Genomic DNA, 72,089 nt, shown 5'->3' with positions numbered 1-72,089 from the left:
GTACATTACATAAATCTGGACAGTCAGTGTCAATGCCCCTGCTGCGTTCACTTCCTGGGCTCTCAGGGATGTTGGTCTGCCTCACCTGATTATCTTTACATGAGTGTGCACAGTCTCCTCCCCACCCCTTGATTTCCCCTGAGCGCCAATCTATGTGAGGGTTATGTTTTTTAAGCCACGGAAACCCCAAAATCAGTGGATGCTGTGCCGAGTTAAACAAATGAAACTGCATAACCTCGGTGTGGTCGTCTTTGAACGTCACCTGAATGGGTTCAGTACAATGAGTCACTCTAAACAGTCGATGACCATCCAAGGCACTGGCAGTTACCGGATGGGTCAGAGGAATAGTCTTAACCTGGTTCTGTCGAGCTAAGCTCCAGTCCATGAGACTTTCGTCTGCCCCAGAGTCAATTAAAACCCCATGAGTAACTGTCTGGTTGTTGATGGAGAATTTTACTTGGGTCGGTTGACGAGGAGGAAAGGCGGAGGTAAGCCTGCTCACCAGCGCCCTCCTCATGGCTGGTGAGCTCGACCCTTTCCCCGGACAGGTGGCAAGTTGATGGCCTGGCTGGCCACAGTAGAAGCAGCATCCCTCTTGCAGACGACGCTGTCTCTCCTCTGCAGTGATTTTGGTTCCCCCCAGCTGCATAGGTTCCTGTGGCTCTTGGGGAGGCCGCATTCTCCCAACACCTCCTGGCATGGGAGAGGAAGTGGCCCTTGAAGGTTGGAATCCCGCAGAGTAACCTTCGTGACCTGGAGGACGAACTGCAGTCCGACGCCGCTCTCTCTCCCTTTCTCTGAGCCTGTTGTCCACCCGAATAACCATGGCGATGATGGCTTCCAGGTCCTGGGGGAGCTCTAAAGGTGCTAAATGATCTTTTATGGGCTCAGTAAGACCATTCATAAAAGCATCTATTAGTGCGGGTGTGTTCCACCCACTATCTGCGGCCACAGTGCTGAACTCAATGGCATAATCAACCACTTGGCGCTGGCGCTGTTTGAGCTGCATGAGGACCCGAGAAGCATCTCTGGCAGGTGAGGAGTGATCAAATATTTTACTGAAATTATCTTGGAAATCTGCGAGTGACTGACAGATATTAGAGTCTCTGGACCATTCGGCCGTGGCCCAAGCGGTGGCTCGGCCCGTTAAATGGGACACAATGAAGGCAACTTTAGCCTGGTCTGACTCAAAAGCTGCTGGGTTGAGCTTAAAGTGCAGGTCGCACTGGACTAGGAAGGTTCTACAGTCACCTGAGTTTCCAGAGAACTTCTCAGGGGGGGCCAAGCGCAGGGATATGGGGGCAACTGGTCCAGTAGGTGCCGCAGCTGGATTCTCTGCCGGTGGTGTCGCCGGGGGGGCTGTGCCTAGGCGCAAAAGGACTTGGTGTAGTTGACCCGCCAGGTGGTTAACCTGAGAAGTGACTGAGGCTTGAAAATCCTCCTGACGCTTGGAGAATTCCTCCACACCCCGGCCGACGGTGCTTAGCTGCGTTGCATGCTGATGGATCTTTGTGACCTGTGCAGCCATGGAGGTTTGGAGATTCTTCAAGTCAGCTGAGTCCATTGTTGGTCAGTTCGTTCTGTAACGACCTCAGACAGGAAGGAGGACTCAAACGCTTAACTCGAAGGGAATTTATTAAACAAAAAACGCTCTCAAGGAGGATGATAAAGGGGAACAAAAAACGCTCACTTGGAGGACAGAATGACACAAGGCTTCTCGGGCTGCATGACGGTGACGCTGACAGGACAAAACGAACTGACACAAGACAAGGGAGACAAGGGCTGTGTCTCAATTCAGGGGCTGCATCCTTGTAAGGACGCATTTTAAGGGCGGTTACGTCACAGCGCCGCGCCAAGGCCTGTCCCAATTCGAAGACTCCTCAAACGAATGCTCAAACGCAGCCTCAAAATGCTTCCTTGTTTTCCCTGTTTTTGAGGATGCATCGCTACTATCCTTAGCGGCCTTATATATCCCAAGATCCTTTGCGCGCCGCTGTTCAGTCCCATAGATATCTATAGAACATGACGTTCCATATATATCTATGTGCAGTCCCACGAAAAGAACAATGGTTGTTATTGTTAATAAATGTTTATGTTTTTATATGGTATTGTTATAAAATAAAAAATATTGTTAATTGTTACACGTTGTCTTTTCCATTTAGTATTTACAATTTAAGTACAATTTAAAACAGGATTAGCAAACGGCATAAAGTGCTACTGTTCAGGAACAACAAGGGATTTAATATTTTCTCTAATATTTTCTTTTATTAGCAAAGGATGAAACTTAACTCTACAAGGGGGCAGTCTTAACATTTAACTATTTACAAAAAATACATCACAAATACTATTTACAGATTATTATTAGAAAATGATGTACAATTATGAACAAACTATTAACAAAATATGTATTATTAAATACAACACTACTAAAATTCCAAATGATTTACAATAATAAAAAAAATAAATTAATAAATAATAACAAATGAATAAAATAAAAAATGAAAAAAATAATGTAATAGGCTGAGCAGGAGTCCCTGGCAGTGCTGCTGGGCTGGATGGGATGCCACAATAAAGACCCTGGTGTCTTCTGTGGTCAGTGGGACATCATCTGGGCTGGTATTCAGGGTGTTTGGGGGTCTGGTCTCCACTTTCCACTGGGGTTGGTCCGATGGACGATGCCGCCCCCCCTCCCCCCCGTGCAAAGCGAATTATATAAAATTATCTTAACCAAGGTCTTAAACGAACGAAACAAATTATACTAAAAACAATAAAATTCAAAATCATTTAGATTAATAATTAATTAAACACTCAAAAATGTGCTGTGCAAAAGACATTCACGTGTTGCTTCTGCTGCCGCCGTCATCTCCGCTACCAGTTCTGCTTTTATAACACTTAGCTCAGGTGGCTTCATGTGGTCCCCTCGGTATCTTGGGTCAAGCAGTGTTGCTTTGCGCATCATCCACTGGGTGGCAATGATAAATATCCGTTTCCTTTTCTTTTTTTTCTTTAAAAAAAAAATAATAACATGAGTAGTATTTGAAATATTTGTTATAATAATGAAATTATATGATACTATAATAACTAAAAAATAATAAAATATGTAACATCTCCAACCACCACCACCACCACCACCACCTCTTCCTCCTTCTGTTTGTCTTATTCTCATGTTTTTTTCTTCTTTCTGCTGTTTGTCTTATACTTCTGTGTGTTTTTTCTTCTGTGTGTGCCTTTCGCATCTTATGGGCGGGAACAGCTGGTGACACAGCTGGTGACGCAACCAGGAAATGCTTCGAAGGCTAGACCGTCCCATTTCACAACGGTTGATGCATCCTTCTGAGGTTCCTCAGTAGCACGCGGTCTTCGAAGACCGCGAGGCCACGTCCTTACAAGGATGCAGCCCCTGAATTGAGACACAGCCAAGGACTATTTGAACATGAGGTAAGGGGACACAGGTGGAACCAATCAGGGGCGGGGTTGACAATCACAGCGGAGGGAAGGCACACAAAGGGAGGAAGTCAGGATCTGAAACAAGAGGGAAAAGGTGAGTACAAAATAAAACAGGAAGTGCATGACAGGACGGGAGATGAGTGACTTGACTAAATTAAAACATAAAGGACCAACACATGACACAAGACAAGACATTAACAAATTTGACGAGACATAACACAGACCACCCCTCCCTGAGCTACTACCTTATCGTGGTGGAGGGGTTTGAGTGTCCCAATGACCCCAGGAGCTCCGTTGTCGGGGGCTTTATGCCCCTGGTAGGGTCACCCAAGGCAAACAGGTCCGGGGGGAGGGACCAGACAAAGCGTAGCTCACAAAAAAAAACCTTATGACGAGTAATATAAATAGAACCTTGTTTCCCCTGCCCGGACGCGGGTCACCGGGGCCCCCCCCCTGGAGCCAGGCCTGGGGATGGGGCTCGATGGCGAGCGCCTGGTGGCCGGGCCTGCACCCATGGGGCCCGGCCGGGCACAGCCCGAAGAGGCAGCGTGGGACCCCCTTCCCGTGGGCTCACCACCCGTAGGAGGGGCCAAAGGGGTCGGGTGCAGTGTGAGCTGGGCAGCAGCCGAAGGCGGGGACCTTGGCGGTCCGATCCTTGGCTGCAGAAGCTAGCTCTAAGGACGTGGAATGTCACCTCTATGGCGGGGAAGGAGCCTGAGCTGGTGCGCGAGGTTGAGAAGTTCCGACTAGATATAGTCGGCCTCACCTCGACGCATAGCAAGGGCTCTGGAACCAGTCTTCTCGAGAGGGGTTGGACTCTCGTCCACTCTGGAGTTGCCATTGGTGAAAGGCGCTGGGCAGGGGTGGCAATACTTATTGCCCCTCGGCTTGGCGCCTGTATGTTGGAGTTTACCCCAGTGGATGAAAGGGTAGCCTCCCTCCGCCTACGGGTGGGGGGACGGATCCTGACTGTTGTTTGTGCCTATGGCCCAAACAGCAGTTCAGAGTATCCACCCTTTCTGGACTCCTTGGAGGGGGTGCTGGAAAGTGCTCCCTCTGGGGATTCCATCATTCTGCTGGGGGACTTCAACGCTCACATTGGCAGCGACAGTGAGACCTGGAAGGGTGTGATTGGGAGGAACGGCCCCCCCAATCTGAACCCGAGCGGTGTTCTGTTATTGGACTTCTGTGCTCGTCACAGATTGTCCATAACAAACACCATGTTCAAGCATAAGGGTGTCCATATTTGCACTTGGCACCAGGACACCCTAGGCCGCAGTTCGATGATTGACTTTGTAGTTGTGTCGTCAGACTTGCGGCCGCATGTCTTGGACACTCGGGCAAAGAGAGGGGCGGAGCTGTCAACTGATCACCACCTGGTGGTGAGTTGGCTCCGATGGTGGGGGAGGATGCCGGTCAGACCTAAACGCATTGTGAGGGTCTGCTGGGAACGTCTGGCAGAGTCTCCTGTCAGAGAGAGCTTCAATTCCCACCTCCGGGAGAACTTTGACCATGTACCGGGGGAGGCGAGGGACATTGAGTCCGAGTGGGCCATGTTCCGCGCCTCCATTGTCAAGGCGGCCGACCGGTCCTGTGGCCGCAAGGTGGTCGGTGCCTGTCGTCGCGGCAATACCCGAACCTGCTGGTGGACACTGGCGGTGAGGGATGCCGTCACGCTGAAGAAGGAGTCCTATAGGGCCTTTTTGGCCTGTGGGACTCCGGAGGCAGCAGGCAGGTACCGGCAGGCCAAGCGGGGGGCGGCTGCGGCGGTCACTGAGGCATAACCCAGACATGGGAGGAGTTCGGTGAGGCCATGGAGAACGACTTCCGGACGGCTTCGAAGAGGTTTTGGACCACCATCCGGCGTCTCAGGAGGGGGAAGCAGTGCACCGTCAATACTGTGTATGGGGGTGACGGTGCCCTGCTGACCTCGACTCTGGACGTCGTGGGTCGGTGGAAGGAATACTTCGAAGACCTCCTCAATCCCACCGACACGCCTTCCGGTAAGGAAGCAGGGCCTGGGGACCCGGGTGTGGGCTCTCCTATCTCTGGGGCTGAGGTCGCCGAGGTGGTCAAGAAGCTCCTTGGTGGCAAGGCCCCGGGGGTGGATGAGATCCGCCCGGAGTTCCTCAAGGCCCTGGATGTTGTGGGGCTGTCTTGGTTGACACGACTCTGCAACATTGCGTGGACATCGGGGGCAGTGCCTCTGGATTGGCAAACTGGGGTGGTGGTCCCTCTTTTAAAGAAGGGGGACCGGAGGGTGTGTTCCAACTATAGGGGGATCACACTCCTCAGCCTCCCTGGTAAGGTCTATTCGGGGGTACTGGAGAGGAGGGTCCGTCGGATAGTCGAACCTCGGATCCAGGAGGAGCAATGTGGTTTTCGTCCGGGTCGTGGAACTGTGGACCAGCTCTACACCCTCTGCTGGATCCTTGAGGGTGCATGGGAGTTTGCCCAACCAGTCCACATGTGCTTTGTGGACTTGGAAAAGGCATTCGACCGTGTCCCTCGGGGGGTCCTGTGGGGGGTTCTCCGGGAGTACGGGGTATCGGACCCCCTGATACAGGCCGTCCTGGTAGTAAGTCTGACTCGTTTCCGGTGGGGGTTGGACTCCGCCAGGGCTGCCCTTTGTCACCGATCCTGTTCATAATTTTTATGGACAGGATTTCTAGGCGCAGCCAGGGCGTTGAGGGGTTCCGGTTTGGTGACCTCAGGATTGGGTCACTGCTTTTTGCAGATGATGTGGTCCTGTTGGCTTCATCAGACCGTGACCTCCAACTTTCACTGGATCGGTTCGCCGTCGAGTGTGAAGCAGCCGGGATGAGAATCAGCACCTCCAAATCCGAGTCCATGGTCCTCAGCCGGAAAAGGGTGGAGTGCACTCTCCGGGTCGGGGATGAGATCCTGCCCCAAGTGGAGGAGTTCAAGTACCTCGGGATCTTGTTCACGAGTGAGGGAAGGATGGAGCGGGCGGATCAGTGCGGCGTCTGCAGTAATGCGGACTCTGCACAGATCCGTCGTGGTGAAGAGAGATTTACCAGTCGATCTTCGTTCCTACCCTCACCTATGGTCATGAGCTTTGGGTAGTGACCGAAAGAACGAGATCGCGGGTACAAGCGGCCAAAATGACCTCCCTCGTAGGGTGGCTGGGCTCTCCCTTAGAGATAGGGTGAGAAGCTTGGTCATCCGGGAGGAGCTCGGAGTAGACCCGCTGCTCCTCCGTGTTGAGAAGAGCCAGTTGAGGTGGCTCGGGCATCTAGTTAGGATGCCTCCTGGACGCCTCCCGGGTGAGGTGTTCAGGGCACGTCCCACCGGTAGGAGACCCCGGGGAAGACCCAGGACACGCTGGAGAGACTATGTCTCTCGGCTGGCCTGGGAACGCCTCGGGGTCCCCCGGAAAGAGCTGGACGAAGTGGCAGGGGAGAGGGAAGTCTGGGTTTCCCTGCTAAGGCTGCTGCCCCCGCGACCCGACCCTGGATAAGCAGAAGAAGATGGATGGATGGAGTTTCATTGAACTTTATTGCACACCATTTAATATTAAATATGGAACATATGTTTCTCCTTGCTATTATTTGAATTTACTGCTGACAACAACATTTAAACTTTTTTTCAATTTTCTGTAGAATGTGCATTTGGAGATGCAACCAAAATCCCCCAAAAAAGAGGAACAGCTGAGACAGTGACAACAGAAGGTCCAGGACAATCGGATCCCTTGTATTCAACCCCAACAGCCATTGAAAAAACTTGCACCAGTCAGAAGCAAGACACCACCTCAAGTGACAATGCAGATTTCCACCCTTCTATCAGTTCCCTTGACAACATCTTTGAAGTGATTGATCTGACCAGTGTAGTTCCTAATGACTCACAAACAGAGCCTGAGCACATCTTTCATGAAACTTTTGAAGATGTTCCAGAATTACAGGAGGCAGATACAGTTGTTTGGGATTCAGAAGATGACCTTGGTACAGCAGATGATGAGACAGTTGTGATAACATGGAATTATGTCAACAATGAGGATGTCACACAGGTAATATTATAGGTGTTTTGGGGTAAGGAGGAACAGTAAAAAGCAGACAAAATAGAGAAATGTCTTGCTACTTAAATTCATTAAAATACAGTTTTGATTAGATTTTAATATTCCATAAATGTGATCCTATTAATTCCAAAAAGTCAAATGTGCACTCCTACTTAAAAAATTAACAATATCCTATATTTTAATGGCATACATAGTTTTGTACCACCACTATTCCGTGGGCACATGAATGAAATAACCTACAGCGCTGTAAATCCCTTACTGTATTTACTGTAATCTTAGTTCACCTCTTGTTTATTAGAGCTTAATTTTGCTGCAGCAATAATAGAACATTTAATTGTTTCTGCTGTTTTAGAACATTTTAAATTACAACAGATCAAAAAAGAGCTGATGAAAAAATGATGAATATTTTTTCTCTTTCAAAATCTAAATTGAATTCTCACATAATACTTTGTGACTTTTCTTGGTTTTAAATAAGACTTGTTTGGAAAGAACTTTATAAAATACAGTCTGCAATCACATCCTAGACTTGTAGGGTCAAAGTGTCTGCTGTCAATTAATAAAGTATATTTAATTCATCCTTTAGAGTGCTAAGCTGAATGGGGTACCTACGCAGGATTTACTCCCATCGTCTTCAGCAAATGGCCTGCCTACACTACATGCACAGCTCATTCATGAGGAAGAGGAACAAGTTGCTCAGGTAAGATGCCTCATTGCAAGATACCCTGAACGCATTCTTTAAACTGCTATATGATTTTACATAACTCTAAAACATATTTAAAGGGCTCTGGAGGAGCTCTGTCACATCTGAAAAAGTAATTGATAATGTCATACTTGAAGTTAAGACAAAAAAAAAGCCTGTGTTATAAACTGGAGGTGTGGAGTTTGAGTGAGTCTTTTTTTGAGTAGTGTCATAGGAAACATACTAAAAATGTATATATTTTGGACTCTGCTTGATTCATTGACCATTATTGTCTTTGTTATATGAATGCTTTGTTTGTCCAGCAGGACAGCGAACTGAATTTCTCACCAGAAGATCAGACTTTCATGAACCAGCTTTCCCAACCAGCCTCTGCTGGCAGCATAGGAAATCCAGTGAGCCTACAACGTGTATCGATTCACAGGATAAAGGTTGTTGAAGATCTTTTGGCTGTATTTATGGACAGTAACATCATTAATTTGACTCTAAAGATGGACTTTGTAAATGAAAAAGCTATTGATGATGCTGGAGTGTCAAGGGAGGTTTCCACTGCATTCTGGGAGCAATTTCTTGAACAGTGTGAAGGGGAAACAGAGCGAGTTCCAAGGCTGAGGCCTGATTTCTGTGAGGCTGAATGGCAAGCAGTTGGACGGATCTGGGCCAAAGGACTACTAGATCATGGTGTCATGCCAGTGAGGCTTTCAAAGGCTTTCATTTTAGCCTGCATCCATGGATTACACTCAGTTGATGTAGACATCCTGATGACATCATTTTTAACTACCTTGCTCCTTTTGAGAGATCAGCTGTTGAGAAAGCTCTCCAAGGTACAATGGAAGAAAGTGATGAAGAGGACTTGCTGGACCTTTTTACAAGGATGGGTCCCAATTTCCTACCTCTAAAGAACAACATGCAACCTGCAATCGAAACAATGGCTCATAAAGCCATTCTCCAAGAGGCAAAGTATATAGTCGATTGCTTTTTCACACCCATGACCCTTGCACAGCTGAAACAGTCAGACAAGGAAAGTGTGTTGTCACTGTACGAGTCAAAGAAGGCCACAGGTAAACGAGTGTCACAGCTGTTTGAAACTACAAAGGTGGTTCTGTCTCAGAGAGAACAGGCAACCTTTAACCATCTCCAACGCTATGTTAAAAATTCTGACCAAAGCAAAGCAGAAAAATTCCTGCGTTTCTGCACTGGTGCTTCTGTCATTTGTGTTGACAAAATTATGGTGTGCTTCAATGCTGAAACTGGCCTCAAAAGAAGGCCTGGTGCTCATACCTATGGAGCTACACTTGAAATACCATGCACTTACAGTTCTTATCCGGAGTTTCGCTCTGAGTTTGACAACATCCTGTCCAGCAACTACTTTGAAATGGACATCCTTTGAACTACAGAGTAGTTATCATCAGGCCTAATTGTAAGAGGCTTCATTTGTCCTTTTAGTTTGTACTATATTTTTGTTTATTGCTTTTGTTGTAATTTTCATACAAACGTCATGAAACATGGTATCAGCAGTCTGCAATTTTATTTTCTGTTAATGCATAGTAAGCCTGTTAGTAAAGTAAAGTACAGTAAATGCATAATACATCACCAGTTTTATGAGGGTATTTTTTTATGTTGAAAGTGAAAATGCTATGTTTTGTCATCCAACTCATCCTGTTAAACAGAATATATTTGTACATTTAGGAAGAGCTATACATATAAAACAAGGTAAATAAAGCTTTAAATTACAGCATTCACACATGACCAATCTCACCCTCTCTCTCCCTCCCTCTTCTTCCCTGCTGTCTCTGTTCATCCCTCCTTATTTCTACCCTTCCATCCCCCCGCCTTTTCCCCCATCTCTGTTCCTCTTCTTGTTTCTACCCCTCCGCTCCATCTCTTTCCCCCTTCCTCCATTATTTCTACCCCTCCATCTCTCTCTCCCCTTCTATCTCTGTTCCTCTCCTTCTTTTTCTACCCCTCTTCTCCATCTCTCTTTCCCCTTTCCACCATCTCTGTCTCTCTGTCTTCCCACCATCCCCCTTTTCATTTCCATTTTCTGTCCACCCTCTCTGTTCCTCGCTCCCCTCTCTCTCACTCACATACACATGCGCACACAATAAAAAAAAAATTATTATTCATCAACTCACCTGGATGAGTCCCATGCAGCAAAACTGCAGGAGGCTTTTGTCCAGAAACTCGCCATCAAAATGCCCGTTGTCTCTGAGGTCTGCAAACAAGGCTAACCAGAACTCCACGCACTGACCGCGTAGGAAACCCCACCAATATTCGATTCTTTGATTGGCGGTGCTGGCCCCCTCCAAGTAACTATCAAGGGTGTCGTCTGGTTGAACACGGACGAGGAAACGCTGGAAGCCTCTAACATGGCCATTTTCGGTTCCGAGATCGCCTCTCACAACTCTAGGGCACCCCCCTAAACGGTGCACCACTTCTGTGTAGTACCCTCCAATTACCTTTGGGTCACTACTTGTTGTGTAAGCATTAAACCAGATTACTTTTCTTGAAAAGCCATCGATACATCCATTCACACAAATTCCATATGGCTTCAGTTTATCATATGAGTCCAGGTGCCAGATGAAGTTCGGCCCTTTTGAGAAGTAATTCCTCCGTCTGAGACGCCCTGCTTGCCTTAATAACACTCCTCTGGGATCCAGCTCCTTCAACACCAAACGCACAGATTCTTTTCTCACACGCAGTCCATATTCTCTGCATTTAGCATACATCCACCTGTACCCGTGAAGCTGTCCGGAGTACTGTAGCTGGTTGCTAATGAATTCGACCAGGGCCCCCAGGTGGGTATAGGCTTTGCGTCGTACGTGTCCCCTTGCGCTGAGTTTTCTCTTAAGATGTCGTTCACCGATACGAAACTTTGACCTTCTGTCAAGCACTGATTTAATATCTTTATATTTGAGGCCAAGTTCGAAATAAAACTCCATTGTTGTTGTTCTTGTCTTCCATGATACCGAACTGACCCGGAAGAACATTGACGTCACTGCGGAGCACCTGAGGGGACACGGAGAGCAGGGGAAAAAAATGTGTACTTATCTCGGGATCCCGAGTTAACTAAGTCAGGATCCCGACTTAGTTATCTCGGGATCCTGAGATAGCTAAGTCGGGATCCCGAGATAAGTACAGATTTTTTTTTCTTGACCTCCATGTCCCCTCGGGGGCTCCGTACTCAGCTGATCAGTCCAACAATTAAAAAATGTGTAAATGTACAGCTATGACATTGTAGGCGAATTAAGGAAATGATAAGATATTAAAAATAGCTCTCGTAATCAGGGGCACCATCCTTCACCTGAGAAGGAAAATATTTTACTTAATTGGCTGTTTGTTTGATTAGCCAATCAATAAATCATATTTAATAAATCAATACGTTTCTGAATCAGTCAAATATCTAAAGTTCATGGCTCTACGGTTCAATAGATGCCTGTATCACTTCAAAGAATAGACATACACCATTGATTGAGTTTTATGGATTTTATTAACTACACGCTACTAATAAATGATTTATAAATAAATGTAATGATGAGTTTGCAATACAACATGAATTCAACAGATGGTTACTCGATATAGCGACATGAATGAAAGATGATGGTGAATGATGAATTTAAATGAAGGATATGTAATTATGTGGAAACTAAGAACACTTGTACGTTTTACTTTTAAAGAAAATTTGAATTACTCGATCTGACATCAACCCTTGATTTAAAGCAATATTTGTATCCTACTTTCATCCATCGAGGGCCTCAGCTGTCCGTCCTTCAGAACCACGCGTACGCACACCAAGTGGAAGATCTCAGAGAGCGTCGCAGGTCCGGGCGGGGTGAGGATGGTCCGGTTCAGCTGGCCGTTTCTCCCACTGCCTGGTTCCGGTGGTTGTTGTCGTAGGATTGACAGACGTTTGTCTGACCAAAAAGCTCTCGCAGGTTGATGAAAGATGGAGTAAAAGTCCAATTTAACTAATTCACTGTTTAATAACTTTCTGGAGAGATCTCAGCGTTGGCCACACGTCAAAAATCCTCAAAAGGGTCAAAAACAGGCTGAATGAAAAACTTAATGACGTGTTTACTTAAAGGATCTTTTCTCTGTACGTTTGCTGACAAAAGTTACAAGGTTACAAAAACTTAAGAAAACTTAGATAAAGAATAACTGAATATTAAAAAAAGATAAGGTGACTAAGGTAAGAATATGTGAGGTGAAGAAAAGAAAAGATGGAAACCTGGAGCAAAGCCAAGTCAAGTCAAAAAAGCAGAAGGCAAAAACAAAGAAGAGTGAAAGGACAAAGACAAAAGAATGGGTTTCAGATGGGTGCAGCTGGGTTTTGTCCTGGGGAGGGCTTGTGTGTCAGCCAATCAGGTTCATCACAGCTACTTTGAGTATCTAATTTACTTTGAAACTTTTCATCATCATCATTCATTCAGTATTTAATCCTGATTATAAAATGCATACTATAACATAGTAACACAGAACACAGGATGTATCATTCTGGCATTAATATGACATCAGCTTGATTCATCAAGCTGCTATTCATTAAAACCTGAAAAGGATTAATATGATCAAGCATGATCACATTGTTATTCTAATTATTCCATGATAGATAATTGATTATCACCATAATGTAAACATAACATCAATGTAACACTTTCTCATATTAAGTAACATTCTCATACCAACATTTGTTTTTATGAAAGGAGGAAGTATAATGAAGGTTCTTCATATACCCATTTATCTGTGATCGCTGTAATAACTATTACAATGGAGGTTTCTTTAGGTCATTGATACTGATATAAGTAATTGGTATTGTTTAAACCTTACTATTTACTAAGATGTTTTTGTTTAAGCTTTTAAAGCACTAATTTTCTCACTTTCATGCTCTGTGTGGTTTCAGGAGACAGGAAAGTTAGGAATGTTCAGTGTCTAATAATTTATGACGGCGGTCTATGTGACTCTAATCTGATGGTAGAAAGGGTTAGTGAAGTCTCTCCGATAAATTATGACGTCCAAAGGAAGCACCAAAATCTGTCTTTCGTTACTTTTATGTAGTTCTTGTCACTTTTGGTTGCTCCATGGAATGTTAATGGATCTTTGTTTGTCCAAGAGAGAGACCATGTCAGTCTATATATCAAATCTGGTCCAGTTTACTCATCCCAGGGTCAAAGGTGACTCTGACCAGATGATGTTCTGAGCCGTACCGATGCTGTGTCTGCTACAACATATTGTCACCTTGCAAGTTGCCTTGTTAGCAAACAGTTACCTTTACACATCCAGCAGCAGAAAAAAACTACATTAGTATTCATTTGGAGTCACCTGACCAATATTCTCTCCTCTTAGCTGTTTTTGCTGTTTACTCTTGGGGGAAATATTTGGTTCTTTAGCTGCTAAATGTTCCATTGTGCTGACCAGCTGTCAGCTGTTTCACACTGTTTGATACATTGGGTTTATAGAGCTTTGTCGCTAAAAACAGCTGCGTGCTGCATCTGGAAATGATGCTGATAAAAGTGGTGAGAATGAACCAAAACATTAAAACTGTGGGCCAATAAATCAAAACAAAAAGTTGAAAAATGCTTAATAGCGCTGCAGAGCTAATGAGAGCTGCAGAGTCAGCTGATAATTCTTTGTGGGATATTGAACAAGGTAAACAAACACTAAAAGTGATGACAAATATCAACTGGAGACAAAAAGCGTCACTGTTTAGCAATGATTGCATCACATGTTGATGTGTGGTGGCTGCATCATGTGTTTACATTGAAGGTTGTTTTGTTAACACCTCTGATTGCAGCGACACCTCAGAGGTTGAGATGTCACCATCTAACAGTAGTTCATGCAGGTGTGAACACACTTCCTGTCTAGGGAGGTTCAGCTCACTACCATTAAGAGCAACTAATGGGCAGCAAAATGTTGTTCAATGAGAGTCTCACAGGACTAATCTGAACGTGTGTGTGTGTGTGTGTGTGTGTGTGTGTATGTGTTTGGCCACAATACACAGGCAAATGTATGAGTTAATGGACATTTTACTAGACAAACACTGATCTATGAAAATAGTGTGAAAAGAGTGGAGAGGAGAGGAGTTTGTTAAAAATATTCATTTTCCAAGCTGTTTCTCCTAAGCTGTCATGAGCGCACAGTCCCCTTGAAAGAGTAGTGTGTCCAAATCTTTGACTGGTACTGTACATTAGCTCCTGTCTTAGAGATAATTCTAATATGGGTAAATTGGTACTATACAGTAAATATATGAGATAACAAGTAGTAGACTATATCAATGCATTGTAGATAGGAATGATGTGGTATAAACAGGTAGGCCTACATGTGTCTGATGTTATGATGCTTTACACATTGTGTGACGTGTGTTTTGTCCAAAGTGAATAGGAGTTTGTAAAAAAAAACCAAAAAAACAATTTTATTTCCCTCAAATACGAGGAGCAGGTATAACGGGCCCGTGCGCATCTTTAAATGGGCTTTCTGCAGCCTGTGTCACGGGTCACGGCCATACCACCCTGAACACGCCCACTTCTTTGAGTAAGACCATTCATCTTGCCATTTGCCACAACATAACTGTCGGAGACCTCATTGAGCACTCTGGTCACCATCAAAACATAGACGCACAACAGGCTTGATGTGAACAGTTACTTTCGTTTGGCTGTTACCAAAGTTACACCAGACATCCCATCACTGGTTCAGGAAATACAGTCTCAGAGCTCTCATGAAAAGACAGGCTGCCTGGACTCTGGAAAAGGTTTTGATGATGGACTTGTTGAGGTAGGTGAGGAAGGCCTGTGGTGAAGTGATGGGTGTAGGGTGATAACTGCCTGTGTGTACTAGGTTACAATGAAAGACGAGGAGGCAAAATTGAAACTGTTGGACGACATAAGAGTAAAAAATGCAACTGTCCATTCTAGGGATATAACTGTAAGGTAGTAGCCTAAATACTCCACAGGGTGACACTGTTGCACCATCTATTCCTCTGAGAATACGGCGAATGTTGATGTTTGGCCCTTACTCGACACCGTAGTTGGGTTATTCATGCCGTGCAGGACGCCATTTTGGTTAAATGTTTTCATTCATTGTCCTGTAAGGTAAGCAGTGTTAGTGGCGGCCTGCTTCCTTTTATCTTAATTAAAATCACCCATCTAGTCCTTATGTTAATCTGATGAGTTAATTTACATGTTAGTGGGTTTGAGAAGCGAACACTTGTATTTTGTATGAAAACTATGGCTGTAATGTTAGCTAGCTTGCTGTGCACAAGTAGAGCACATGTTCAGTGGAAATAGAATAATAGAAATTATTCTTTGTTTTAAGTCATATAATTTATTTTTATGAAGTCATATGTGTATAGGGTGCCTTATTTAATTTACACATCCTGTAATTTATCGTTTTCAGTTGTAACATATTATTTTGACACACTATGTTTATTTGCACTAGAATATGGTTTTTAAGAAAAACTATAAAAAACGTTTTTATTCATTGTCCTGTAAGGGGGACGGAGCCGGTGAAAGCTGTCAATGTGTGCCAATAAATTGTATACAGGTCTCAGCCAGAACTCCTGTCTCCAGTGCTTCTTTTCTCTCCCCACGCAAACACCCTATCACAACGCAGAGTCTCTGGGTGTGAAGGGAGGCTTCAGCACATCCAGTGGGTTACATAACCAATAATCATAGTGTCATTTATTAATTTGCCAGTCTACATGGAAGATAATAAAATACTGGCCAAACTGGAGGAATGGGGAGTGACTCCAGTATCGGACATAAAACGCTGTGTGTGACAGGTGTCGTGCCAAAAAGTGACTGCCTACCAAAAAGTGAATTCCATACACGTGCGCGCGTGCGCACAGCCTGTTAAAGCTGTAAAGTGCAGCTAAAGCCTCTACAGCTGCTTTCATCTGGAAAAGCAGCTCCCCCCCCCCCCCCCCCCCCCCCCAGAGATGAGACCCACCACTGTGGTGTCATCAGCGAACTCCACAATGGTGTTGCTATTGTGGACGGGGGCACAGTCATGTGTGTAGAGGGAGTAGAGCAGGGGGCTCAGTACGCAGCCCTGGGGGGAGCCAGTACTGAGGCTCAGGGCTGAGGATGTATGATGGCCCACTCTGACTCTCTGTCTGCGGCCCGAGAGGAAGCTATGTATCCACATGCAGGTGGAATGTAGAAGCCCCAGGTCGCCCAGTTTCACCACCAGTTTGTGTGGGAGGATGGGGTTGAACGCAGAACTGTAGTCCACGAAGAGCATCCGCACATAGCTCCCCTGCTGCTCCAGGTGTGACAGTGCAGCATGGAGTGCTGTGGCCACGGCGTCCTCCGTGGATCGGTTCACTCTGTAGGCAAACTGGTGGGGGTCAAGGCTTCGGGGCAGGCTAGCAGCCCTGCTAAAGCCCCAGACCTGGCTACCTAAAGGAGGCAACTACACTCTGGGAAGGGATGTGTTAAAAAATGACACAAAAAATGTGTTGTTACATATGTAACACATTTTGTGTAGATTTCAACACAAGATGTGTATAAAATGCACAGAAAGCTTAACACATTTAATGTGTTGGACAGTTTAACACAATGGGTGTGTTACCTTAAGAGGCGGTTAGGTGTCTTTACGTTCCCGCCTCTGAGACAGACAAAGCAGAGGAGTATTCTGTAAGTTATCCATTACCAGTTTATTTTAATATATCTCATCGAACTGTTTATCATTCAGTTAAATTCGACATGTGTAGAAACCACCAGCTAAACCATATCCAGATAAGCCTCCCGTTTTGTTCAGCAGGGCTGCCGAACAGTTAGCTAACTTAGCTGCCAACGTTAGCTTAAGTTCTGCCTTGCTTGTTACCAAAATTAGACCAAGTTCCATGCAGTTAAGGACAGTAAAGCAAAACAGTCGCTCGTTTCCATAAAGTCAGAACCCTCATCTAGTTTACTTTAAAAACAAACTAAGTTTGAAGTCAATGCCATAGCAATTCAATCATTCAGCAAGTCTTCTGTTTCACTCAGTTGATAGAGAGGTATATGGATTTGACAAGATTTTGCAACCACTTCTGGATGACTTTGATTTCTTGAAAATTCTGGTCTTACAGTGGAGTTAAAAGGTCAAAGCCATCTGCTGTATGGTACAGTTTGCCTGTTAACAGCAGATCATTTGGCAATGCATTCACTTTGTGGATACCTTGAAAGTTTTTCTACAAACAAATTCCTCCGTTTTGAATGATTTACAAAACAAATGCACAGGTCATATATCATCATCGTACACATTTGGAATTTCAAAATTCCATATTTTTCCATACCTTAATTTCTAGACTTCTCTGCGTTTTCCCCCCCAGAGAATATGCAACATCTGAGTAAATATATCAGTGTATCATATTTCACATCATATTTAATTATTCTTAATAGGCGAGTGTAGCCAAGTACCATAATGGCATGCAAATAAAAACATGGTGCAGGTGCTATCTCTCAGACACACACACACACACACACACGTTAAACTTGTTAGAATTACAACTTAAACATGTGCAATAAATTGTAAAAACATACTGTACAAATAGGTTACATGTGCATTTCTGATTGTTCCACTTAAAGTTGTACCATAAAAAGCAATCATATGGAACATTTGCAACACAATATTATGAACTTCACATCATTCAAACATGTCACACACTGTTTGTTGATACCCTGTGTCTTAGGCACGTTTCATAGGTGAGACAAAATTTACAATATGCATGTCATCACATCAATTCTGACAGATACTGTCAGGTAAGCTGCTTTGTCATCCCCACAGGTGAACTTTGAGGCAATGGGGCTGCCTGGAAACATAAGACGAAGAAGTTCACTTTTCCCAGTACAGCTGTTGAAAAATCCATGCTTCTCAATGACATCAAGAGCCCAGTACACTTCTGCAGACAGCACCTCTGGCCCACTCACATAGGTCCTCACTGAGCCACTGCAGGTAGCTTCAGCTGTTGAGCTACTGGATGCAGCTGCAGAAAGTGTCACTGAAAAAGAACAACAAAGTCTCTTTTTTTTTTTTTTTTTTTTTTTTTTAAGTTTTATAAAGGAGAACTTAACATACAAACCAAAAATTACAGAACAATCAGGTCACCAAGGGGGATACATTATAGTGTATCAGAAATAAAAGAAACTAACAATAATATTTCTCTGTGTAGCATGGGGTTACAGTAATCCATGGGTGAGGGGTGAAGAGGGTGGGGGATAAAGGGTTGCTGGCATAAGCCAACCGGCCCTGGGTCTCCCAATGTAAGTCCATCCAGTCTAGATAGGGAGTGGGGAAGGTGTCTTGTCAGACATATCCATAGGGCACAAACAAGTCAGAAGCAGGAAATGATAAAAAAGGTCATGAGCAGTGATATCAGAAAGGGAATTTCTAGAGTAGCTTACTGTCAGTCTTACAACATTAACCTATGAGGGGCCGTACAAGCCATAATTCATTCTGGTCCTCTCACACACATACATTCTCCTTACACATACAAATATTTTCACTCTCACACACATACATTCTCCTTTCACATACATATATTTTCACTCTCACACACATACATTCTCCTCTCACACACATACATTCTCCTTACACATACATATATTTTCACTCTCACACATACATACATTCTCCTTACACATACGTATATATTTCACTCTCACATACATACATTCTCCTTTCACATACATATATTTTCACTCTCACACACATACATTCTCCTTTCACATACATATATTTTCACTATCACACACATACATACATTCTCCTTACACATACATATATATTTCACTCTCACACACATACATTCTCCTTTCACATACATATATTTTCACTCTCACACACATACATTCTCCTTTCACATACATATATTTTCACTATCACACACATACATACATTATCCTTACACATACATATATATTTCACTCTCACATACATACATTCTCCTTTCACATACATATATTTTCACTATCACACACATACATACATTCTCCTTACACATACATATATATTTCACTCTCACATACATACATTCTCCTTTCACATACATATATTTTCACTCTCACACACATACATACATTCTCCTTTCACATACATCTATTTTTACCCTCACACACATACATTCTCCTTTCACATACATATATTTTCACCCTCACACACATACATTCTCCTTTCACATACACATATATACTTCTCACATATATAGCTCCTCCTCCTGGAGTGAAGTCACTCTCAAACCAGGAAATGCATACGCAAGACTTACTCAGCTTATCCTAACTTGATATTAAATAGCAAAACTTTACAATGAAGCTATTCAAAGTTTTCCTGTTTTCTTATTTGGTGCAGTTTTTAATTTTTGGAGTAAGTAGCAATGAAGATGACATTAGACATTTTTTTAAACAATGTCTTACAATGTATTGAACGACTGCAAGGAGAAACTACAGATTATTTTGTTCATGAAAGGCTGTATGGACAACTTCGTGATCACATTCAAACCTTATCTGGATTTCTGTCAATCTCAAGATTTGTTGAAGATTCAAGAAATAGAGTTGCAGTCAATACATTAGAGTCCTTGTATGGATGTCTTCAGTGTTTGCTGACTGCTCATGAAACCAGACAAAGAACCAGGGCTGACAACAGTTATGCTCTGTTGCCTCCACCTGTCATGACTGGACATCAGGGCAGACCTAGATACAGCATTTCACAGGAGCAAATCTCTCATTTAGTATCCCTTGGAATGAACTGGAAAAGCATTGCAACATGCTTGGGGGTAAGCTGTCGGACTCTCTACAGGCACAGACAGCAGCTTGGTGTTCAGCCACTAACACATGTAACACTATCAAATGACAACCTGAACAGAGTTATTGGTGAAATTCTTCAGTCTACCACAAATGCAGGTGAACGATATGTGCATGGGAGCTTGAGGTCACGTGGACTACGCATTCAAAGGTGGCGTGTTAGACAGAGCCTGCAAGAAATTGACCCTATTGGACAGTCCTTCAGAAGACGCCATGCAATACGTCGACGAGTTTACAGTGTTGCAACCACTAATCAATTATGGTGAGTAAATTCCCAACAATATAACTTAGAGTAAATCAAGTAGCACAAAGTCATTAATCAGTTTCTTACAATTCACTTGGACGTGGTGGAAGATGTACTTACTTTATTTCAATGAAAATAAGTGTAAAAACACTTGATTACAAGTATAAGTCATACATCAAAAGTAAAAGAGCTCATAATCAAGAATTTTCTTTTATTATTGAATTATTCATGCATAACCTTGGCTTTGTTATACTTTTCCCCAGTGGTGGAAAGTAACTACCAGTTAATTGACTAAACTTTGAGGTACTTGTATTTCCATTGGATGCTACTTTATAATTCCACTCCACTACATTTCAGAGGGAAATATTGTACTTTCTACTCCACTACATTTATTTGACAGATTTAGTTACTTTTCAGAAACATATTTGACACAATGGATAATATAACAAGCTTTTAAAATAGATTTTTAAATGAAATCGAAACTAGCTAACTGTATATAAAGTAGTGTAAACTAGCTCCACCTCCAGCAGCTACAACAGTAACATGCTGCTCTAACACTGATGCTTCACTATTAATAATCTAATGATGTCATATATAATAATATATCAGTCAGAGGGACCAAACACTTCTTTTACTGCAATACTTTAACTACAGCAAGCTCACAATACTTATATACTTTTACTTAAATAAGATATTTAATGCAGGACTGAATAATTGAGTATTTTTACATTGCTGTATTTATACTTTTGCTTGAGTAAAGTATGTGAATACTTCTTACATCACTGTTTTTCCCACACAATTAACTATGATTTCAATTTCTCTTAGGCACATCGACGGAAACCACAAACTTGTGAGGTGGAGGATGGTCTTTCATGGCTGTGTTGATGGTTTCAGTCGACCCATCATCTACCTTGCTTGTCTAGACAACAACAGAGCCTCTAGTGTTTTGTCTCTATTCGTTGCTGGTGTTCAGAACTTTGGAATACCGTCCAGGGTTAGAAGCGATCATGGAATGGAAAACACTGGTGTTGCCCGTTTCATGATCTACAGGAGAGGACTGAACAGACGTAGTATTATTACTGGCAGATCAGTGCATAATCAAAGAATTGAAAGATTATGGGCAGAGCTAAATCGAGTAGTGTCATTTAATTTTGTTAATCTTTTCAACTTTATGGAGGAGCATGATGTTTTAGATTCACTTAATGAGTTACATTTATTTTGTCTTCATTATATTTATTTGCCACGAATTCAGAGAGCTGCCTCTGAATTTCAAAACCAGTGGAATAACCATGGTCTTTCAACACAAGGGGGGCTAACTCCTCTCCAGTTGTGGCAAAGGGGCATAGTCACCAATGCAGGAATACATAACCCAAGTATGAATGGTATTTGTGACATATACAGTGGCTTTGGTATTGATGCCGACAGATCACTCTCTGAGTTATCGACAAATAATGTTGTTGTTCCATCAATTAACATTTCCATCAGTGACACAACAATGGATGCAGTTCAGCAGACCTTTGATCCATTTGAAGATGATGGAAATCACGGTATTGATTTGTTTTGCAACCTTGTGCATTTTCTTCAAGAGAGGCATTCCTAAAATCATAGTTCATTAAAGGAAACAAAACCCCTCAGATATTTATGATTTGAAAAGGAATAGCACATGAACATAAATAGAAAAGGTCCACACTGTTATTTACTTCCTGTAGTTGTGTAATGCATATCAAAACACACTACCAATATTTGTGATAGTACAGCATTACAACTAAAAATATTGGCATATTTTAAAGTTCATTGTTGCCATTTATTTAATTTGTGTATGGGATGTTAATACCTTTATCTGTGTAATTCTGAGCTCAAACCTCTGTTTACCTCTGTTTCCACATTTTACAGCCATGTTTCTTGAAATGTTCAAATAAATTGTTACCCACAAATTATGAAACTAATGTGAAACCACATTTTATTGAAGCTTTTTGCTCTGGAGAACTCAATATATTGACTGAACTATTACTTATTTTAACATGTCATCCTTTGTTGAATAGAATGACTTAAAAGTAAAATCAACATTAATACAGCAATCAGTGGAATCTGTGAGACAAGGAGCATAAGAAGCAACACAAAAGCAGCACACCAGAGAGACAAAATCATAAAAAATATTTACACATTACACATACTCATCACCCACTGAAAAAACACACTTTTTAAGTTGTGTATGTTAAAACAGCAACACTTACATCTTGATATACAAAAAAACCCCACAAGACTCAATTGTTTACTATATCTGACAATTCAGAAGAGTCTATACCACCCGCACATTTAATTAGTCTTAGAACCTAGCTTTCCACTACATGCTTACATGTGTAAATCAGGGCCTGATTGTGGTGCTAGAAGAAACATGCCTTTGTTTTTGTACAAGTATGCCAAAGATAACCTGCTCCACCTACATATGACTTACCCTCAGATACCAGATAAATGTAAAGTTACTGAAATACAAAGTGAAGAAAATGAAAAGTATGAAATCAGTACACTGATGATCAAAAACAGGTGGGGAGCGGTGAACAACATTGTTTACTTATCAATAAAAACAAGCGACAGTAAATTCGGTTCAGTTCCTAGCTACACTATAGAGCCAAGTTCCACAACAATTTAAAATTACATCACAATAAGTTTCTCATTAAAAGTCTGCTTTTGCTTTCACTGAACTTTCTGAAAATCTGAACTGTACTAAAGAAAATGTTAGCACCTTATTGTTTTAACAAAGATGCAACAATGTGTATTTTTCAAACAAAATAATGTGGAATGATATCCACACCAAAAACATATGTCAGGAACTGTTTTGGAATTATTTGAGTGCTGACTTGAGTGTGAACTTGACCTTGACAGAATACTGAATACATGAATTAAGCTATGCCAAAACCATGGGTATTGCCCAATGCAAAGTCCATGTTTTCCTGAAAGTCTCTGTAAGAGGTGTGCAGTGGTAACTTTAAGCAATTGATGCAGGTGTTTGCAATGGGCAGTTTAGAAATGGTTCCCGTGTTGTGCTCTTGGTGAAGAAATTCAACTGAAGGTTGTGGGGAGAAGCCAATTGGTGGAACAGCATTGGCACCGGTGGCAAAGGCGAGAATTGTCCCCAGCTTGTGCGTTCCCTCTTGATCTAGAGAAAGCAATACATTTGAAATTAGATTAAAATAAACAGAACAAAAAAAACATTGCACGCATCAGTAGGCCTACTCTTAAGTGATGTACAGTGACAAGATGCAGTGCATTATTAATTTAAAGTAAGACAAGAAACATATCACTTCTACATTAACCTTCTGCATCTGTTAGGTAGTCTCTCCAGAAAGGAACAACAACTTCTTCAGCACGCCTTCTGTTGCTGCCAACCGGAGATAGGCGGATGGTGAAGAGGCTGTCAACCAGGTCGGCTGTGAGGGTTGTAGGAGACCAGCATAGAAGGGGGCGAAAACTCTCCTGGTGAGCTTGGATTTTGTCCAGCACACCAAGTGTCCTCAGTCCATCCCGAAATCTGAGTAAAAATCACACTTTTTTTTAAAGTGTTTTGGTTGGCAACTTTAGTTTTATAAAGAACATTTTTTAACATTTTCACATGTAGCAGATGAATGAACAAAGAAAAACATATAATTATAAATATAGGAATTTAAACCCTATTAAAATATGCAAATATCTTGTACTTCAGGTTTAGTTACAACAGTAAAGTATGTATGTCAAATTCATATTTTTCAGGGTACTTGGTAACCAGTGGTTGAAGAACTACTACTAAGACCTTTACTTAAGTAAAAGTATAGCAATACAGCATTGTAAAACACTCCTACTACAGTAGTAAGTAAGTATTATGAGCTTGATATAGTTAAAGTATTGCAATAAAAGTAGTGGTTTGGTCCCACTGACTGATATATTATTATATATGACATCATTAGATTATTAATAGTGAAGCATCAGTGTTAGAGCAACATGTTACTGTTGTAGCTGCTGGAGGTGGAGCTAGTTTACACTACTTTATATACAGTTAGCTAGTTTAGTCCAGTGGTTCCCAACCTAGGGGTGGGGCCCCTCCAAAGGGTCAGCAGATAAATGTGAGGGGTGGTGAGATGATTAATGGGAGAGGAAATAAGATAACTAATTACTGATACACAACTGTGTTTTCAGTTTTTTGGACTTGGCCAATTCATGTGGAGGGTGGGCATGACCTAGCACACTATACACTTAAACAGGAATGGCCTTAAGAGAACCCCTTAACACAAGGCAGTCGTCATGGGTTTCAGTTCTTGATTGTAGAGGCTAAAAAGCTGGATAAAAATGTACCTCTCAAAAGGACCACGCACTCTGTGTATCACTTGGAACATCAGGATGTCATCTACAAGCAGATTCTTGTCTTCCAACCTCCGCAGTGGCCTCAGGCAGCCAGCATTGGCCAAACACTCCTCAAGTGGCTCTGTTGTTGCTAGTAGATCTTCAAATGATGTACATTCTGTGACCTTCCAATAGATACAACAAACACAATTTGAAAGGGCTGTAATTAAACATCTTCCCCTCTACATGAGTCACTAGTGTTGATACAGATGCACATATACCATAACATATTCTAAAACTCAGAAGAAAAATTACCCTTTTAATTTTTTCACGCAGGTCACCATCTGCAAGAGTTGGGGACAGAAAGCTTGCGGGTGGACCCCTGTGTACAAAGCTTACTGCAATGGCCCTGCCTGCAATGAAGTACCTGTCCTCTCTCATGGCTAGAGAAAATAAAATAAAATCATTTATTTGACAGTGCATGTATACAAAGACTTGACAAAATACCTGTACCATCATATAAAATGTAGTAATATAAATAAATAAAATTATTATGAGATTACAATTAATACATACCAGTACTGTCAAAGGCCAAGTTCATTTTGCCACCTTCTCCCTCAAACATTGGAGATAGAGGCAAAGCTTCCATTAACAGTCTTAGAAATTCTCTTCTTGGTCCACCTAAGTCCACAGCCTCTTCTGGTACTCCCATATCATCAGAAAACCTGACAGAAATACTGTGACATGGATCATAGGTCCCTCGTTTAAAACCTCTGATGGCTCCATCCAGGACTGTGGATCGGTTAATGTTAAACTTGCATTTCCTCTGATAGTTTATTTTTGTTGCAAGATCTTGCAAAATATCGCTTGCTGGCACCGAATGTCCTGTGGTCCTTCTGAAACAAGATACAAGATAAATATAAGTTATTGTATATACTAGTTAAGAATGCGGCATCATGAGTTCCGGTTTGGGTGAGCATGTGAAGGCAGCATTGTCTCAGTCTCCAGCAGCGACAACTTTGAAAACTTACTTTTTCTTCAAAAAACCCCACCCAACTAAAACTAAAAAGTGCTTTTAACAGAGCCCCAAACTCATTAGACGCATGCCAAGAAAGAAGAAAGAACCTATAATGGAAGAAATGGAAGAAACAGAAACAGACGCGGCCGCCTCTTCGACAGACGATAGCAATGTGCTAACTAGCATAACTACCATGCTAGAAGAGCGCATAGCTAACATGCTAGAAGAGCACAGAGCTAGCATTGCAACCGATTTCAAAGCTACATTCGCGACCCTGGAATCAAGGCTCGACAAAATACAGACAAAGATTACAGACCACGGTCAGCGAATGGACTCACTGGAATCTCACGTTGAAGTGCAAGATCAACGAATTCAAGCCCTGGAGGAGAGGTGTGTAGCACTAGCAAATAGCAACACCAAGCTAACAGCTAAACTATCGACCTCGAAAGCCGTAGCCGCAGAAACAACATCAGGATCATTGGCCTCCCTGAGTCAATAGAAGGACCCAGGCCCACAAGCTTTTTTGCCGACCTTCTGGCCGAAGTACTCGGCGACCAGATCCTTCAGTCCCCCCCCGAGCTGGACCGAGCCCATAGAGCGCTCACCGCTAAACCACCGCCAGGCTCTCGGCCCAGACCGGTAATAATTCGCCTCCATCGCTACCAGACCAAGGAGGTGATCATTCGAGAGGCTCGTAAGAGGCGAGGGAAGCTCCAGTACCGAGGGTCACCAATCCAGATCTTTGAGGACTACACGCCTGAAGTCGCCGAAGAACGAGCTAAGTACCGGACGGTGATGGCCGAACTTTACAACCTAGCCCTCCGGCCAACGCTTCTCTTCCCGGCCCGCCTACAGATTACTCTGGAGACCGGCGCGAAGAAGAGATTCTCATCACCCGAGGAAGCTACCTCCTTCGCAGCCAAATACCAACAAGCCCCGAGGCCCGATTAGCTTAGCTTATTAGCTGTTTCTCCCGTGGCTAATGTGAGTATTGCTAATCTAGTTTCCTCACAAGAGGAGCTGATTTTGTTTTGGCAAGTCTTTAAATGAAGATGTAGCCTGGAGAGCCCTAGCACTTATTGTTTGTTTGTTTGTTTGTTTTATTTAAGGACGACATACTATGTTTATTTTGCTGTTGAGTTTAATGGGACTTGAGGACTAATCAGAAGTGCTAGGGCCCAGGCCTGATGTTTACTATTTAGCCTAAATGCTATGTTATTCTAGCATTGACGCTATCCCAGCTGGTTCAGAAGCTGGTTACACTTGATTTCAATTTGTGACTAGTTAAATAATAAATAACCTGTTTTATCTTATCTCATATCACTATATTTCATATTTTTGATATAAAAAGTTTGGAAAGACATTACATAATTAAAAACTGTTATTATAAGGAATAGGTGATTAACCTCACTTATCACTTTAAGTAAAACTCTAAGTGACCAATGCCCTGTATTTTATTTCAACTTTATTTATTTCATTCATTTCATTAAGATACCTTTGAATTACTATGGGCATTCAAATCAAACTCCACAAGTGTCATGAAAGTGTGTTTGGGGTCTACACTTTTTTTTACTATTGGGGTACTAACTGATCTCTTTAAGCTGCAAAGCTGAGACAAGGGAAGAAGAGAAGAGAAGACGCAGAAAGGGAAGTATGACAGTTCGGGTTTAGTTTTGTTGATTGGGGAAGAGGGATGGGGGGAAATGTTCCCACTCAATTTTGTCTATTTTGAGTTCTGTGCTATGTGTGCATTTATTTTCCATTGTGCTATCTCTGTACAGAGGATTCCACTCACTTGTTGCTGCTTGCTCCTCGAGACTGACCTGACAATTTTACTGCTGGACACCGAACCATGGCTAGTGTAACCAAGGGGGGCGCCACTGGCGGACAGGCTGTGAGGATAATTTCACTAAACACTGGGGGGCTCAACGCTGCAATCAAACGTACTAAAGTTATGACACACATTAAAAACTTGAATGCTGACATAATGTTTCTCCAGGAAACACATTTATGCAACTCTGACCAGAGGAAATTAAATAGGCCTTGGATTGACCAAACTTTTCATTCTAAGTTCAATGTAAAAACAAGGGGCACAGCTATACTAATACGGAAAAACGTTCACTTCACCTCAGATAAAGTAATTACAGATCCAAACGGTCGATACGTTATAGCCACAGGTACACTATACGGAAAACAGGTAATTCTGGTATCAGTCTATGCTCCCAATTGGGATGACCATAAATTTGTGAGCTCACTGTTTACTACCATTCCAAATTTAGATTCCCACCTTTTAATTATGGGAGGAGACATGAACTGTGTGATTGATCCAACATTGGATAAGTCCAGCTCGCGATCATCCACGCCTATGAAAATGTCTCAGGCTTTTTCCACATTTATGAATCAGTATGGACTGGTCGACCCTTGGCTATTTTCACATCCCTCCGCGAAACAATACTCTTTTTTTTCTCATGCACATCGCTCGTTCTCGCGTATAGACTACTTTCTGGTAGATAAAAGCTCATCCCAGAGATTGTCTCCACCCAGTATTTACCTATAACAGTATCAGACCACGCCACAGTAATGTTAGATCTTCACTTTAACATGAAGTCAAAGGGATTCAGATATTGGAGGCTAAATCCTCTCTTGTTGGTGGAGGCAAATTTTTGTAAGCATATTTCTGAATCGATTACCTTTTTCTGTGAAACTAATAAAAATAATGAAACCTCCCCATCCATTTTATGGGACACCCTAAAAGCCTACATAAGGGGCAAAATTATTTCTTTCACGTCTCATGCTAATAAAATACGCAGATCCCGGCAAAAAGAGTTGGAAGAGGCTATCGCGGATGTTGATAATTCCCTCTCATCCACAAATACACCTGATCTATATAAAGAGAGAATAAGACTCCAAACAGAACTTGATCTCCTTCTTACTTCCGAGGCTGAACAACTTCTCCTTCGCTCCCGAGGGTTAGTATACGAGCATGGGGACAAAGCTGGTCGTCTCCTGGCACAACAATTGAAGGCAAAAACAGCATCAAACCAAATTACTCAGATTACTGATGATTCAGGTTCAGTAACTTCGGACCCAGACAAAATAAACGACACGTTTAGATCTTTTTCCCCCCATCTTTATACCTCAGAATCCCTCACAGACGAAAGCCAACTAATCAACTTTTTTGAAAAATTGGACTTACATAAAGTTTCACCCGAAAATAAATTGAAATTAGACGCCGCCCTTACACTTTCAGAAATTAAAGAAGCAATACAGTCAATGAACAGTGGTAAATCACCAGGTCCAGACGGATACCCGGTCGATTTTTATAAAAAATTCTCAGATCAACTAGCTCCACTACTGCTTGAAATGTTTAACCACTCATTCGAACAAGGTACTTTACCACCCACACTCATGCAAGCTTCCATCTCCCTAATTTTTAAAAAGGGTAAAGACCCACTTAGTTGCGCATCCTATCGACCAATATCGCTCCTCCCGGTAGATGTTAAAATACTCGCAAAAATCCTAGCTCGGCGATTGGAATCTGTTATGCCCTTGATTATTTCAGAAGACCAGACGGGATTTATAAGGGGAAGACACTCATATTCTAACATAAGAAGGCTTCTCGGCGTCATCCTCTCTCCATCTCCCTCTAACGTCCCAGAGGCCATAATATCCCTCGACGCCGAGAAAGCCTTCGACAGGGTGGAGTGGGCCTATCTTCTCTTTTCCCTGAGACAGTTTGGTTTTGATAACAATTTCATTTCATGGGTCAGATTACTCTACTCCTCTCCCTGTGCCTCGGTCTGCACAAACAACCAACGCTCCGCTCCGTTCCCACTTTTTCGGGGAACAAGACAGGGGTGCCCGCTATCCCCACTATTATTTGCGCTCGCGATTGAACCACTTTCAGTAGCTTTAAAATTGGTGGAGGGATTGGGAGGGATTAATAGATGGGGCATAAAACATCAAGTGTCATTATACGCAGATGATCTGCTTCTCTATGTTAGTGATCCCTTATCAAATATTCCACGCATTCTGACAATATTAAACTCCTTCGGTCGTTTATCTGGATATAAACTTAACATCTCCAAAAGCGAATACTTCCCAATCAACCAATTGGCTGCCGACATACCCCCATCGACTATACCTTTTAAAAAAGCCAGCACAGGATTTAAATATCTTTGCATTGCAATTATACGTTCCTTACGAACATTACGAGAGCAAAACCTTACTTTACTAACGACGAAAGTCAAATCTGATCTACAAAGATGGAACTACTTACCGTTGTCCCTAGCCGGTAGGATCCAAATTATAAAAATGAATGTATTACCAAGATATCTTTATGTTTTCCAATGTTTGCCCATTTTTCTTCCCAAATCATTTTTTACAGTTATAAACGACATTATTTCATCTTTCATTTGGGCTGGCAAACGGCCAAGAGCTAGTCGCTCACTTCTCTATAGAGATAGATCAGCTGGGGGACTGGGTCTACCTAATCTAATTGGTTATTACTGGGCATCCAACATGCATAAAATACTATCTTGGTACACGTCCCCCCAAACTAGTTGGTGCCAGAGTGAAGCGGCCTCCTGCTCCTCGTCGCTACGTGCCATAGCATGTAGTACATTGCAGTCCTCCCCGTCTAGTCTTTCTTCTAACCCAGTTGTTATTGGAACATTAAAAATTTGGTCGCAAATAAGACGCCACTTTGGATGGCTCACCCTCCCTTTGGCATCCCCGATTTGCCACAATCATCTGTTTATCCCAGCAAGGACTGATCCAAGATTCTCTGTCTTAGAAAACAAGGGACTTCGTAGTCTGGGCGATTTATACATCAATGGTATTTTTGCAAGTTTTAATCAATTAATTTCTAGCTTTAATCTTAATAAATCAGATTTTTTCCGGTACTTTCAATTGCGTCACTTTGCGAAGACGCACACGACTTCATTTCCACAGATACCGACTCCCAACGGAATGGACTTGGCTCTTAAAGCCAAGGCCCTGCTAAAGGGCCACATCTCCTACTTTTATAACTTACTATCTCCATCCAGCGAATCCCTTATACATAAGACTAAGACGAACGGTGAGTCAGAACTCCAGCTGAGCTTCTCTGAGACTTTCTGGGAGGGAGCTATAGGGGCCGTTAATTCGTCATCCAGCTGTGCCAGACTTTCATTAATACAATTTAAAGCATTTCACAGACTACACTACAGTAAAGAAAAATTGTCAAAACTTTACCCGGACAAATTTGATGACAAATGTAACAGATGCTCTCAGACTCCATGCAACCTTACCCATATGTTCTGGGCATGCCCCAGGTTGTCTGAATTTTGGCTACGATTTTTCAAAACAATTTCAGATATACTAGACATAAATCTAACTCCGACCCCACATATTGCTATATTTGGCAAACCTCCAGACAACCTTCGTACCACAGGTACCCAAAACAACATTATTGCTTTTGCCTCTCTTATCGCCCGCAAAAGAATTCTGTTGCTATGGAAATCACCTCAGCCACCATCAATCAAAGTCTGGTTACATGACATTTTAGGTCTCCTGAAGTTGGAGAAGATTAAATTCTCCCTCCGAGGCTCTTCAGATAGGTTCTTTACTCATTGGAGACCGTTACTTAAATATTTAGACAAATTACCAGCTCGGGAAGTTTCTTTGTAGAAGCCTATTTGTGACCATTTACAAACTTATCCATTTGCGCCAGCGGCGGCTGCCCCCCCCCTAAAAAAGCTTTTCTCTAAGACATCCCAGCATGACAAATCTACTTTGAGGTTTAAGGAGCAAGCAACCATTGATACTACCTCATAATGATTAGCACTAGCACTTTATTTTGTACTTTTAATTTAATATTTTCTGTATTGTTATTTGTGTTTTTTCTCTTTATATGTGATCATACCTTCTTTCTTTCCTTGTGGTTTCCTTTATATTTTTATTGTGTTGGTATTTCTTTTCAATTAAATACTCGTATTTATTCTTTTATTTATTTAGTTATTATTTCTGTTTTAATTTATTTTATTTTTTTATTTTTTCCTTCTCCTTGAATTAATTTATCAAGTCATATTTTATTTTCGAGAGAGTGTGTGGGTCACCCTACCTAAATATGACATACTTACCTTCAAAATTACCAGGGTGGACGGGGTGGGGTGGGTGGGGGGATTGTTCGTTTATGTTCATTTATGTTCTTGAATGTAAAAAAAGAAAAGAAATAATACTATTTGTATGTACCTATGTATTTCATGCCTGACAATTGATAAATAAAAGTTATAAAAAATAAAAACAGAATGCGGCATCATGTGTGTATTCGTCATGGTCAACTACGGAGCTGAACAGTACAGAAGAATAAGATATATCAGGCTTTGGATACGGGTACCGTTCTTCTAAGTAGAAATGTGGTAATTGTTGGTTTGGCTCTGCACAACATTTGTTGACAATAATAAAAAATATAGAAAATTGCTAGCCTCATCACTTAACTTTTACATAACAGTACTGTCAAGGGCCAATATACACATATGCATATAAACATATGAGCAGGTATGGCACCTGAATTCACTAATAATGCATTAAAAACTGTCTTTGGAAGTGGCTACCATAAAACATTTGCATTTTTTTGTAATAACCTTTCACTCTGTAGGCTTGCTAGTATAGCCTGGCTCAATTCCTCATCCTCAGAAGACATGTCAGGCAGTGCAGCCATAACTGAAAGGCAGTTATCATAGTTGGTTGCTGGAGTGCTGCTCTGGTAGGGTGAGCTTGAACTGTTTTGGCAAGTCAGGACCACAGTTGGATCAACTAAAGTTGTTCCTCCAAACGACGAGGTAGAAGGCTGACTGGAGGAACGGCAGCTTTCCTGTGAGCACACTGGCAATTGAATAGAAGAACTGCTTGCTGAAGTGCAGGTGTGATTGGTTGAAATACTGCTTTGGTATGTCGAGGCAGTTGTTTGAGTGACTAACGCTCCACACCCAGGTGAAGAGCCAAAAATTTGAACTGCAGACGTACAGGTTGGTGGGGAGGCAGTCATTCGGCTGGTGAAACCGTCTGTAGATTCAAATGAGTGTCTATCTCGTATTACAGATGAGGAGCGCAGCTGCCTTGCTGAACCAGTGTTTTCCTCACTGCTATAGCCTGTAATATCATCCTTGGAAAGACATAACAGATTTTAAGATATATTCATTTTCAACTGTAAATGGAACAGTACCTGGAAAAACCAAGATTTATGATTACAATTCTAAGAATTACTTTTGCTGTCCACGCTTTAAAAGTGCCCTTAGAGTACCAGTATCCTCTCCTAATTTAAGCTCTCGGTTAGTCCAATTAAGCAGCTGTCAATTTATTCCATTTCTGTGCTTAGATTTAATATTTTAAAAACAGGCATTCCAACTCTGCACTAGTCTATAGAAAAATGATATAGTTTTTCAACACTCATAGCTACAAAGTTGAACTGAAACTTTAAGAACAACCAAGATAACAACACTATTCTTCATTCATTCATGTTTATGCACCAATTATAGTTGTTATTATGGTTATTATTATTACAATGTTCTGCAAGTCAATTCAAATGTGATACAACATACCAAAATTGGCTTTGATGGTCTGATGTATAGGGCTTTAGATTTATAGACTTTATGTATGAGATTTGCATCCAGCTCTTGTCCAGCACGCAGTTTGGGCAAAATCAATCTGTTGACACATGCCATCAGAAACTCAAGGCTGAAAAACAGTGGGTAAAAATGCAAAAGGTTAAGAAAAAAAGGGTCCAAAGAACTTTTTTGGATGCATAAGACACATTGAAAACTGATGCACTGACAACCTGTGTTCCAGTTCATCTTTGAAGATGGACACAGCAGAAAACCAGCAGTCAGAAAAATAAATGAGGAATGTAAGCGATGCCAAAAAAAATCAAATGTACTAAATAACTTAATAGTTGTTTTGTTTACGTAATCTAATTACATGTGATTTTCACTGCTGGAGATATCCTTTAAATTTAGACTTGACATAAATAAAAGTGCTTACTTCACATCAGCAGAGAGTTTTTCTCCAAAGGCATCCCGTATTTGTTCATTGACAGTCCTCTGGTCCCAGGATTTTTGGAATTCAAATCCATTCAATATATGTCCTTGTTCGTGTAACTGTTGCTTTGTGCGATGTTTGACAACAAAACTGCTTGATGGCCTCGGAAGAAGGATGACGTCTTTGTTGAAAGTATCGTGATAATGTGTTTTAGCCCTACAAAACAAAGCAGAAATATATGTATTCATCTTTAATGCATTCTGTGCTCATCAACCCTTAAAACATGGCAACATTTGGGATGTTGTAATTTTTAGAATCCTACCACAGCTATTTTGAATAATATATGTATTAATATTTATTAACAGAAAGCATAAGTACATTATGAAGTACATTTCTCATTTTCTCAAGTTCATACAATAATTACATTAAAATAAAATATATAAATGAGATTTATATTGATATATGATATGTATATATATCACACCTCTTTAACTTGTGCTAAAAACGTTAGCAATCTAAAACTCCACTGTGTTGGCGATTTAAAATTTTTATCTGAAATAGGTTTGTCACTGCTCGAACGGAGTTGAACATGGCTAGTATGAGCATGACGGCTAGCGGACATTCTCTCTGATTAGCTACACGTGTCCCTACACGTGTAGCTAACACTACACATGTTTAAACGGCTCACAAGTTCAAAACAGCGATATTTTCTGTATTTAAATAACTTTTATTTGCCTGTATTGTTTAAACTACCGACATGTTTTAAAAACATTAACTAACCAGATTTGACTGTTCCCAACGTGTGTTGCTAAATTAGCAGGAGTACATTTAGGATTTAATGTTAGTTTAACATTACGTTGTTCTCACCTTTTCCTTGACCGGGAGTTCCAGTTGCCAAAGTGTTGCTGAGTCTGGTAACGCAATGACAGCCGCCGCAGTCCTCCAGTTTGGCCTTGTGTCTCATTAGCTGCTGCTTGGACTGCTGAAGGAACTTTGGAGTTGCCTGGTCTAAACAGTTCCCGCATCTCACTTTCCACAGCGCTATGATTAACATTAGGTGCTGCTGAGCCTGTCCTCTGCCGCTCAAGGGATGAGGACAAGGATGGCACGGTATCAGAAGATGACAATATATTCCTTAGTACTCCAATAGCTTGCTGAAAAGCCCGCGTCTCATCTCCCCCCTCCATGCTCATTGTGACCTGACCTGAACGTGACTCTGCTTGAGCTTCTCAGACAATCACAGAGCGATAAATTACCTTCTTCTTCCTCTTCCTTCGGTTATGGCGGGTTGCAACCATTGCTTATTAGGTGTATACCGCTACCTACTGTACCGGAGTATGTAGACGATAAATGCTGCCTTCCGTTTCAACTATACTCCTTCCGTTTCCACTATACTTTCACTCACACATACATACATTCTCCTTTCACATACATATATTTTCACTCACACATACATACATTTTCCTTTTACATACATATATTACTTATAGTATTAAAATGTATAAATATGAGAGTGAAAATATATGTATGTGTGAGTGAAAATATATGTATGTGTAAGGAGAATGTATGTATGTGTGTGAGAGTGAAAATATATGTATGTGTAAGGAGAATGTATGTGTGTGAGAGTGAAAATATATGTATGTGAAAGGAGAATGTATGTATGTGTGAGAGTGAAAATATATGTATGTGTAAGGAGAATGTATGTATGTGTATGAGAGTGAAAATATATGTATGTGAAAGGAGAATGTATGTGTGTGAGAGTGAAAATATATGTATGTGAAAGGAGAATGTATGTGTGTGAGAGTGAATATATATGTATGTGAAAGGAGAATGTATGTGTGTGAGTGAAAATATATGTATGTGAAAGGAGAATGTATGTACGTGTGTGAGAGTGAAAATATATGTATGTGAAAGGAGAATGTATGTGTGTGAGGGTAAAAATATATGTATGTGTAAGGAGAATGTATGTGTGTGAGAGGAGAATGTATGTGTGTGAGAGTGAAAATATATGTATGTGAAAGGAGAATGTATGTGTGTGAGAGTGAAAATATATGTATGTGTAAGGAGAATGTATGTGTGTGAGAGGACCAGAATGAATTATGGCTTGTACGGCCCCTCATATTAATCGACATTAAACATCGGTCATAGTATAGTGAGGAAATAAAGCAAAAAGGAATGAGGCATTATTCTATATCATTTACTCACTTACATACAATAGCCATTTCGACCAATACTTCTGGGCTTTATTACCATAGAATTTTAGGGAGAAGGTCAGCATTTCCATTTCGTATATTTCTTTTACAGTAGCTGTCCATACTCTCACTGTTGGTGGTTCCCTGTTAAGCCATTTCCTTGTTATTGATTTCTTGCTGGCTGTCAGCAATATTTTCAGAAGGTAATTATACTGGGAATTGAGGTCAGTTGGTAAATTACACAAATATATAGTTTGAAAGTTATACTCAATTTCAAAACCAAGAATTGATTTTATTTCTTTAACTACATCCAACCAGTAAAGTTGGATTACTGGGCAACACCAAAAGATATGATAGTGATCAGTCATCACATTATTACATTGTCTCCAACATTGTCCAGATTCAGTTCTGCCACTCAGTAGGTATTTTCTTCTGTGAAAAACCTGATAATATTCTTCAATGCAAATTCCCTCCACTGCCCTGAAATGGTGGCGGAGGAATTAATTTGGCATATGTTTAGCCACTCGTCTTCTGTCAATGTTATATTTGCTTCCTTCTCCCAAATACATTTAACATAAGATGTTGACATTTTTTTTGCAAGATTGCAGGCATAAGTATATCCTAGAAACCACTCCCTTATAGATTTGACATTTATAAGCATCAGTGATAATGTTAATGAGGTCCCTGTCACATTCCTCTAGTGTTTTAATGTTTCTGTCTAAATGGTGCCCAAGCTGTAAATATCTGTAGAAATCCTGTTTGTCTAAATCATGTTTTTCCTGCAGTTGTTGGAAACTGTCCAAACCAGCATTGGATGAAATTACACAGTATGAAGTAATGCCTTTTCGGGTCATTTCCTTAAATCTCAAATCAAGCTGTGCCGGTCTGAAATCCCTATCATGTTCGACCCACCTTAATAACCGTGCACTCCTCTCTAAGTGTGAATTGCAGACCTCTTTGAACCAGATGTTGAGGGGAACTTTTGTAAGGTCACTTAAAATACTTGAGTATATAGTCTTGAGGCTTTTATCACCTAGCAGAGATTGAAGAGGGATATCAAGTTGGCTCAGTTCTAGTTCTTTCCATTTTGCTTCATAACCCTCTTCACACCAGTAGACAACATACTGAAGTTGTGCTGCTTTGTAGTAGCTCTCCAAACATGGTAGCGACATCCCTCCTACATCTTTTGGTAAGTGTAAAGTTTTATAACGTATCCTTGGTTTCTTGTTCTGCCATATAAACCTAGTGATAGTCCGATTCCACTCGTTGAACTGTTTAGCTGGTATTTCTACTGACAGGGACTGAAAAAAGAATAACAGTTGAGGTAGAACAGTCTTCTTTATAGTTTCTATTCGGTTATACAAAGTGTCAGAGGGGCCCACATGTCCAAGTCATTTTTTATTTTGTTTGTGATAATACCATAATTTGCATTGTATATATCCTTTAAAGTCTTGGGAATATTAGTACCTAAGTATTTCATCATTTTAGTTTTCCATTTAAATTTAAACATTTTGCGTATGTCTTCTCGAAGTAAATAATTGAAAGATAGGGTCTGAGTTTTCTCTATGTTTAATTTATATCCTGAATAGAGACCAAATTGGTCGAGGCAGGACATGAGTTTAGGCAGACTGGTATCAGGGTCAGACAAAGTCACCAGGATGTCGTCCGCGTACAGACATGTTTTATATTCTCTTCCCTTAAATGAAATGCCTATAATTTTCGGGTCTTCCCTGATTTTTTGAGCAAGTGGCTCTATAAATAATACAAATAAGATGGGATGTCACTGCCCGATTTCCGGAGCTGCCTGATTTACTGTACGGACCGTCTGCACATACGCGAACAAGCCGCCATCTTGTATGGTAACTCCACTTGGACAAACTTCATTCCTTCTCTGCCCGATTTCCGTACAGCCCGTTCACGCGCTTTTGGAGAGTTGAGTTAGAGTTGAGTAGTAACTTCATGATGGCGGCGCCGAGACTGTAAGACCTCATACCAGCCGACCCGACATGCTGCAAAACTAAAACTGAATTATCACCAACTTCACCAACCCAAACTGGAATCGTTTGTGGAAGAATCCATTGAAGATTTGGAACTTTATATCAACACGACCTACGGCAATATGTCTAATTGACGCGATAGCAAGCGTGGAAGAGCGCAGCTGAGCTCGAGTGAACAAGATGACTCGAGCAATTCAGAAGATCTGCTTTGCATAAGAGAGTCAATGAACACCATGGAAAAACAACTTAAGAAGCTAGATCTGCTTAAAAAGTTGTCAGACGACATCAAGGATCTAAAACAAGCAACTCCTTGATCGAAGTCCTCAAGGAAGATAACGCCTCACTCAGAGTCGAAGTAAACAATCTTAAAGAACTGACAACTGAACTCCAACAAAATGTCAAATGATATTCTTGAAATGCATTGCAGGAGCATGAGAGACAACATAATAATCCACGGGCTGCCTGAGACAAATAAAGAAATTTACCAGTCCACGGAGCAACTGGTGAAATCTTTCATGAAAGAAAACCTCAAGATGGACGAGCATGAGGTTGAAGCCATCCATTTCTCCAGAGCGCAGAAAAGTCGTCCCAATGTGGCAAAAGTTCTTGATACAAAGATGAAAATGTCCATCATGAGGAGAGGAAAGGAACTGCGCGATACCAACTTCTCCATCAGTGACCAGTATCCACCGGAGATCCTGAGGAGACGCAGGCTGCTTCACCCCACCATGACAGAGGCACGGAAAAATGACAAAAAGGCCCGACTGGTCATTGACTAACTTTAACTCCGAAATGACTTACTGGCTTGGTGGAGGAGATTTAAACACGAGCCGGTAAAATGTCAACTTGGTGCTGTTTGCTCATGTAAACAGTCACATACATCAAACGCCATCAGAGCGACAGGTTACCATGGATACTTGTCAACAAATCAAGAAACTGCAGATTCGTCACAGTGATGTAGTCCACGGCTTCTTTTTCTTTTCCTATATTTTTTCTCTTTTTGCTTTTCCTTCTCATTCTAAGTGACTTCAAATAATGCAGCTAGGGTATGGCTGATACATATCTTTTTTTCCCCTTGCTTGCTCTTTCCTTAATTTTTTTTTCTTCTTTTTTCTTTTTCCTGTTGTTTGTTTGTTTGTTCGTCTTCTTGTTTGTTTTTTGTTTTCTCTCTCGTCGGATAATGTTGAATTGTTTTGTCTTATGTATTGATTGCTTTGTTTTGTGTTTTTTGTTTTTTCCTGCAGGAGGGCATTGGGGTAAATGTTGAATGTTATGGGAAAAAAAGAAGAGTAGTAGCGTCGCTAGCATGAAAACTTTACAATTTTATATACATTTGAGGGATTACATCATCTAACAATGTATTTCACCCCACCCTATCAAACGGGGAGCGAGATGACATGCGTCGTGCTTCTTCCAGCTTTGTTATTAAAGGTAGGCTATGCTCCTTTTAGTGCCCTGCATACTTGAGTTAAGTATTAATTAATAGTTTTTTAATTTATATATATATATATATATACATACATACACACACATATGTATGTATGTGTATATATATATATGTATGTATGTGTATATATAATGTATTAATTAATAATTGAGTTAAGTTGTTAGTTAGTTGTTACTGTTAAGGTCATTGGCTACTAAGCTCTTTATTTCTTTGTAGACGGTTGTTTTACATTGGATCAAAAAAAGATACATGCGTTTGGTAGTTTTAAATGAAGACGAAAAGAGGTCTGCCCTCCAAGAGTGCCACAATAACCCTGGGACTGGCAACCATGATGGTATGAGAGGCCCCGGGGACAGGGTTATTGCGGGCTACTTATGACCTGATCTCAAGCAGGATGTGACTGAATGGGTAAGTTGTAGTTGTAGTTACACTGCATGTACATCTACTTCATCACCTCCCACATCGTCTGATATGGAGATACCCCATCATTAGTTTGCATTTTCCTACAGGCCAAGTGATCAGCTGACCTTCTGGTTGTCACCCACTTTCTGACAAACCTGGTAGGGTCCCAAGATCTGAGAGGAGGGCCAACCATTTTAATAAAAATCGAAGCTGACACATTGTTCATATTAAATTGAAATCTCAAAAAGCTCAAAAGTTAATAGGTGTGGCGTGTGAACTGCTTGAAATGCGTGTGTCTCACGGTCAGTGAGTGACACTTGAGAGCTCGGAATTACAAGACAATCATTCAATGTGTAATTATGAAAGAAAATTAACAATTTATTATTAATTCTTGTCTCAGGTGAGATGTTGTCATCGCTGCCAGCTAAATGACCCCATCAAGACACAGACACCAGTTCTGCATTCTATCAAGGTACAATAGTGCATGCTGAAGTTTTGCTTAACAAAGGGAAATGTGGTTAAAGAAGTTAATAGGAAGTATTTCCTCAGGTTAAACGCAGCTTGGGAGGTTGTGGGCTTGGACCTTATTGGTCCACTACGTGTAACAGGCAGAGGGAACCAGTATGTGATGACCATGACTGACCTGTACACTAAGTGGGTTACCGCTGAGCCCCTGAGATGTAAGACTGCATGTGAAGTGTCTGCAGCCATTGTGGGCAAGATGTACACTTTCAGCATGGTCAGGAGAATCATTACTGACCAAGGCAAGGAGTTCGTCAATGAGTTACCATTAAAAACATGCTCTCTGCTTAAAAATCTAAACAATACTGATAAAGGTGTACCTTGTTAATTTTAACATGGGTATCATTTTGTTGCATCTATCTTTACTTGTTTATTACATATTATTATCTTTTTAACACACTGACAGCCCTTTTTCATCTTGGTACTTGTATTTATTTTCACATAAAATCATTCATCATTGTCAGAACCACTGTAACTATTCCTGTTAATGAACCATCCACAGTTAAATGAGAAAATCTTGGAGATTCCACGACGATTGGGACCTCCACCTACCTGCAGTTGTGTATGGCATCAACACAGCTTTGCAGGTGGGTTTTCCTCTTGGTTTGTCACCTAATAATGATTTTTTATCTTTACCTGATGGCCATGTAATGCTGAACTTATTTGGATCCAGGCTTCCTCTCTATTTCCTTATGTATAACCGGCAACCTCACTTACCTGAGGTCATGAATGCCTGTCCCATGGGAGATGCTTTTGAGGTTGGAGATCCAGAAGAGGGTATCGACACCATTGTGACAGAAATGAAGGCATTGAATGATAAGGTCAGTGCCTTCAATACAACGGACATTGGATGTCTAATATGAGAGAATTTTAAATTTAATATACTTTGTATTTGTAGGTTCTTAGCAACATTGAACATGCACAGGCAAGACAACAAAAATCTTATGGGTCCCGTAAGAGAAAATCTGTGCGAGTATGCTCCATCAACGTCGGAGATGATGTCCTAATCTCGGACGTTCCTAATAAAAGGTGTCGGAAGGAAGCACTTGCTACCCATCACCAAGGACCATTTACTGTTGCCAGCATCACTACAAAAGGTGTGGCACTGTGGTGAAAGACAACGGGAGACGGCAATAGCGCAACGTCTCACGGCTAAGGCCGTACTACAGATTGGAAAGTAAGGGTCTCACCTAAGCATCTTACTTATTCAAATGTTGTTACTCCTACGAAGCTTGCTGTGGTGCCAGGTCCAGGAGTACTTAGATTTGACATTCCTATTATTCATAACAGATTCAGGAAGAATTCTGGAGTTTGGGGTTAAGCCGGTGCATGGATTCCAATGTGAGTGTATTCATGTTGCTGTACCTTTACTCACTTAGATTTAAAAAAAACAAAAACAAACACATTGCAGTTGGGGTGCTTGTATAACTAATTAATTGTTTCAATTAATTCATGTTATATTGGAAATGCTTGCCTGAGCATCGTGTGGGAGGCTGCTCAGGTGAGTTCTTGTGCAATACTCATATTTTTGTACACAAATACATTTAATTATAAATATGTGTGTTACTATTATAATAATACCAGGACAACATGAAGTCAAAAGACACCATTTAGTTTCCTGCATGGAGCAGACAACAAGATCGAGGGGATCACTACTTGCTCTGTGTTGAGTGAAAATGTATACATTCAGACACATTGAATTTCTGCCATTTGTGCTATAACAAAGTGATACACCTAATATGTTGGCACTGCAGTCATGTAGAAATGTTTTTGTTACAGGTGTTATTGGTAGCAATAAGGGAGATCTTCTCCCTGGAGGTTTTGGAGATGAGGCATACAGAGCCACATTTAGGTCCATAAATAAGTAAGGGACCAAAAATTATCCGGTCATTTCAACCGGAGTGGTACTCTCGCAAAGAGTGGCTATGTGGATGCGATGCTAGCAGCAAACTTTTCTGCTTCCCTTGTCTTCTCTTCTCAAAAGAGAAGGATAACGTGTGGGTAGGTCCTGGCTACAGTGACTTGAACAACTTGCCTACTGCTATTACTAAGCATTAGCGGTCGAGTGCACATATTCAACACCAAATTGCGCTCAAAACTTTCGGAAAACGAAGCTAAACGACTGCAAGTCTCCGTGCACAACGTCAAGGTGCGGGAAAACCGAGAGATCCTCAAGGACTTAATACGTGCTACGTATTTCTTGGCTAAGCAGGAGCTAGCATTTTGGGGGAATGATGAGAATGAGGGCTCCAGTAACCGAGGCAACTATGTGGAACTATTGAACGTCCTTGCCGAGAAAGATGAACGATTGGAAACCCATTTGCAAATTTCCACGTTTTTTACTGGCACGTCTAACCGGATCCAGAACGACCGTATCCAGGCAGTCAGTGACACTCTCCGTCATGATATTCAAGTGGAGGTAAATGCAGCCCCTTTTGTGTCTGTGCAAGTGGATGAGATAACTGATGCCACGAACAAAGCTCAACTCTCCGTCATATTGAGGTACGTCAACCAAAGTGAGGTAAAAGAGGCTTTTTTGGGCTTTACTGACGTTAGCAGTGACCGCAAAGCAGCCGCTATAACTGAACATATATTGGCCATTTTGGAGTCCTACAACTGCACTACTAAACTCGTTGCTCAAACGTATGACGGGGCCGCTGTGATGGCATCTCAGCTGAATGGAGTTCAAGCAAAGATAAAGCAAGTTGTTCCCGAAGCTTTTTTTATCCACTGTTATGCGCACAAATTGAATCTTGTGCTCTCCTATTCGGCAAAGTCTATCACTGATTGCAAAGTTTTTGTCAAGACCATCGAGGGCTTGGCATCTTTCTTTAGCAAGTCTGTGAAGCGCACGCAGTTCTTGGATGCAGTTGTGAAACACCGGATACCTTGGGCCGCTCCAATGAGATGGAGTTCACATTCAAGGTTGGTCCAAGCTGTAAACCTTTACTATGACCTTTACTATGCCGAGCTTAAGCACATGTTCTGTGTCATTACGGAAAATCCTGTTTCATGGGATGATCAAACGCACAAGATGTCTGTGGGGTATGATGCCTGGTTGTCAAAAACGCCCACCTGTTTTCTCTTGATGGTGTATGGAGACATTTTTAACCTCACTGATGGACTTTTTTCTGTTCTCCAAAACAAGTCCATGGACATTGCTTTTTGCTTTCAAAGGATCAATGACACAATGACTGTTCCACGCCGTCAGAGAGGGGATTTTGAGTCGTTCTATGCCAAGTTTGAGGAGAAGTGTCAACTGTTGGGCCTGACAGATCCATCCACAAGGAATGTACAGCCAATCAAAGAACACAGGCGGGAGTTGTTCCACAACATCTATGAGGACGTAAGCACTCAAATGAAGAACAGGTTTGATCATTATGGCCAGCTCTCCTTCTTTAGTTTGGTTGATCTCAGCAGATTTGACAAGATATCCAGCAGCTTTGATGACCGGTCACTGAAGAGCTTGGAAGAGGCATACGCAAAGCACTTTGACTTTATCAGGCTAAAGGCAGACTTGACTGGACTGTACAGTTCACTGTTGATTTGTGAGCAGTGCACAACCCCTGCACAGCTCCTTAAGTTTTTGCACACAAACGATTTGGTGGTGACTGTGCCAGAAGCAACCAAACTGCTGTCTCTCATCTTAACACTTCCAGCCACTACAGCCTCAGTGGAGAGATCTTTTTCAGCCCTGAAAAGAATCAAGACCTACAGCCGAAACAGGACTGGAGAAGAGCGCTTATCATCCTTGGCTGTCATTTCCATTGAGGCAGAACGTCTGGTGAGACTGCACAACAACCGAGAACGGTTCTACAATGATGTCATCGAGAGATTTGTGGAGAAAGATCGCCGGATGGAGTAAAGTAAAGGTAATGGTTTCATTTAAGACATTTTGTATAATTAGGTTGTATACAACTGTCTTTTTCTACACAATGTTTTAATTCGCCTGTTTCTGAAAATGTCTGTGTGCCTCAAGTTAATCTACACTGGTTTTTCATTTCACACTTTTAATACTAATAGTTGATAATCCAATCAGTTTCACAGTTTATAAGCCTGTATATATTGTTCTTTTTTACAAATCTATACAAATCCTGCAGCATATATTGTTCTCTTAAAAAAATATGTTTTAACAAATCTATACAAAGCCCACAAGGGCATTTATTGTTACTATTTACAAATCTAGGTAAAGTCTGCATTGTGCAGTGTTGCCCCCTCAACTTGTGCACTTGACTTACAATGATGTAGTTTAAGTGAAGTGTTTTATCTTCAGTTAAGGCTGGCATTCATGTTATTTTAGTATTTCTGATTCTTTGGCTGAATGTTGATTTCTGAAATAGGCCTGTTTTTTTTTTCTGTCAGTTTTGCACTTATATTAATTGCTCATATACACATCATACACATCTATGCATTGTTGATAGTTATTATTGATTTGTGTGCACTATAAATGATGTAGCTAAAGCCACGTGCAATGAAACTGGTGTTGTTATTGTAGTCATTATTTGCAAATTAATAATTATTTGATATATATTTCAATTAAATTTCTCATATTTCAACAAATGCCACTGTGTTAATTTCTACCTTGTAATTACACCAAGATTGTATTGTATAATAATTGTATTCTCAGCTTTCGTGTATAAGCTTTCATAATAGCTAAACCAGACAAACGGGCTCTTACATGTGTAATTTACACCAGCATGGTCCTGTATTTCAGATATTTAAAGCAGCTTATTGAGCTTACTGACACGATATTGGGTACAACATTTTATGTGTATATTTGGGTGGGGTTTAGATTTTTGAATGCCCACAGCCTACCCAGCCACTGACCTCACCGCACGTCACTGCTGGCCACATAAAAAACGAAGTATTCCCATACAGCCGACTTGTTCCGTTTAGACGGGGGGAAAAGTTGGTGGGGCTCGCCTCCTTCAGCCATCATACAGCCTGCAGAGCTACCTGCTTGTAACAGCAACCGGAGGTGCGCGGGGGGAGGGGTACTTTACGCTGCAGCTGCTACACGCGACCTGAGGGACCTCCACTTTCTCTCTGACGAGACGTCACACAAAAAAAAACCGCTCCTACCGCAGGAACGGTATGACGGAAAATTTTAGTGGTTTTGAAACCGTGACTTTTTCATACCGTGGTATACCTTGAAACCGGTAATCGGCCCATGACTATTTCAGACTTGTTTTCTTAGTCTCCAAACCAATATTTTTTTTGCTCGAGGTCCATTCTCATAATAAGTTTGTTTGATATACTTCAGTTTGAGTTCCACCTTATCATTACGTTTCTTATTTAGTTCTGATTTTACGACAGATATTTGATCCAGTGTGGCAGGATATGCCATTGTTACTGGATAACTGAGAAGATACAGTAATGTGCAATGTAAAACATTCATATAAAGTTAGATTGTAACAACTGTGTGGATCAAATATATATTTTATTTTTGTTTTTGAAATCGCCAGGCCTTGATTTTTTCAGCTGAATTAAAAAAACATCATATTAAACATCATCTAACTAACAACATGCAGTTTAAAAATATATATATATATATTATATAATATATATATTATATATATTATATAATATATATAATATATATATTATATAATAACTGTTGACGTTGACGTCAACAGTTATTAACGGTATTTTCATCCATTCTAATATGTTTGATAGTATATCAAACATATAACTGCGCTAACTGCGTCTATAAATAATACCTTTGAATGGCAGGTATTAACCTGCTGTTACTGTAGAGAGGAGGAGACGGAGGCACAATGACAGAATACACACAGGACAGAGTTTTTCCACCTGTGTTAATATTTTTGGAGTGGAATATTTGTGGTTTTACTAACAACATTGACTTTGTCACTAATAATCTCCCATATGTTGGTTTCTCTGGTAATATTAGTTTTTGTTATAACTCAATATATTAGTTAATCTCTTCCACTAGAACCTGATCACATTTCATTTTGCGCTTGCAGCTTTCTCCTCGTCCAAACTCTCCATTAAGACACAAAACCCTCATTTAAATACTGCTGTCTGCACCTGTTGCACCTGATTTCATTTACACAGTTATTCTTAGTAGATCACCTGCAAAACGCACGCAAACGAAACGCGCAATCTATTGCACCGTGCACGCAATTTAGTACCCACTATTTGGGATCTTAGTAAATCAGGCCCTTAGTATGCATACTCACTGTTATGGGTATACTTTAGTCATTTTCACAGTGTGCACATGCTACATCCCCAAAAGCCTCCTAACAGTTAGTATGTAGTTTGGATTTAGGACACTGCTGCACATTACCACACAGACAACACATTCATACACACATGCAAAGAAACAAGAAAAAGACAGCAAACAGTTTAAAACAGTACTGAAGTATATGTAGCTTGAGTTATAGAGTAACTCATACCAATTTTATTCTCACAGGAGATACAGTATGAGATATTTGAGAGGGATTCAAATATCTAACATGGATTTTTAGAAAGCAAGATGAAAGCGCCATTACAGTTTACAGTTAAACATTATACAGCAGAAAGTTATTTAGGGATTAGTATATTCATTTACATTTCATGTACAAGTGTTTTGAGACCAGTAAAAAGAATGGAGCTGAATAAATAAGGGTGTTAAACAACCATGGTACTGAGTTGCAGATGTTCAGATGTCTCACTTCATGGATTCAGAAAGTTTTTTTCCGTGACTGGATCCGTGCACATTTAGGACACTTCTTTTCCACAAAACACAGTATGTGAAAGCAAGCCTTGCACACTGTGAAAAGAAAAGACAATATGTATACTTTGCTGTTTTTATTACTACATTGGTTTTGTCCCTGCTTCCATCCTTTGGTCCCAACACTGTGAAGTATGTTTGAATTGTTAAGTGTTGTTAAGTAGCCATAACTACAGCAAGTGACTGAGGTCATTTCATGTCAAAAAGATGGTCACTTTGGAGGATACCCACTTTATTTCTCAAACTCAGATTGCTATCATCTCATTTTAGCTTCATCTGAGTTTACACAGCATGAGGACTGTAGATCCTATGCCTTACATAGGGATTGCTACACTGACAGTATGGACAGGAGAAATAATTACAGCAGCCAATAATGCCTAAAGTACAGTACACATATAGCTTTTGATTGTTTTATGAAGGCAGAATTGAACCAGTTTTAAAATATTTAAGTTTAATTTGTTATAGATGTTGCTTCACATTTGACAAATTAGTTAATTCCCAAAGTATTTCCATACATTAAGTAATTTGTGCAACAAAACATTGTTTGCAGATGACATATTGTTGTAAAAATGATTCACAGTTTTCACCAGGAGTTTTCAAACCTGTAATTTCCTTTGGACTGAATCAGTGGATGAGTTGGTAAACTGGAGTTCAGTTTCTCTTAAAGTGAACTGAGATACAACACAGAGCCAGGTGAGAACATTCACTCCTCTCATTGGTAAGGTAAGTTTAAGGCAGGAGTTCCAACAGCATCCCAACATGCAAAGAGCATCTGGCAACAGGAGCCATGTAGCTCAAACAAGTCCAATATTTACTCTCACTGTTTTGGTCTCTACTCTTGAAACAAATGTCTGGATCTTTAGCTGCTAAATGTTACACCAAAAGTCTGCCTCCCATTTGATCCTGAGCAGGTACAGTGCACTTAGTTTATCAGCTTATTTGCTAAAAACAGCTGCTGCTGCAGCCAAAAACAACACCATGACACCTAAAACTGAAACAAAAGAACTGAAAGACACTGAAGTGCTCCACAGAACTGAAGAAAACAGCAGATAATCTGTGGGTTTTGTCCTCCATCACTTACATTGTAAGTGCATTATGAAGGGATCTTCTAATGGTCAGTATTAACAGGAGGAAGGATTACAGCAAGAACAACTGTTTTCAATGTTGGTTAAGACAGACTTAAAAAACTCATTCTTTAAAGCAACTCCACAACTGTCTAAGCTGCAAAGTAGTTTCATTTATTTAATTTACTATTATTATTATTACCATTTTTATTATCATGAGTTAGCAAGGTGGTCGCCAATACAGCAAAGTCAACTGAGTTTACTCAGACTTGCTAAGGTGATTTCCATAAGAATATTCCAGATGTAGTAATCTTGATTTGTAATAAAGTAAGGGTTTAGGATTAGCAATAAATAATTAATCAATAACAACAATCATTAAATGAAATGGTGAAACCATTCCTATAATGTGGCAGTGTCAAAAATGCAAAAAATTAGGCAAGTTATGAGGAGCAAGGTGACTCAGCTCAGCTACAGTAATATCAATCCTGTCTAAAAAAAATAAAAAAGCATATTCTCAGTTTTGATATGATGGCATTGCTGCATGTTTGCCCCCATTTTACAGAATCTCATATTCTGCATCTATAATTAATTTTAAAAATCATTAGAAATTGTCTGTGCTTACCTGGACAGCGCTTACATACGTCTTTCTGAAAAGGAAAAATGATGTTTCTTTCTCTGCAGAACTCACAGATAAAACCTCGGGCCAGACACAGCTGAGTGAAGGAAAACAAAATAGTCAAAATTAGGGAGGTTTGAATCCACAATGAGTACAGAAGTAACATCTTGAAGTGTTTCTCCTCTAAAACAAATATGTGAGTGTCACTGAGGGTTTAGTGTCTCATTCTTGACTGTTTTATGTCTCGAGGCCTGTGGACACCATGCTTGCTGTCTTAAGCCAAAAAAGTCAGGCATTACAAAGTAAATCTATTTGTTATCACATGACCGAAGTTCAGTACTGACGTCATGCGATGACACCCGATGAAAATCTATTCGCTAAGGAAGGCAGATATTTATAGTGCCAATTAAAATATTGACTTGCCCTGAAACATTTTGCATTGTCTTACAACGTTGAATCAAAGTAGATTTAATGTGGCTTTTCTTGACACTCATCAACAGAAAAAGTGAATTCAGATCTCTAAGACTCAATCTCAACTTTTTCAAATGTAACATCCAGCTAAACAAGTCAATAATACATTTAAAAAAAACACACATTCAGCATTTCCTACTATGAAGATTGCTAGTACGTAATATATTGCATTACATATACCAACTGAGTCTCACAGCAGTTCATAAAACAGTCACAAAATTTCACAAAATCCATAGATTCATGTACATGAATATGAATTTTCACTTAAAATGACTTTCAAACTAATGTATTTCAGTTGGAAGTGTGTTTCATGCCTGCACTACTTGGTTAGTGTTAGGTTGATATGATTTAGATTAAAATGATCATGGTAACACTAACTGGGTTGGATACACTGCATGTATTTTCCAGGTTAAAAAAAAATGGCTACAGTTCATCAGACTGACCTCACAGCTTTCAACATGATCTAAAGCAGAGCGCAGCACTGCTTTGGCCTCTGCTACAAGCTGACCCTTCTTCGCCCTATAGAGGTCATCCATGGAGAAGAGGAGTGGCTGCTCAGTCAGGTGACAAGGAAGCTGTTCAAACTCATTTATCAACCTGGAACAGAAACACAATCACAGGAGATGAAATACTCTTGACAAATATCCCATTTTTGGGCAGTTGGGGTTTATTTTGAGTACATGGGTGGCAGGTATCACGCTGTCAGGGATCATCAGAGTTAGATCATTAGAGTTAGAATGCATGCTGAGGGGGCAGGAATGTCAGTACAAAATTTTATGGCAATCTACCCAAAAGTTCCCAGACCAAAGTGCTGGAATGACCCACAGACTATTATTATCCTCCCGAGAGTTACACAACATGACTAGAAACATATGCTTTGAAATTGTTGTCTGTTACATGTAGATTATAGAAAGTTAATCAGAGTTCAAGTTAAATCAAGAATAGATGCACATTTTTTTCAAAATAACAAATGAAGATTGAAACCAAAATTTAGCTCAGTTAGCCAAATGTAGTATCTTCCCAAGTCAGTCTTTTTGTAGAAAAATGACCACGTCATGTTACTACCTCCACTTCAGATCAGCAAGGAAATACTATCCAAATTTCATAATTAAAAAAATGGCAACTTTGGAAGATAACATATTAACACAAAATGTTAATATGTTAAATACAGAACTAACAACACCTTTTAAGTTGATACGTTGTTTTTTGTGGCCACCTGACTAATCTAAGCCCAATATTAATTCTCAATCTAGTTCTACCAACCCCTGGGGGAAAGTTTTGGTCTATTTAGTTGCTACATGTTCCACTATGTTGACCAACTAGATTAATGCTAACTGCGTGTGTCTGCTGTTTGGTCATGGGCGTGTGGTGTTCAGTGGCTTTTAAGAGCTTTTTCGCTGAAGACAGCTGCCTGTTGCTCAGAGTGAATCAAAACAGTAAAGTTGGGGGTCAGACGGCTAAAGATGCTGAGACTCTTCGTAGAGCTGAGGGGAACTGCAGAGTCAGGTGATCATCACGACGAGCAGCGCCTTTTTACATACGAGTTGTCATCTGATCCATAAAAATATACTTCAAACAGCTAAGTGTATGTGTTGATTATATTGATCATATACCTTTCAGATAACCTGCAGGTTTTCACCAGTTTCTTGATGCCCAGCAGCTGTTCCTGCAGTTCCTGTAGAAAAAAAGGAAAAGTTTAGAAGAAAAAACTGAAAGATGGACAGAATAAAGGAAAGTAAACTGAAATAAAGCTGTTGGACCTTCTTTCTTAATCATTACAAGTCAGTGAGGATTTTCAACCTTTTCTGATCAACATCAGTGACTTCACTGCACTGGCTTCTGAGAATCCAGGCTAACTGAAACAAGCAGGCTCAGCTCTTGTGTTTACTATTTTTTCTGAACTTTCATTTGTCTTCCACTTCCAACTTTTTTGGAGTCATTTGTTGTGTGTTTTTTGTAGTAAATGACATATCCAAGTTTCTGTGCCCAGGCTGTGATGATTACATGTGCAAACATCAAAATGCCATACTCAATAAAATCTGATCTGACTGTGACAGTGGGTAAAACCCATCATTTGTCACCATTAACACCAGCTATCTGAATTTGACTGTTCTTGTTAATTGCTTGTTAAACCATTACTGTAGTTTATCAGTAATCAATCATCTGCAGATACATACTATCCTGGGTTTGTTTGTGTTTTGCATTATATTTGGTCACAATTCACATTCCAGCAAACTTTGGTTAAAATAAAACACAGGCAAGTATTAAGTTTAGTTATTGTTTATTTTCTTTAGTTCTGAGTTTTAGTTTTAGTTCTAAGTTTAGCATTGTTTTTCTTTGTTACTTAGCCACCATGTGCTCAACAAACAAAAGGAAAAACTACTACCCAAGCCCAACTACTTCCTGTATTTATACACTGGTGATGTCAGTGGGTTAGACTAAGTATTGGTGGATTTATTTTACTTAGTTAAATGTTTGGTTTTTATCTTTATGATTTAGTTTTGTTTTGGGCTTATGAGGATTATGCTGTGAATGATCCGTGGAAAACAATGTTGACTGATACAAGTAGCATTGTTAAGTGCCGATTAGTAAAAGGTAAATGACACCCCTGCAGTAGAAGTGGTTCTGCCTAGTAGATTAGAGGGCCTATTTAAAGGGAGAGTGACAGAATAAATCCGTTTTTTAGTCATTCAAACAAGTCTGAGTCTGCCTATCGACCACTTTCCTAGCCACTCAGGCTACATGCTCACACTGACCATGACCAGAATACTTATAATATTCCTGTGTTTTTAACTCACCCTGAACTTGTCCAGCTCCTTCACTTTGCTGTAGAGTGTCTTACCAACACAGCGCAGGTCAAACAGAGGCTGATGCCACACTGAATCCAGCAACTGTTTGGAGAAGTCACTCACAGGGTATCTGAAATATTAATATGACAGATTAAATCTTATTCCTACAGAGCTGTGCTGCTCAGGGAGTTGGGAGTTTGTTGAATTATGCTATGAATAAATATAACTGTAGATATAATTTTAGTAGTGTTTTATTACCTGCTAAAGTCCCAGCTGGATAGAACTCGACCAGGAATCACAGCCTCAAAGCCGTTATGGCAGCAGTCACAGAAATACCTGCCAAATGAATTGTAATTACAATAAGTACAATGCTTAATTTAACATGTATCTTAATGTTCTTGTTAAAGACCATAAGAAGTGTTTTCCAAAAATCTAAACCAGGCTATTTGTAAGTTTACCAGAGAGAATCTGCTACTTTCTGTTGTTAGTGATTTGCATTATCTGTTTGCTGGTCAGTCCGCCACTTTGAGCCACACTGAAATATCTCTGCAATCATTGGATTGCCTTGAAATTTTGTACAGATATTCATGATCATCAGAGGTTGAACCCTGATCAAATATCTCAAGATGGATTGGCAAATGAAAATTCTACCGATATTCATGGTTCCCAGAAGATGAATACTAATAACTGTGGTCTCCATCATGAGATTCATTTTTTTGTGTAAAGGTTTTAGCTGGAAAGTCATGGAATTTGGTAATTGCTAATAGGCAAATGTTATGCTAAGCCAATGTAACATGGTTTTAACAGTACCTTCTTAATATCAGCTTTCAACTCAAATCACTAGTCCTGATGCCACACACACACACACACACACACACACACACATTCTACATACCTGCCAAGGTATTCACAGTACCGCAGTTTCTTTATGTACCCTGGTGGCAGAGAGAGAAACAGCAGAATTCAAACACTTTTTTATAAGCGTATACTTCTGATGCATATTGTATCATTACTGTGTCAACAAAATAATGTCTGCTTGTGACCACAGCCTTGTAGTGAAGTATAAACACTGTGATATGATATACTATTTGCTAACACTGATTATTGAGCTCAATAATGATTTATATGGGAAAAGAATACATCATATAGAGATAGAATAGACAATAAAAAATACATATTTACTTTTCAAAAATGGTTTAATGTATTCAGCTGTTATTTCAACAGTGTATTTCAACTTGTATTTAGTATTGGAACATTTCTACTTTCAGTACCCTGCAGTGAAGCAGAAAGGACTGAAATGCACACCGATAGAAGAACTGAAAGAAAAACTAACATCACCAACTGATGCCAAACATACAGTACATATACATAACTTATAAGATGTATTAAAACATTTAGTGGTAGACTGCTTCACAATAAAAGCCACACCACATCTCCAGGTGAATGTGACGTAGCAGCTGGAGGAAATGTTGTGTTATCATTAGCAGTAACGTGATACAGCTCTGATGCAGCTGTAGGAGAGTGAACAGTAAACAGTAAGAGGATTACAAACACCTGCGATCCATTTGTGCATGTCAAGGCAGACTTCTTCACTAATGATGAAAAGTACTATATGTGGGCCTTTCTACCAAATGGGTGCAGAATGCTGTCCCACAACCAAAAATCAAGTTTAAAAAGCATTAAGTCATATAAGTCTTGAATGTTTACTAAGATCCTCTAATTATTTTAATGGTCTGCTTTTTTTTTTTTTTTTATCTATAGAGACCATAAATAGTAGACTCTGCAGCCAGTACATGCTCCACAGATAGATAGATAGCTCTGTGTAAATACCCCTTTGCTAAAAAGTTCATTATATCATCTACACCAGTGGTCTCCAACCCTGCTCCTGGAGAGCTACTGCCCTGCATGTTTTAGGTATCTCCTCACTCTAACACACCTGATTCTAATAATCAACTCGTTATCAAGCCCTTTGACGAGCCTCAGCTGCTTGATAACGAGTTAGAGTGAGGAGATACCTAAAACATGCAGGGCAGTAGCTCTCCAGGAGCAGGGTTGGAGACCACTGATCTACACACTGTCTGCAGCATGAAATCAGATTGCGTTTGCTCACGTCATGTCAATGAGTGATGAGTCAAATTACTGAATGAAGGCTTTATTAAAACAATGTGAGTTTGTTTGGCTTTGGTTTCTCTTCTGTTGCATTTCTGACAAAATAAAGAAAAAGCTGCTCAGTGTCATTGTTACAGTCCAATACTCACTGGGCTCTACCTCTGTCCCACAGCCTGCACACAGGAAGTGTTGTAAAGCCACTACATCACTGCGTCTGGAGAAAGAAACAAACAGAGTCAGTCAGCTGTATACTGACTTTACTGAGTGGGCTTGGTGTTGAACTGGACAAATTGTGCAGGTCCCACATGGTTTCAGTAACATGGGCCCCACATATGAAGCCCATGTGGGCATAAGGGATAAGTGGGCTAAGCTGGCATGGGCATAAACAGGGCAAATTGTATGGGTCCTATATAGAAACATGGGGCCCACATGTGAAGCCCATGTGGGCTGGCTTAATGGGCCCCATTTAAGGTCCATTCTGATCCCAGTTACACCCCATATGAGAAACATATAGGGTCAACATGGGTCTCACCCAGTTGGGCCCCACCTGAAACAGTCAGAACCCACTTGAAGCTCATATGGGCAAACACAGGTGGGGCCACCATGGAAACTGTGGACAAAACCCACTTGGGACCCATATTTGCATCTATCTATCTATCTATCTATCTATCTATCTATCTATCTATCTATCTATCCATCTATCCATCCATCCATCCATCCATCCATCCATCCATCCATCCATCCATCATCGTATCTATCTATCTATGCATGTTTTATATATGGTGTTCTTGAGTGTGTCACATGTAATGAAAACCTGTTTGTGGGCTGCACAGTGAAGATAATCTGGAAGCGTGGAGGTGCCCAACACAGGGATCCTCTCATCCTGGTCCTCAGTCTGATTTCTTCTGCCAGGCTCTCGCTGCTCACTGCCACATCACCAGTACCTGGCAACTGGTAAAGATGGAAAAGTTTCCAGCTCAAGATTGTGTCTCATGGTTGGTTACTGGGAACAAAGGCTAGACATAAAACTCATTTATTTTTTCAAGGATGTAGCTTTAGTTTGCTCTAAGGACTCACACCTATACTGTTGGTGATTTGTTTGCTGTACATGTTCTCACCTCCTGAAGCGAGCTACGCAGACTCTGCCTGCCACGCTGAGGCCTGTTGAAAGGAAGCCAGCTCTTCTTGAACTCCACAACCAGCTGCAGGGCCAGCCACTCTGCACTGAGACAGGGGACACAACAGATTGACTTAGGATACACAAAATCAGAACAAATGTATAGATTTGTAAACAGGCATGCAGGGTTTGATTGTGTTTTTCTTACTTTCTGAGAGAATCTCTTTGTGTCAACATAGTGTCTACTCCACAGTCTGAAATGAAAACACAGAATATGATCCTTGTGTTGTTTTCATATATGATGCAATGTTAAATAAGAAGAAAATAAATAGTAAAGTGTGTCACTGAAACTTTCTCTCAAGTATTTCACCAGTATTAAAGTGATTTCAGTACATATAAATACTGTCTAAGTACTCAATGTGAGAAAACCTATGAGTGCGAGCGCATTTACTTTATTTTTGGAATGCCAAATATGAAATGACTAGAAAAATAAAAGTAAGAACATTTCAAAAACATGACATGCCACAAGACCAGCCTAGAAAAGGGCCTTTGTTTCATGTCACCCTCCCCTCTCTTTCCTATCTCTCTCTCTATTAGCAGAGTGAGAAAATACATGTCATGGGATGTGATGATGATACTGACCATGGAGGGTTTGTTCATAAGGGCAATTGGGCGACACACCAACAAAGGGGAAAAAGGAGGGATTTTTTTCTATCATATTCTTCCACAGTGTTACAGTGACTGTGACAGTTCTAGACAGTTTGAGCTGCTCTGTACGTCATTATCCAATCAGCGCAGGGCAGTGCTCCATGAAGTACCGCCCCTTTTGGGCGACTTCAGTCAGGTTGAAAATCGCCCATATTGCTCTCATTGACTCTCATGTAAAATCAGTTTTTTTTCAAATTTCAGTCGTTACAATGCATTCTCTATGGGTTCCGGGAGGGGTCGCCCTAACGTACTTTCGTCATACGTAACATGAGCATAGCCTGCGTAGCCACAACGCTAGTCACATTCAAGGTCAGTATGGCAAGTGTACGGAGCAACTCGATCGTTTCACTGAAAGAAGTCCCTTTCAGTCGACGTAGAAACGAAGATAAATTGGCAACGAAACAATTAGGACCTCCCAGACCAAAGTTTCTACCAAGGGGGGGAAAACATAACCGGGGATTTTCGCGGAGCTGGTATGAGCGGATAACCTGGCTAGCAGGCTGTGAAGCAGCTAACGCCTCATCAACTGTATCAAATTTTGTGGAGTGTTTGAGTTAGCTTTGCGAGGCAAAGAAAGTGAGGGCTCCAACAACCCAGGCGTTTTTCCTGACTTGGTGGACTTGGTGGCATCGCTGGATGAGGCATTTGAGGAGCACCTGAAAACTGCCACAGTTTTCAAGGGCACGTCAAAGACTGTGCAGAATGAGCTCCTGGAAAGCATGCTAGCGGTAATCAGGGGATATATCACGGAGGAGGTAAAGTCCGCTAAATTTGTTGCCATCCAAGCGGATGAAACCACTGACGTGTCAACACAGACGCAGCTGGTGCTTGTGTTAAGATCAGGTGGGGAATTCCGGTCCTCTGAAATGAGGCCAACGCGGAAGTAACTTAAAACTGCATACTATCGAAAGGCCACCAGGGGGCGACCGTTTTGGTGTCAAAAGGACTTACGTCTCTATAAAAGTCAATGGAGAATTCACCAACTTCTCACTTGATTTATAACCTCAGTAAACGTGTTTATGGTCTGTTTGACAGGTTCTTCAATGCAGTATGATGTTCATTTGTGAAATTTTGTCCTCCCTGATTTTATATGTGACAAAGTGATAAAACAGGGTATGCATTAGGGCGTGGCTACGTCGTGTTTGACAGGTTGATTGGTTCACAGGTTCAGGAGGGCGCCTCTTGCTCCTCCTGATGCCCATATAAGTAGAATCCGTGTTTTTATTTTTCCCGGCATGCACCTGAAATTTTCAAGATGGCGCTGCTCAGATCCGATACTATTGGTTTCCGAGCAGCAGTCCACAAACCAATGGGTGACGTCACGGATGTTACGTCCATTTCTTATATACAGTCTATGGTTAAGATACATTGACTCAAACCATGCGGTGCAGGAGCGTTTCTTTGAGTTTCTGCCTGTTATGGATGCAACATCTGAGTCGATTGCTAGCGTGCTTCTGGACAGACTGAACAGTCTTTTTTCCGAAGGTGACAAAGAAAAACTCATTGCGCAAGCATATGATGGAGCCAGTGTGATGAGGGGAGAGCGGGCTGGTGTGCAGCAGAAGGTGTGTGCGCTTTTCAAAAATGCCCATTATGTGCATTGCTATGCACACCAGCTTAATCTGATCATGCAACAGGCCACTTCTCATGTCGCAGCAGTGAGAGTTTTCTTTTCCGACCTGTCCGGTATTGCCACCTTTTTTACCGGGTCACCAAAACGCACCTGCATACTTGACCAGATTGTTCAAAGAAGGCTGCCAAGAGCTTCATCCACAAGATGGAACTTCAACAGCAGGATTGTCAACACTGTGCACGAGAACCTTGATGCCCTGATGCAGTGCTTTGAATCCATCAGGACATCGGGTTCATTTGACAGCACCACAGTGAGGGAGGCATCTGGCTTCCTGAGGATGCTGCAGGATGAGGACCAGTTTTTTCTGCAGCTATTTCATCAGATCATGCCTCACGTTGACATGCTGTACCAGCAGCTGCAGAAGAAGGACACTGATGCAGTCTTCATCAAGCGTGCCCTCCAGAGCTTCACAAGCAGTGTGCAGGCAATAAGGTAAGATAAAATAATATTGTTCAATCCTTTTCAATACTGAACCTTGTCATAAAGAAATACACTCACTGGCCACTTTATTAGGTACACATGTGTAACTTATTTCAATCCAATACAACAGCTCTGCTATAAAATCTACATTAATGTAATTTATACATTTTCAGTTTTTGTTGATGTCAATAAGGTGATAATTCTACTTTGTTTATTACTAAGGTCATAGTGGGTGATTGTGGAGTATGAGAGTGCATTATATTGACTGGTGTTACTAATATTTTGTCCACTCCATTAACATACAAAATATTAGAGACACTTTTCAAGATAATGCAATTCAGACACCATCATCACCCACTGCAACATCAATAGTAAAGATAAAGTAGAATTATCACTTTCTCACAATGTAATGAATTATCAATTTCTGACAATGTCAAAGCTGAATATGTATAAGCTTTGTAAAAGTAGAAGTTATAGCAGCTGTTGTATTGGATTGAATTTGATTGCACAGGTGTATCTAATTAAGTGGCTGGCGACTGTATATGAATTAAGTAAAGCTAGATACTATTATTACTAATAGCTAGATAAATATTAGTGTTTAGAAATGAGCATTTTCTTCATTTTCTAAATGCTACCATGCACTCTTATTTTCATGTACTAAAACGGTTGGTCTGCTTGCCCTCAGAGACTCCCCTCAACAGCAGCAGGAAGTAGCGACAGGAACCACAAGACCAAGGATGGCCTTGGGAGTAGAGGAGAAGCAGAGGCTGTCAAGGGAGATCTGCAACACAATCCTTGCTCACGCCAAACAAAGGTTCTCCTTCAGCGACCACCTTGTGAGTGCCACACTGCTACAGGCAGAGATGTTTGAGCAGCACTGCCATACATTTCCTGTCGAGGCTCTGAATGCCACTGTGAGGGCATATCCCATGCTGAACAAGGCAAAGCTCAGGACAGAACTGTCTCTTATCTATGAGAATCCAGAATTCAAGGGCTGCTGTGGTGCTCTGGCACTGTACCAGGTTCTGCAGAGATACAACCTCCAGGAGACATTTTCTGAGACTGTGGCTCTGTTGAACATTCTCATTACCACTCCCATGACAACGGCTGAAGCTGAGCGGTGTTTCTCAACGCTGAAGAGAATCAAGACGTTCCTGCGCAATGCAATGGGCCTGGAACGTCTGAATGCACTGGCCATGCTCTCAATGGAGAGGGAGCTAGTCAGGAGCATGCCTGATTTCAATGAGAGGGTTATTGATCACTTTGCTGCTTTGAAAGAGAGACGAGCAACATTTCAATACAAGTAATGTAGTGTTTTGACACTCTCATTCTTAGTCTCTGTCTATCTCTCTGAGACACACACACACACACACACACACACAAAATCTATTAACTGTTGATGTTGGTTTCATTCAAATACTGCTTCTGAATCTGTTTATTTTTGTTCATGTTCATTTTCGCAAATCTATACAATTGGCCAGAGATTATATTTGTATTTATAGTTCACTGTTGAATGTGTCCACTTTCATTTGCACTTAAAGATAATTAAGCTGCACAAATCTTTAAAATGTTGTTACTGATATCTGTACATTTCCTGTATTTACTGTTTGTTTATGCAAATAAAGTATTGTTTGTGCAATGTTGAGCAATTTGAATGCACTACCCCTTTATTTGGATTTTTTTATAAACTATTTGTCATTTAAAAACTACTTTAAAGAACTGTAAATAAATACTTTTAATGTTTATGACTAATATGTAGTCCCCGTCGTAATTAATGTAAAGCAAGCGTATCCGTCCATGTTCAAAGATATATGAAGGTAAACTGATTCAGTTTATCTCTCCGTTGATCTTCATCAAGACGTGTGTCTTTAATCCCAAAAAAATAATTAACACAAATAATATTTGACTTTATCCTATTGTGTCCCCCTGAGAATGTACAGTTAAAACCATTTTTACCTTCAAATCCACTGTCAGTGGAGAGGACAGAGAATGTCTTTGGCGGATGTTCATTTTTCCTTTCTTCCTCCTCTTCTTTATTCTGATTGTGCCAGTGTGCATAACTTTTAAAGAAGTGTGTGTTTCTGCGTGATGTCTCATTGTCTCCATCGGCATGCTTCATGTTAACCTCTTGTTTGGCGTTCACTGTACTGCGTCTGCATGCCTTACGTCTCTGCTTCAGTTCCAGTGCAGAGCCTGTGTGTGCGCGCATCTTGCGGCATGTGTTTTGCTGTGAATCCATAGCGGAGGTCCATCGATCAAAGCTCAGAGCCCACTTTGCACCTTCTAGCACCTCCAACACCATGTCCACCACAATGAAATGAGCGTTTTCCTGCACACACAGTCATTATCATCAGCAGTGTTGAGAAGGAACACACTCACATTGATTATTATCCAGAATTGATGACAAGATGCAAATCATAATTTCATTGAGCTCGAGAAATGAAACAGATTTCCATCTTCTAGTCCAGGTCTGACTGTGACATCAATACTCAAATGTAAATGTTTCCCATGTCAAAATGTTCATCTATTGTGTTAAAAAATGATCAATCCAAAAGCCTTCTCAACCTGTGTTTAACCCACGCACATTCCATATCTTCATACTGTGATATTTTCCAGAGCAGATTCTTACTCTTCTACATTTTTACATCTATAATAAGCCAAGAGTACTTAATAAACTGCACTTGCACTGAGCTGGTTAGTAATCCACCTAAAAGGAATTGATCAATTCAGAGAACTGGTTATTAACACACCTTTTCCAGCTCACAAGTGGTCTTGAAGACTTCTGCAGAGATTTCTGGGATACCACTGCTCCTTCTATCTCTGCTGTGTTGTGTTGATGTAGAGAGACCTGACAAAATACACAGATATGCACACAGGCAAAAACAGTTCAGCTTTATTTCAGATTCAGAGACTTTGTGTGTCGTGACAGAAAATTGTCTTGGATGTGGCCCAGCATTAAAAACTCAGACTAAAATATCCATTATGTCCTCCTAAAACCTGATTAAAATATACAGCATAGAGAACTTAGGCAGAACATAACTTAAACAGAAGATTTGATAATAATATCACCTGGGAATCCAATGAACTTTAATGCAGTTTTCAGCTAAATGATATATGGTAGAGTCCCTCCAGCTCTCAGCAGAAATACAGTATGAAAAAGCAAAGGCAGCTTCCCTCAGCTCATAAAGTCCATGACTTAGAGTAATACTGACTATGTTAGCCTGTACACTATGTACACCTGCTATAAACTAAGTGTAAGACAAATATCTGCAATAATATCTGAATCATGCAATCAGAATGTTAAACTGAACCTTTTTTAAACTATTTATGGGTGACTACAGCATGTTCCTGTATTTGTTGTGTTTCCTAAATTTGAAGTGCATTTTATTATGCTGCACAAGTCTTGTGCATGTGATGAGTTCTCAGGGCCGCTGTAATTATACCTACATGAGTAGAAAACTGGTTGAGATGCCTGGCTGACTGTGGCAGCACCACCACCTCACTGCTCCCATTTTTTAAATCTTCAGCTTCATCAAATGCAGACTGACAATTATTTTGGGTACATTTTGACTGTGACAATAACAATTCCTGTAGCAAATATTCCTTGTATTAGAAATAATGTGTAGTTCAAACACAGGAGCTTTGCTAGTTTGTCAGTTTCAGGCATCAAACTGACCAACATCAAATCATAACCATGGACTGTTTGGTAAATAACAGGAAGTATTCTGTGTATATAAATGCAGACACAGTAAGGTCAGTAGATACCAGTAATAATTAATCCTTATCTACCTGAGGTGTGCAGGGCATCACAGCTGATCAGGCCCTGTCCTCTGTGCTCTTCAGCCAATCCCTGCTGTCCACTGAGGAAATGGTTGAGATTTGATAAGACGGAGACACAGCGTGGCTCCTTGACCTCCTGGACCTGGGATGATCTGCGATTGGAGTTGGGTTTGGATCCCAAATCCTCCATACTGATGGCTGTCAGGCACCCACGCTGATTCAGGGACACTGAACCAGACACAGGTGCTGGGGAATCCAAGCTAGGAACAGAAATGTTTCACTTTAGTCAAAAAAGGATGTAGAAGTGAAAATGCTCAAGATTAAAAAAAACAAAAAAACCCTGGGTAAAATACCCAGCATGCCTGCTAAAGAAGCCATAAGTAACACACAACAGAATAGGTTGATATTTTAAACTAAAGCTTAGTAGTTTACAGACTAGGAATAACAGGCCTGCTTTAGATCATGGATCATAAAGTCATGTACACTTAGATCAGTGGTCTCCAACCCTGCTCCTGGAGAGCTACTGCCCTGCATGTTTTAGGTATCTCCTCACTCTAACACACCTGATTCTAATAATCAACTCGTTATCAAGCCCTTTGACGAGCCTCAGCTGCTTGATAACGAGTTAGACTGAGGAGATACCTAAAACATGCAGGGCAGTAGCTCTCCAGGAGCAGGGTTGGAGACCACTGACTTAGATCCTGCAGCAATCAGATGAACCAATGTTTTACCAAAGAACTACATGTTTGATGGTTGAGTGAAAATATAAATGATTGTTTGGGGTGACATTAAAAATGGCCTGAACACTAAAAGCAACAGAAACAGTATTGTTTGGATTTGAGGATAGTTTGCTGTCCACTCAACGGGTTTTTTAATGTGCCTCTCTTCTTGTATTAAGCTATAAAATCCTCAATCCATATAAAAACAATAAAAATGTACAAAGTCTCTTTGTTTTCCATGTCAACCCATTTCCTTATATCATGTAGATGTTAACAATCAAGTTTCAAATGAGTCATGCACAGTAAATGTAATGACTCTGGCATTGACAGGACACTGTGTTTTGTAGTCAGGTTTAAAACCTGGTCAGTCAAAGCCACCAGCTTTAGGATTTTTAATATTTACTGTGGCGCCATCAAGTGGTATCACAGTAACACAACTTTCAATAACAAATACACCATCAGAACACTTTAAAATATGCTATAATTACATATTTCTATGTTTTTGTAAGTTTTTCGTTTATGTCTTTTTTCTTTTTCTTTCTATTTTTCTTCACTTCCTTTTTTTCTTGTAACGTGGAGTTTACGAGTGTTTCATGGCTGTCACTCGTTCTCTGATGATGACTTCATGCTGAAATGTCTGGGTTTTGTGAAAGCATACTGATTGTAAATAAATGCAGTAATGATCAGCACATGAGATCATTTCTTTACTGGTTTTGGCCTCTCGAATGCCTTTTATTGGCTTTGTTTTTGACATGAAAGTGCAAAAAAAAAAAAAAAATTGAAATGGGCTGAATTAATGTTACTTGACCTCAGTAGAGAGTGTGTTGAAGATTTCATGTATGCAGTTACCTTGATGGAGCAGACGTGTCAGTTCCCCCTCCGTGCCAGGAGACAGGCCTGGAGATGACTGGACTGCTCCTGGGAAGGTTGACGCTGTTGTCCTCTGGATGAAGAAGAGAATGGGGCTCTTTGCTCCTGTTGTCCACCTCTGGAGGTGTGAAGTTCCCTTTTCTACCTTTCCTACTGTCATCATCCTCACCCTCATCAATACGACTATTTACTTTGTCGGTGTTGTGAGTGGTTGAAGCAGTGTTGGAATGTGGGTTGCACTGTGAGTGATGGGGATGAGTGAAGGCCTTGTGATGTGTCTCCCATGTGAAAGTTAGCTGTGGTGCATCTGTTTCTCCTCCACTTGTTTCTGCTGATGAAAGCAGGAGTACTGGGATGGATCCTGCACCAGCTGACTGTTGATTTTGATGAGAAAATTCTTCTGCATTGGCTTAAAGAAAGAGGAGAGAGATAAGTATTTTATCAGTATTTATTTTCATTTTTGCCACTTTCTTGCTCAAATGCACATCAGGGAGTGTATTTTACTTTTTCTACCCTTTTCCAGCTGGTCTGGATGCTGAGCCAGAAATATCTCACTCAGAAGCAAAGAGGGAAAAATGGAGAGCCGAGAGGGCAGAAAAGTGGACATGAGGATACAGTCAATGATTATTAACACTTCCAGATATTTCAAATTAAAAGCCTACCAAGAACTGGTGGGATTTCGCTTTTAATGTGAATCTTCCAGGAAAATGCTGGGTTTCACTGACAGTAGTTAACAGTGGTTGAGAAATGTCAGAGTGGAGGTGATAGGGAAATCATTAGTGAATGAAAACAGTTGAAAATGAAAAGAAGAGAAGAAACAGAGCAGCAGAGGGTTGAGTGTGACATGACTGTGGACATGTACACACAGTAACCATTCAAAGGTTTATACACACTTCAAAGGAATGGGAAGGTGTGTCTGAACATGTGACTGGTACTGTGCATCAGGGTTATTATAGTTGACTAGAACTAAAACTAGCAGTGAAATATATAAAAAAAAGAGTTAAAACAAAAACTAAATAAAAGCTACAATGAACAAAGCAAAACTAAACTGAACAGCAGATAAAATCAGCTTAGTTCTAGTTTTCTTTTCATTGTCTCCATTGTGACTGTATTCGACTGTAAACGTCACAGCCTAATTTTGGAATATTTTGACTACGAACCCGTAGTAGATAAAAGTAAAAGGGTGGTGATGAAGAGTGATGGAAACATGTGTGGGGTACAGCTAAAACGGAAAAATCCCACTAATGTGAAAGTCCACCTTCAAAGTTCTCACAGAGAAGCAGGAGACCACAAGTATGACAAATTTGACCTCACTGTCAGCATTATTTCATCCTTTACAGCTTCTACTAATCAAGGCTTTCCTCCTAATACCTGAAAAATAAAACTAAATAAAAACTAAACTAAAACTACTTTATCACTTGTTAAACTAACTAAAATTAAACTGAAATAAAAAGCAGACTGAAAAACTAAATAAAGATAAAAACTAATGAAAATTTCTAAACTATAATAACCCTGCTGTGCATTCATGCTGAACTTACCAAGAAACATGGAGGAAGTGTTAAGTTCACATCAACAACAATTGAAAACAGGAACAGGTTATATTGTAGTCAATCACTTATAATAGGTCTATAATACACTGTATAAACAACATTGTTCCTCTGGGAATGGGTCAGGGTTATCTGACACTGCACAAAAAATAATAATGCATCAAGATCAATGTTGTTGCTAATCATTGACATATCCCAGACTGTGATAATCCCCCCAAATAATTCACTTTGCATTTTGTTTATAGAAAATAATTCAATTTTTGTGTTTTTTTCATTAAAAAAAACATTTGTTATATGTAAAAAAAACTGGCATTTAAAGGGTTAAAATCCTGAAAATGAATGAATGAATTTGATATTTATTTTAAATCATTGTTAGTAGAAAATAATATTAATTTATAATATTTTTTACGACAGTCCTTTTACGTGGACATTTTTGTTCTATATGTATGTCCTTATGTAGATATTTTTTACACATAAACATACAGTAAAATACAATGTGCTATATAATACCCAGTGAATATGAAATAAATGTAATATACACACATTATACAACAGCACTATGCAAGTCATATGATAGATATGGAAAAGAATACCATGATATAGCATATAATCTAAAAAAAAACAAAAAGAAAAAGAAAAAAAGATATAATAAAGTATTATATGACAATTCACGGCCACATCTACCATACAGACAATCTGCCCAGGGCCCCTTGAACAGAGAGGGGCCTTTCTTTTTTCTTTTTCTTTTTGGCTCTTTAGAAATATGACACAAGACTTGACCCATTCTCCTGATGTTGATAATTTATTTAATTAATTTTACAAAACAGAGTATGGAGAAACATGGGGGCATGAGCTTCAGTGTCCAGGGGCCCCTGGGGCTACTAATGCAGCCCTGTATATAATGAGTAATACAGTATAATACACTGTAATGTAGTGTTAGATATGTCAGTCCTACTTATACTACTATTCCCATAGTAATGATAATAATATTAATAATAATATAATAAAAAACCTGGTTCTCTTTCTAGTTGAGGTACATAAAGACACTCTTTGAGAATGAAATGTTAAGTTTCCTCTTTCACAGCATGTGAAACCTCATCAGGCCTCCTTTAAAGCCCCTGGAAGCCTGGTTTCAAATTTTAGATTTTAGTCTTTAACAGTAGACATTCATGACCAAATAAATCAATTATACGTTGAAAACACATCTTTTATTAATATTTTAACTCTTAGAAATGCCAATCCACTTCATTGGACGTGTGTATGTGACTGACAATGACCAAGCGATGTTCTGATGTTTGCCATGTGATTACAACCTGTAAAATCCCTAAATGTGACCCAAGTCTCTCTATACCTACTATGATAGTGTGTTGATCTTACCTGTTGTAGCCACAGGTGGTGGAGAGTCCACACACCAGCTGACATATCTGGATCTGTGGTGAGAGGAGGACATGCTCCTGCAGCTTCCCATCTGTACAGAGATGATAGACAGTTTCCCAATAACAGCAGTGTTGGTACAAACCTAGTGCAACAGTGCTTCCTGAGCAGTGAGTAAACACCCACCAGCTGTAGCAGTAAAAACTAAATGACCAAAACACAGGTAATCTGCAGGTATTTGATCAATACCAACACTGACTGGGCCACCGGATGAAATTTGCTTCTTTTGCTTTCACTTTTTGTCCTGTGCTCTGTTAATAATAAGGCGTGGGAAGCTTTATCAGTGCTGTGGCAGCAATTGCAATTTGAATTGCTTAAAGGTCAAAGTCTCAAGTCTGAACACTACTCTATCTCCATCTGCACTGCAATAATTGAGATCTGACGGGTTTAAAGTGTGATGGTTTTTCAGAAAAACACTAGAGAAAAACTGATACGTTTTAAGGAATTTAAAGTTGGTAGAAATCTTGATAATCCAAATCTATCAGAGGCACCTAGTGTGAAGCAACACACACAAAGAGTTGTCAAGAAACGTGACATCACAGACAATATCTGCACCGGGACAGGCCACAATTATTTATAAGCACAAACTAAAGTCCACGTAGAAACTCATAAGTCATTACATTGTGTGCAAGTTGTTACATTGGGAGATCAATGGCAACTCAGCATATGTTGTAACAAATTATAATCTAAATCTTCCATTTCTATCCCTACCGTCACATCATGGTCTGCATGATCCACAGTCTGATTGTGCATCATGGTGTTGCCATTCAAATGATAACACAGTAGATTGTAGATTTTACTTTTATATACATTTAAGTTTTTAATACACTGAAATGATGAAACCATTTAGAATCCACCTATACAGTACGTATGATTATATACAGTATATAATGTATACAGGATATGATGGATAGTTGTAGGAATATTAGTTGTACAATCAGGTGTAGGTCGACAGGTTGAGGAGGTCCAAGTTCATCAGTTTGGTTAAAGAATATTTTAGTCTATATTTTTAATAATGTTCCCTTTAATTACGTACGTTTAGCATCCGTTTTTTTTCTCTCTGATGAAGATCCAAGTTTCAGAGGCTGAGATGGGAGAGTCTGTGCATACGACAGCAGCTGACCAATGCTTGACCAATCACAGCTTGCAGAATGGCAGACTATGGAAAAATTGCAGTGTCTACATACGCAAAGCGTACAGAGAGCTACCCATACATACTTCTAAGCACTGTATGTACTGTTGGTTAAAAGTCTGAAGAGTCTTCTACACTTGCTTTGGTTTGTACTAGTGTGGATACAAGCCTTCTCGTTTCCTTTGATAACAGGTTGACATGAACAGATTGAAGTCAGGAGGGAAAAAGCATGTTATGAAACCAACAAGACAAGATGTTCTGTTATCGTTTATCAGCAGAAATAAAAGTCAAACTATTCACCACATCCTGCATACATTATACAAGATTAAGCATTCAGATATATTCAGAGGTTGAACTATATCCTGTTTATATTTTTGGTTTGTTGCTTCAAAATGACTGGAGTTCAAACCTGTGAGGCTCAGTGAATGATTACTATACTTTCTTTCTATTCAGCTGGAGATAATTGACTGTAATTATTTTACTTTGACCACCTGGAGCTATACGAACACACTGAGACTGTACTGTCTTACATCAAGACCTGCACTGACAATGTCACAGTGGACAAACAGATCAGAGTGTTTAACAATCAGAAACCCTGGATGACAGCAGAGGTGCGGTCACCGCTGAGGGCCCGAGACTCGGCTTTCAAAGCTGATGACCGAGACTCGTACTCCATTGCCAGAGCAAACCTGAGGAGAGGAGTTAAAGGTGCCAAAAGGGACTACAAAAGGAAGGTGGAGAACCATCTGGCTGACAACAACCCGAGGCAGGTGTGGCAGGATTTACAGCACCTAACCCAAGATACAGGGTCCTGAAGAGCCGCACAAACCGGCTCAAAAACACTTTCTATCCCTGGGCTATCATGCTCCTGAACAGTTAACCAGGCACCCCCACCCCCACCCCCAGCACCTCTACTCAGCACCTTGTATACAGTACTGTATTCAACACCTACCTCAGGTTACATAGGCATAAGTGCAATATGTGCAATAGACTGTGACTGTGTATGTGTGTTTGTGTGTGTGTGTGTGTGTGTGTGTGTGTGTGTGTGTGTGTGTGTGTGTGTGTGTGTGTGTGTGTGTGTGTGTGTGTGTGTGTAAATAGCTTTTGAAGTTTTTCATTGTTCTTATGTATAATAGTAACATTTATTTTGACTTTTTTATTTTGACTATTTTGCACCACGGGAAGAGACCCCGTACCAATCTCGTTGTGACACCTGTTGTACAATGACAATAAAGGATATTCTATTCTATCTGGACTATATATAGTCATATTTTAATTATACAGTATTTTTACTATAAAAATGAGAAACAGAAAATTATGTATACGGGTCAATGACGTATAAGGATTTTCAACAACTCAATTTTAAATAATAAAAACAAGCATATCTAATGCAGTAGTTCAAACATTCAGAATGTTGTGTACCTGAAAATTCATATTACAATGTGAAAGTGATTTTAGTGGGTTTTTCAAGATTAATTGGCACTGGCCTGAAAAAAAAGTCATTTGGTGCGACCATGATTCATCTTGAAATATCTTTTCTAAATAAAAGATCATCATTTACAAAAATTTTAAAAAAAAATTCAAATACTTTGTTTCCAAACACTTTATATTACTGAAAACTTGTAAAAAAAGATGTGAAGCGTGTTAAGTAAATTAATTTATTTCAAGATGAATCATGGTCGCACCACATGACTCTTTTTAAGGCCAGTGCCAATTAATCTTGAAAACCCCACTAAAATCACTTAATTTCAAATGTATAATATGGAGCTTCAGGTACACAACATTCTGAATGTTTGAACTACTGCATTAGATATGCTTGTTTTTATTATTCTACAATTGAGTTGTTCTAAATCCTTATACGTCATTGACCCATACACCAATGAAATAAAGCAAAATAAACAATTTATGTTTAAATGATTAAGCGTTTAAAAAGAAAATAAAGAGTTAAGTTGTCTGATCTCCCTCAACACATGGATCCTGATTCAGGATCACCTTGTGAGGTGGCTGGATTTGTGAGATCACAAGATCTTGTATTTTTTGGAAGTGCCTGTCCTTTTTCAAACAGTTTCTAAGGTCGACTTCTCACATAGTTCTGTGTAACAAACCATCTGACACATCAGTTTAGAGTCGAGGGGCTTTAATGTAAAGTTCTGCTTTTGGTTTTTGACCTCAGCCTGGTAGATACTGACAGCAGCCATGTCAGCTGTGTAATAATAAAAGTGTGAGTTACAGTTCACAGGTTTTTGCAGAACTTAGACGTTAGCTGTGATGTGACCTTATTATAAAGACCATGCCACTGGTTGTGGACATTTCTATCTTAAATATAAACTTCATAGTGTTTTTCAGCCTTCCCTTGTAAGATTTATTATGTAAAAACTGATCAAATAATGACATTAAAAAAATATGGCTTTCATGTGCACTATGGAGGAGGTGTGTTTTATATGCAGAGGATCAGTCTGTTTCTGTATCAAACATTTATTTTCCTCATCACAAACTGATCTGGACTCATACACTTTATCATTTGCTGAACTGCAACCAAAACCCTGAAAGCTTTTTTTTATGTGTCACCTCGTTAGTAAAACACCAAACAGCCTCACAGCTGTCTCGAGCTGTTACTTTAACCGTTTACTGACAGTGAAGAATTTGCCCGGAGGCCTCTGCTTCATCAATTTTCTCCATCATGCCTGGTTATGCTTTTCAGGCCTCATGTAAGTGGTTTATGACATTCAGGTATGTGATCTCATTCAGCCTCCAACATGATCTGATGAAATCATATTCATATTCAATCTGGAGTGGGCAACAAAAATGAGCAGGTGGCTTTGTCTTCTCAGCTTAAGTGTCACTGTTGTAATTTGACTATAATATGTAATTAAAATAATAATAATAATAATAATATATTGTGTCTCTCAAGTTTAAATATTTTGTAGCAATATTTTTCATCTTTATTTTTAGTCTATTGTAAAGTATTTTATATGTACATGAATGACATAAACATCTCTTTGGTTGGGATTTAAGTATGAGATGTGTGTGTGGACCGAGGATGGAGCTGTTTTAAATTTCGTTGTATTGACCTCAATGCAATGACAATAAACACAATTCAATTCAATTCAATTCAATTTGCTACTGCTGCTGTACTCTCTGGCATAAATGTAGATTTTGTGGCTAAAACATAACATAACTTTCCGTGTTTATCTCTGTGTTGACATAACTAAATGAGTGTTATCTGTGACATCATTACAACACCGCTACCTCTCCTCTGGCCTGAGAACTACAGTCTGTGGTCAGAACGTGTCCCTGATGTGTGTGTTAGATGTTACATGTGATAAATAACTGTGTTAGTATCCCAAAGACTCTGTCAGTCCACATTGTTATCATGTATAATTAGTTATGAATTACCATAAAAGACCCTGACTGATATTAATATGTACTGTGAGGCAGTAACTATAAAGGTAACTATGCACCACTGCTCTTAAATATATGATGACATATGGAATATGAAAGATATATTAAAAAAAATAACATCGATCTCTATCTGAACTCATTCGACAGCATTTTCAATACTGACTGCCTTTTCAATCTCAGGCGTTTTCTTCTGTTCATGGAATTACTCAATAACCAACGACAACTGTGAGACACAAATGTGTAATTTCCTGAATTTGACTGTAAATAGTGTTGATTCATAGTATGTCTTTACCCCACACTTTGTCAGGGGTAAAGCCACAAGTACTGTTCTAAAACTGTGGTTAAACTCACATTACTTCACATAGCACCTTATAACATAGCTTCCTATTCACAGATATGGAATGCTGATTTATCATGATGTTTCATATTTCAGTAAAAGCAAAGTTAGACATCAAAGAAAAACTAGACAACTGAAAAAGAATTTGAAACTGCAAAATGAAATAAAGCTACTCACCACCTCGAGAAGAAACGTGTCAGAGGCTGCAGGGACTGAAACGTGTTGTCAGTCACCAAACTCTGTAGTAGAGAAAGGAAGAGAGGCGGCTGCTGATCAGCACTTCCTGTATTTAACAGTGGTTTGTACTTTCTGTGGCTGAGCAGTAAGTAGTGTTCCTCCTCAGGACAGACAGACCGTCGTCACACTGCACACACCACAGAGATCCATGACAGTTCCACATGTAACTTTTTCCCAAGACGTGATCATAAATGTCCCAATAAGTGAACACAATGTTAGAAATATGACTTGCAATAACTAATATTTCCTCTTTAGTGCATAATTATTTTCACAGGAGAGGAAGTTAATTGATTTTAAGTCAACTCATGCTTTTTAAAATCTGTCTCATTACACATGAAATCAAACAGAAATGCAGAAATTGAGGCTGAATGAATGTAGTCATAACCAACTATTTTAACATTCAATAGAAATGAATGAAAACTCAAAACTAGTGACCACAAAGAATGAGTTCCACTTACACCCACATCATTACACAAAGAAATGTTACATGAGTAACATGTTCAAAGGTTCAAATGGTACATCTTCCTCAGTCTAACAGCATGGATAGAGCAACGTGAGCCTTTGCTGAGTAGTAATATTTGCTATAAAGTGTCTCAGCTCAGTGGACTGATGGCTGTCACGTCAGCTGGCAGCTGGTGATGAAGAAAGAGGAAGTTAAAGTATTAGTGGGTTTGGTTTTACCTCAATGTTTACAGGGAAACACACGTAAGAGCAGCTCAGGTTCAATCTGTTTGAGACTAAACTTTCCCTTCACAGCAGGAGAATCAACACACACAAATATCTGACAATGCAATTTGAAGGGCCTTTAAGTAAATGTTGTTAAATGTGTTAGATCTTAGAGTACAATAGGATCTACTGTGCTCTT

The 72,089-nt window shown here is 40.3% G+C and overlaps 2 protein-coding genes across 2 annotated transcripts; both read right to left on the bottom strand.

Annotated features, from left to right (window-relative positions):
- Positions 1–23,095: 23,095 nt before the first annotated feature.
- Positions 23,096–34,739, bottom strand: LOC133993305 (uncharacterized). The gene is made up of 9 exons (XM_062432221.1): positions 34,414–34,739; positions 33,550–33,762; positions 33,111–33,246; positions 32,154–32,674; positions 25,086–25,402; positions 24,825–24,952; positions 24,522–24,694; positions 23,510–23,724; positions 23,096–23,352 (listed from the first exon to the last, which is right to left on the bottom strand). Exons 1-9 carry the CDS (start codon positions 34,737–34,739, stop codon positions 23,096–23,098), a joined length of 2,286 nt encoding a protein of 761 aa, XP_062288205.1.
- An 11,766-nt stretch (positions 34,740–46,505) lies between these two features.
- Positions 46,506–71,199, bottom strand: rubcnl (rubicon like autophagy enhancer). The gene is made up of 17 exons (XM_062431752.1): positions 71,165–71,199; positions 66,060–66,150; positions 63,115–63,544; positions 61,556–61,806; positions 60,517–60,614; positions 59,723–60,095; positions 55,214–55,259; positions 55,007–55,112; positions 54,703–54,839; positions 54,038–54,102; positions 52,675–52,714; positions 52,038–52,115; positions 51,789–51,909; positions 50,604–50,665; positions 49,434–49,587; positions 48,526–48,616; positions 46,506–46,878 (listed from the first exon to the last, which is right to left on the bottom strand). Exons 2-17 carry the CDS (start codon positions 66,148–66,150, stop codon positions 46,790–46,792), a joined length of 2,232 nt encoding a protein of 743 aa, XP_062287736.1. The 5' UTR covers positions 71,165–71,199; the 3' UTR covers positions 46,506–46,789.
- Positions 71,200–72,089: the final 890 nt, after the last annotated feature.

This window comes from Scomber scombrus, chromosome 13 (genome assembly GCF_963691925.1).
Source record: "Scomber scombrus chromosome 13, fScoSco1.1, whole genome shotgun sequence".
Classification (NCBI taxonomy): domain Eukaryota; kingdom Metazoa; phylum Chordata; class Actinopteri; order Scombriformes; family Scombridae; genus Scomber; species Scomber scombrus.
The sequence above is the reverse complement of the archived record's forward strand: the minus strand, read 5'-3'. Positions and strand labels throughout refer to the sequence as shown.

Excerpts from the sequence above, each read along its gene's own strand:
- rubcnl (XM_062431752.1), bottom strand. The coding sequence starts at position 66,150 with ATGGGAAGCTGCAGGAGCATGTCCTCCTCTCACCACAGATCCAGATAT. Across the intron at positions 61,807-63,114 it reads GACACGTCTGCTCCATCAAG|CTTGGATTCCCCAGCACCTG; the intron begins GTAACTGCATAC and ends TTCTGTTCCTAG. Across the intron at positions 55,113-55,213 it reads CAAAGAGATTCTCTCAGAAA|TGCAGAGTGGCTGGCCCTGC; the intron begins GTAAGAAAAACA and ends CCCCTGTCTCAG.
- LOC133993305 (XM_062432221.1), bottom strand. The coding sequence starts at position 34,739 with ATGAGCATGGAGGGGGGAGATGAGACGCGGGCTTTTCAGCAAGCTATT. Across the intron at positions 33,763-34,413 it reads AACTCCCGGTCAAGGAAAAG|GGCTAAAACACATTATCACG; the intron begins GTGAGAACAACG and ends TTTGTTTTGTAG. Across the intron at positions 24,953-25,085 it reads CTTGGCCTTTGACAGTACTG|CCATGAGAGAGGACAGGTAC; the intron begins GTATGTATTAAT and ends TATTTTCTCTAG.